At 42.4% G+C, this 60,948-nt stretch overlaps 1 protein-coding gene across 1 annotated transcript; it reads left to right on the top strand.

Moving 5' to 3' along the window:
• The first annotated feature begins 3,899 nt into the window (after window positions 1-3,899).
• On the top strand, window positions 3,900-23,397 carry LOC134393458 (vitamin D3 hydroxylase-associated protein-like). The gene is made up of 15 exons (XM_063118488.1): window positions 3,900-4,149; window positions 5,016-5,129; window positions 6,397-6,540; window positions 6,941-7,074; window positions 8,837-9,043; window positions 10,171-10,211; window positions 11,068-11,192; window positions 13,351-13,476; window positions 14,506-14,603; window positions 15,769-15,868; window positions 16,243-16,286; window positions 17,505-17,544; window positions 19,319-19,427; window positions 21,275-21,420; window positions 23,234-23,397. Exons 1-15 carry the CDS (start codon window positions 3,952-3,954, stop codon window positions 23,366-23,368), a joined length of 1,761 nt encoding a protein of 586 aa, XP_062974558.1. The 5' UTR covers window positions 3,900-3,951; the 3' UTR covers window positions 23,369-23,397.
• Window positions 23,398-60,948: the final 37,551 nt, after the last annotated feature.

The following is a 60,948-nucleotide window of genomic DNA, read 5'->3' as shown; positions in this document are numbered from 1 at the left end:
AGGCTGGGAAAACTTCACCTGTTGGATTTCTACCTCATGTTTCTGCAAGAAACTATAGTTTGGGGTTTACATTCTGAACAGAACCAGGCCTGTCAAAAGAAACATAAGGGCACTGTGCTCTCCCTGGCTACTTTCTTGAATTAATTCTTCTGTCTTCCACTGCATGAGTGGCTTTTAAAAAGGGGGGAGGGTAGTGTCAGTCAGAACTAAAGGAAGTCACTTTGGAAGCCCCACCCCCTTGCTCACTTTTCACCCTGGTCACCTTGCTCAGCCAGTAGACCTGATCCCACCACCCACTCTGTGAATGGCTTGGATAGTTCAAGTGCTGCAAGGTATACGAGATGATGAAAGGGGAAGGTACATGGGTCTTTTTGTTGCGGGAAGAAAACTAGACTGTGCAAGAGTGACAAAGTTAGATGGAAGGATTTGAATGATTGGTTGAGTAGCTGGGGAACAGTTAGGAAAAGGGTCTATTTGGTGCCGTATCAGCATTTCTGTGTAAAAGAACGAGACAGAAAGAATGTAAGGGCAGTGAAGCATGACCAGGAATCGTGTTGCAATGTTTGTTAAGTCAGCTTTTAGCTTATGTGTGCTACTATGCTTGGGTCTTTCTGTATGTATTGATAGCGTGTGGTGGTGATGTGCACAAACGTGCCTGCTTTTGTCTCTATATGGGAAAGGTTCATGTATATCTGTGCAAGTGTGCATATGTAGGGGTCCTGCCCAGAGTGTGGCAAAGATTTGACTTGTCTTTGGTAAACTGTATATCAGTCTTCCGCAATCTGGTGCTCTCCAGAGATTTTGGACTCCAACTTCTATTGGCTCCGACCAGCAGGACCAACAAGTATATTGGATGGGGGATGATGGGATTTGCAGTCCAACACTTCTGGAGGGAGTCAGAAGTGTTGGGGAAGGTGACCTAGAACATCTTAAAGCACATTGACCATGGGCAATGGTCAGGGATGATGAGAGTTTTAGTCATAAATATCTGGAGGACACCAGGTTGGGGAGGGTGGGTCTATATATACTTGTCAGAAGGGAAACTGCAGGTGAAGCAAGACAGACAGTCATTGATGCTCTGGAGCCAGGTGTTAGGTTGGGGTGAGAGAAAGGGGGAGTGGCATTGGCAGGGGAGTCAGTGAGCAGTGGCAAACTTCCTTGGGGAAGCAATGCAGCATTAATAGGATTTCAGTCTCCATTGCACATTTATTTATTTATTTATATATAGAGAGTTGTATTTATATCTCACCGTATTTCCATCTTGGAATTCAAGATGCCTACATGGAGTTCCCAGGTGGCCTCCTATCCAGGCACTGACTAGTGCCAGACCTGCTTAGCTTCAGCAAGGTGGCTGTCTTGAGTGCTTTTTGACCATGTCCTGGAAACTTTATATGCCAGGATAGCTACAAACTCTTATGTGGCTGTTTTTGTTGTTGTTGTTGTTATCACTGCTTTGCTGCAGATAACCACCACTATCCCTTTCTTTCACTATTAGAAGAGCTTCCCCCATTTTTTAGATGGGATCCTTTTCCTTGTACTTTTTATTCAGTTATTTCACTATCCAAACCAGGCAAGATATGAATTAACTCTCTTACTTCATTAAATCAATGTATATAGCAATTACCTTGATCTTATTTTACTTAGGATGAAGCTGTTACTTTAGCTTAAAAGATATCTACTTATTATGTGCGTCGCCTGCCTTAATTTTGCACTATGAAATGAAATTGTTCTGTCTTGCATTATGTTGGTAGGGGATTGCACAATTACATTTTGGAGTGTGGCCAAAACTATTTAAAACTTTAGCTGGCAGCTAGAGATGACCCGGGGGGGGGGGGGAATCTTTCGACTTTTCTACAGAAAGGTAACCACGAAAAGAGGGGAATGAAAAGCCTATTTGGGAATTGGGTCTACTTCAGAGGAAGATTAAAATATGGAATATGTATCTTTATTTAGTTAAAATGTAGGAAAGCATGCTTCCCCTCCATGAGGGCCTCTATCCCTATGAGACATTTTACATTCCTTTTCAAATTTCTATCACTGGCTTGCAGATTATTATTTTTTTAGGTTATATTTTAACTAACTCAGTCCCTCTGCGGTGAATAAAGCAAAAAGCCTTATTCACCACGGTTAAAGGGAAAAATAATGAAGGGGGTGGGAAGAGGCATGAGAGAGGTTTATAAAAATGTGTGTGGTATGGAAAAAGTGGAAAGGGGACTTTTTCTTCCTGTCATGATATTGTATCCCAGGGTTATCCAATGAAATTAATTGCCAGTTGATTCCAGTGGACAAAAGCAGTGGTGTAGTGATAACTTTTGACGTGGAGGTGATTATCATGGGAGGCCCCATAGCCATGCTATTTGGAGTTTGCTGCCATGCAGTCTGGTGACAGCCACTAGTTTAGACAGCTTTAAAAGCATTTCTATTTTAGGGGGAAATCATGTTGCCTTACCGGAGCTGCTTCCTTGAGTGATTGTGATGGGCTCCATTACATGGGCAGACAGTGGCAACCACGTGGTTTAAATTGCCAACCCCATGGTTTGTAATTGAAAACTTCCCCTCCTTTTGGTGCTTGCAGCCTTGAATGGCACAGCACCATCTAGTGGCTGTTTTATAGTACAACTTTGACTTTAGATGCTGGGAAAACCCACACTATTTTCTTAGAGCGAGATTTCCAGAGGAAGGAGCAGGAGAGATCCTGGAATTTGATGATGTTATCTAAAGGACCCGCAAACGTCCATGAGTGGCCAATCATGAACATGCCATACATGTTATACATGGCTTAGATGAATTAATAGAGGATAGGACTCTCCCTGGCTTCATAGCCCTACTCAATGGGATCAGCAACAAAATGTTGCACTGTATTCCTGAGTCCTCCAGCCCAGCCTTCCCCAGCCTGGTGCCTTACAGGTGAAACTCCCATAATTCCCAGACAATGGCCATGCTGGCCGGGAATTATGAATGTTGAAGTCCAACACATCTGGAGAACAAAGGGGTTGGGGAAGGCTGTTCTATGCAGTTTGAAACAGGAGTCTTTTAATGTTGTTTGAGCCTCTCAAGTGTGGGTGGGGATGGGAAGAGAACCTTCAAAAAGGAGGAAGGAAAATCACCACCTCTTCTCCTTTCCCTTCCACTTCCCCATGGCTATATAGTGGCAGGGCAGGGATGAGGCTGGGAGATGTTCTGTGTCCTCCTGAAACACCCCCACATAGTGCAAAGATGGGGGATTCTTTACCCTGAGGACAGACCTCTTCCCCACCCTAATCCCCTCTCCAGTATACCTAAGTACATATCATTTCCCTCTTTCTCTCTCTCCTGTCCCCCGGCACTCAGTTGACTACCTCTTGCTGGCAAACAAGAGAAGGAGAAGGCTATCTGGTTGGCCACTATGCGAGAAGAAGATGCTTGCCTAGATGGACCTTTGGTCTGATCCAGTGGGGCTGCGCTTCTGTTCTTCTGGTGATTTGACATCATCCTGTTTGGTTCCCATTCTCCTTTGATTAATGTTTCATGGAATAGATCTTAGTTCTGCCTGGGGAATGTGAACTTTTCTATAGTTTTTCATCCGTAGTACAGGGCTACTCTTGTAGTGCATATCAGAGAGAATACATGCAATTCTATTGGTTAATTCTCCCACTCCTCTTGCCTGAAAGCCAATAAGCTGATCTGCATTTGTATTCCTCAGTGAATCATTCTCTAACATAGCAGTGCTGCGTGCCCTTCTGCAGTGGACTTATCCAGGCATCAACTTTGACTTTTAAAATAAGTTTATAGCTATTCAGGAAATACACAAGGAACTGGACTATGTTTCATCAAATGGTGGTTGTAGCACATACAGTTTAGCTTCATGGGATTAAATTAGCTGGCCTTCACAGTGCTTCTGCACTTATCTTTTAGGATCACCAAACCCTGTCCACTGATCTGCTTCCAGAATTCTTGAAGGTGCTTTCCACCATGATCCATGAATGGTTGAAGCAGGATAAAATTGATCTTCATGTTGTCCTTGCTGTGGCCTGTGGCTCATCTGCGGTGTTATTGGCATTGAGATGGATGGGCCAGAAAAAGATCAAAAAACAAATAGAAGAGGCAAGAAGGAAGAGAGACCATGGATTGGGACAAATGGAAATAGCTGTTCAGGAGTTTAAAATGCAGGTATACATCTCTTAAATGTACTTGCATGCATGTGGTGTTCTCACCACAGGCTTCAGTTGTTCACAAGAGCTGAAATAATTATTAGATGGCAAAAGAGAATTTCAGAGAATAAACTGTCATTTAGTATTCTCACATTTTGATTGTTGGCATTCCCTGAAGTTCTGGGAATTTTAAAGATTTTACAAGGGGTACTTGCAAAATTGGAAATTAAAAAGTCAGAGACTTATGGACAGCAAAATTCAGAGCAAATCACTCTAACATAATCATCATGTGCCCAAATTCAGTCTCTTACATAATACTCAATATTAGCTTGCTTTCAGAGTCAGTCATAGGACTCGCATGACTCCTGCATGAACCTGCCTAGATTTTATATCCTGGCAAGGAAGATACAACAGGCTTGGATGCAAACAACCTGTTTCTTTCTTCAACTTTTGTTTCTTGCTGTTTCTGGTTCCTTTTTCTCCTCCTGGCATGTCGCCTTTCTCTCCACCCCTCCCACTTTCAGCTCAGGTCTGATAGGGACAAACCTATGAAAAACGAACTGGGAACATATTTCAGCTATAAGGATAAAATACTGGGTGTTAAGATCTTACTTTGAGGCCCTTCTTTGGATCCCCATCAACCACCTTGCCTTTAGGGGTGGTAACCCCTGGGAGGACATTCCAAAATTGGGGGGGGGGGGCACCACCGAGAAGGTCTTCTCCCTTGTTGCCATCTTCCAAACCTCTCCTGGAAGAGGCCTCAGATGATGGTTGTAGTGTATGGGTAGGTTCATATCAGGAGAGAGGGGCAACCAAAGGCTGAGAAATGCCACTGGTACTCTGCAGAGTCCATGGGAATTGTTATGCTGCATGCTCTCCTTACAGAACCCCAAGATGCAAACTGCTCCCATCCTTTCTCTGCCTCTGGCAGAGCTGGCTGAGAAGCTGAAAGAAGGCTCCTTGTCTCCAGAAAGTGTCCTTTACACCTATATGGAGAAGGTGAGAAGTATGGCCGGGCTGGCTGGGGATGATGGGAATTTTAGTCCAACACTTCTGGAGGGCACCGAGATGGGAAAGGTTTATTTAATTTGTGCCTCCAGAAAAATACACGCATTCAAGGTAGCTTAAACATTTGAACAAAATACCATACTATGCAATATAAATTATTAAGGTAAAACTTGCACAAACATTTCTACACTAGTTTAGTAGAATTTTTTTTTCAGAATTAGGAACATCTGATTTAGTCTTGTCTCCTGACTTCCTTGAGATTCATTTTCAGGTCTAAAGTACAGATTTTCTAAGTCATTAACTCGTCTAACTCACAATCACTGAACCTCTCTCTCTCACACACACAGTAAGTGCCATTACTTTGCAAGGCTATGACTAAATATTTACCCATCCTGAGAAAAAACAGGATAGCCAGGATGTACTAACTGAGCTCCATCAGATGAGCGTTTTATTGCACACTTGTTACTGGCCACTCACAGATTTTTCAGGTTCCTCTCACATCATCTGACTCCTGCACACCTCCTGCCCCTTCTAGCCTTCTTTGTGACAAAAAATACCCCAGTAAGACCAGTTTATTTTAAAGATGGAAGTTGCAGCTATCTCCCGCTGTGTGCAGGAGAAGCAATTTGATCAAAACGGCCCACTGAATGGGTCACGTGTAAGCCGTTTACTTCCTCTTTCAGAAGAGGAAGTAATGAGGGACAAACGCGCAGGCATAGAAGCGATGGTAAGCAAACACGATTTCCCCCTATATGATTATGCAGGTTATTTGATTCTTGGATATATGCATGTAGAATTGAATATGAGCTAATCCTTTGGCTAGAATATAGCCCTTCCTCCTTCAGACCAAGTATTGAATTAATTTGGTCACAGGCACACAACACCCACTTCCAAAGAAAGTCACTTCTTCAAATTTCTGGATATTACATTTACACAATGTGTCTTGATTAGATAGTCTAGGTATTCCTACAGGATTGAGAACATTTTTTTCCCAAGGGGTTGGCTTAACACAGAACAAGAATAGAGATAAGACACTGCTAGATGCGACGTACTAGACGCTGGGAGATGGGTTTGAGAAGCTACTTTGAATTCAGGCATTTGCAGGATGCAAAACACTATATAAAACGGTTATGTCATTGTGTTGCTAATTAATTAATATTGTGAACCACTAAGAGATTTTACTATACTCAGTGGTATATAAATGCCATAAATAAATAAATAATTCTCCACCTTGTTTACCCTAATTTTCACTCAATAGGCTTTAGCAGTCACCCAGGAGGTGAATTGTGTGCGTCATTTTATTCCAGAATGTGAACAACACCTCCAGGAGTTGAAGAAACAGAAGCAAAAGGGCTTGCTGTATGGCATACCTGTCAGTATCAAGGACCACATTGGATGCAAGGTAAGTCCGTTTCTATGAGTCCCACAGTGTTCATCTAGAGTTAGGTGCAGATCTACCAAAGCATCCCTACTAAGGGCTTAATCAATGCACAACTGGGCATGTGGTATAGTCCTCTCATACAACTGTATGACTTAAGAGAATATTACTCTGGCAGCAAATTTGGAGGGCATTCAAGAAAGCTTTGCAAGGGATCAGCTACAGTATATTAATATGGTGAGTGTGCTAATATTATGAAAAAGGGGCAAGAGGTAATATGTCTTCTATTGCGCCAACTTCTTTTGGTATGCAAAAGATCTCTATTAGACATACTTGGCTGGGTCACCATCCCTTTTAAGCTTCTCCTTAATGTTTGCTCACTTGTCTGGAAAAATGACATTCAACAAGCTTCCTTCACTTCTAGGGCCACTTATCAACATGTGGCTTTGTTCAGTTGCTCAGCACTCTGGATGAAGAGGATAGTGTGTTGGTCCAGGTGTTAAAGAGGCAAGGAGCAAATCCCTTTGTGCTCACCAATGTCCCACAATCCTTAATGAAGTAAGTTACTATAATTAGTTCAATGCATGTTCCTTTTCTCTACTGTTGCAAATATCAACCTGGTCTACAGAATCAATCACGTCTGACTTCTGCCTTTTTAAAAATTCAGATTTGTTTCAGTTTTGCATTGGCCTCAAAATGTCCGATTAGAAACATAGGCTAGTATCCAACGTTCTCCCAGTGCTAGCACTAAATGAGGTTGCAAAACCAGTGGTTGCACAAGCGTAACTAGTGCTTGCTAGTGAAACAGGGGAAAGTGGCAATTTGCCACCAAAGTTCAGCAGTGCAATGGCAAAAGCCCCCCTTTTTGCTGCAGTATTTCAGTGCTGGATCACTCACACTAACAAGTGTTAGTTACATTGCACAAGTGTTTGTTTATACAAGTACATCATTGGACACTACTCACTATTTTGAGTTTCAGTGATGGTATGAGGCAGGTGAATAAGTACCGAGGAAGCACAGGCTTCAACCACACATCTTCAATCATGAGACCCCTCATCAGGACTGCAACCTGGTTTGCTATGAGATGTCTGTGCTGACTGGTGGTATACTGATGCAGTTTCAGCAGGGCTGGCCTATATCATTCTTCCTTGTTGTATATGGAGAGCACTATCAAGGAAGTGCCAGAGCATCACAGCAGTCACTGATAGCCTTAATTCTCTTAGATAGTTAGCACTCAAGTCAAGGTGTCAGAACTCAAAATACATCACTTCCAGTTGTGCCCAGCAGACAATAAAGAGCTAGTGCGGAACGTCTCAAAGCAGTGTGATGTGATCTCAGGAGCTCATTTTTGGGGGGATTTCCAAGTTTAATGTCAGTTACAGCAACAGTACATAACACTCTTGAAGGGTCACTCTGTATGAAATGCAATGTTGGGCATTTCCTACCATGTAAGTTAAGGGTAGGCAACCTGGTGCCTTCCAGATGTTTTGTTCTACAAATCTGATAAGCACCCAGGAGAAGGGAGTGTGGTCATCTGGAGAACCTCGGAAGGGTGAATTTGGCCTGAAGTTTTGCACCCCTGGATTAAGGCAATTAGAGTGAAAACATCTGGAGGGCACTAGGTTGCCAACCCCTAGACTGCAATAATAATAATAATAATAATAATAATAATAATAATAATAATATAAGATGATGATGATGAAGAAGAATATAAGAAGAGCCCTGCTGGATCAGACCAAGGGTCCATCTAGTCCAGCACTCTGTTCATACAGTGGCCAACCAGTTGTTGACCAGGGTCCCATAAGCAGAACACAGTGCAATAGCACCCTCCCACCATGTTCCCAGCAACTGATGCACACAGGCTTACTGCCTCTGCTACTGGAGGCTGTACTTAGCCATCAGCGCTAGTAGCCATTGATAGTCTTCTCCTCCTTCTCCTTTATCTACCCCCTTTTAAAGCCATCCAAATTGGTGGCCATCACTACACATTGTAGTAGTGATTCCCATAGTTTAACAATGTGCTATGTGAAGAAGTACTTCCTTTTATCTGTCCTGAATTGTCCACTAATCAGCTTCTAATCTTATTACATCATCATCAGTATAGGGTGTTAGGAATTTCAGTGTTACTTTGTTAGGATCACAGACCTCTCATTCTAACAAACCAATCCAAAGAAGTTCCACTGAGTTCAATAGATTTGTGTTTGTTTGTTTTTACTAAATGTGTTGAGGATTGCGTTTGAAGAAATGAAGGATTCTCCAATCTATTCTCTCTGGTCTACTTTCTGGAGAAATAAACTGCTGTGCTTCTGTCACTTTGTAGTTACGATTGCAGCAACCCCATTTTTGGCCAGACAGTAAATCCCCTGGATCATGGGCGAAGCCCTGGTGGTTCATCTGGAGGGGAAGGTGCTCTAATTGCTGGAGGAGGGTCTATCCTGGGATTTGGATCAGACATAGGTGGAAGTATTCGCCTGCCCTCCAGCTTCTGTGGTATTTGTGGACTGAAGCCAACAACTGGTAGGCTGAGGTATGTACTGAAACTATCACCAACTGCGCAAGCAACTGGCTTCTTTAAAGAAGTATAGAATCAAAGGCTTGGAAGGAGCCTCAAAGGACATCTAGCCCGACTCCATGTTATACAAAAGATTTGCTGTTGCAGCATCCCTGATACATGGGCATCCAGCCTCAGTTTAAAACCTCATGGAAAGTCTTGCACACAAAGGAAATATTTGGGGACAGTGGGGGCTGGGGGCTCCGATGTCAGTGTGGTGGTGAATCCGCTCTGGGTTTCAGTCAGAACCTTGCTCTGCATTTTGCTGGCATGCTGCAAGTTGTAGGGCTTTTTCTGTCTAAATATGCATAGGATTGCTCACAATTGCTCTAGCTATGAAAAGGGACTGAATTAAGAATTGTGACAAGCCCCAGTCATCTCTTTTCTTTCTAAAAATAGACGTTTACTATGCATATTTGTCAAAGGGACATCAATTTCACCTTTTGAGTGTTAAATCACCAGCCTGCTTATAGATGGTTTCCTTTTATTTGCATACATTTGCTGCTAATATGTGCTGCCTCCTCTTGAGAAACACCTTCTGGTGACAATCTGGTTCAGTGATAGTGAACTGATTTTTTTTAAGGACACAGGAAGAGATTAGATTGTGGCTCATTTTGCAATGCAACATACATGTATCTTTGCTGTCAGTAGAGTAAAACCTCGGATGGTTTGTCAATTATTTCCCCATTACTTGAGATTAATTTCTCAACTTAATGTATGTAAAAGAGCATTTTCTTAAAAGAAGAAAAGGTTATATTAGTCTTCTATTCCATGCATGGCTTTTAGTTCCAAAAAGCCTGAGAGAAAAAACTTTTCAGCATTGCTTTCATGTCTGTCAAAGAGCACCTTTGGGTCAAATAGCAGCCGGGAGCAATGTTCTGCAGGAAACCAGTGTGGGATCAAAACTCTGCAGCTACTTTTTTCTTCAAAAGCAAAGCAGCCAGCTTAAACAGGCTTTTTAGTAAAGTCTTTTTAGAAAAGTCATCATAAGGTCTCGTTTGAGTGAGAATCTGGTTGGCGTCCTCTATGATGAAACCTTTTGTAAATTATCAAATTTATTTATTTTTATCAGCAACATGTTTTTACATTTCTCTGTTCTACAGTCATTCAGGAGTAAAGGGCCCTATTGATGGAATATGCTCAGGTAAATGATCCCCTCTTTTTCTGTCCAATGTGGGAAAGAAGTGAGAGATTTAGCTTTGACTGAATGTAAAAGGTTCCTTGTCTAGTCTGAGGCAGGCCGGACATTGGGTGGACGGTGGCTGAAATTCAAACTTCAGCAAGAAATTTGATGGAAGAAGAGATGAACATTTAATCCACTTTCAGCTTGTGGGCCAACTTCAATTTCAGAGAATCTCTTGAGTGCTGCATTCCAATGGTAAATGGAGACAAAGGTGTGATGCAAAAATACAAAAAGATACCAGCATATTTTAGCTTAGTGCCACTAACTGAGCCACTAGGAGAGGAATTCCACCCTTTTAGAATTGTGAGGGTGGGGAGTGCATTGTGGGGGTGGGGAGGAGCTTCAGCTATTGGGCGGTATAAAAATGTAATAAATAAAATAATAAATAAATGCTGGGACACCACTAGATAATTGGAATTGGGGAAAGGGGTGGGGCTAGGGGAAGGAGGTGTGGCTATCTAGGGCACTCTAGAGAGTCAGATTTGGCCCCTGGGATTGAAGTTCTGTACCCCTTATTTAAACAGTGCTCACCCACAACATTCTCAGCTTGAAATATACTTTGCTGTTCACCAGCAAGCCAAAGCAAGGTATCAGCTCTCACTTTCCCTTTTCCCCAAGCTTCAGTTGGCCTCATCACCTGCTCTTTGTTCCTCCTTCATTCATCCTTTGCCTTAATAATGCAAAAGTTTTACAAACAGCTATGAAACTCCTTTGGATATCAGGATGCATTCTGTATTACTGCATGTTTGACAACACTGCATCCCATTGGTTGCATTATATGTGTGTGCACATGTCCATCTTCTCCTTTCAATTAAAGTTACGGAAACAGTGACTCCGATGGCAAGGGATGTGGACAGCCTAGTTCTGTGCATGAAGGCGCTCTTATGTGATGACATGTTCCAGCTGGACGCCACCGTGCCACCTATGCCATTCAACGAGAAGGTAGTTCGAAACTCTGTGTGTAGTTTATTCCTTTGCAGGACCATCCCCAGACCTATTGACCCTGCAGTTGCAGACACTGTTGCTGAATTTGGTGGCCATTGCAAGAGTTCTTGCAGAGAGTGGGAAAGAGGAAGCTGCCTTATGCAGAGTCTGACTATGGGTCCATCTAGTCCAGTATTGTTGGCACTGACTGGTAGGAGCTCTCCAGAGTTTTAGGCAAGATTCTTTGCCAGCCCTAGTAATGTGAAGGTAAAATCTTATAGCCCTTAAACCAGGGCAGGATCTACACTACTGCTTTAAAGCGCTTTATAACAGTTTTGACAACTGTTGGGGCCCAGGACACACTCCATATACAGTTTTCAAAACATTTTCAAAGTGCTTTAAAGCGCTTTAAAGCAGTAGTGTAGATCCCCCTCTCCAGTTAGGCTGCACACAGGTAGGGTAGAACTAGCCCCTAGGGGGACCTCTTCTTCCTCCCACCATTGTGAGTGGTACATGACATGGAGATGTGAGAGAGGGGCTTCTTGGTTGTGGCACCCATTGATGGAATGGCTTCTTCCTGGAGGCCTGGTTGGTGCCAGTTTCGTTTTGGTGCTGAATCAAAACCTGGCTCTTTACACATTTTTTTTTAGTGTGTATGTATGTTCGCTAGGTTTATGTTGGGTTTGGGGTTTTTGTTACAGTTTTATTATTTTTGTGTCAAATTGTTTTTGCTGAGTTCTTTGGATATAGGGTGGGTTAGAAATATTTCAATGAATACAGGGAGGGAGAGCAATCCTATAGCCCATAGACAGACTTTGAGGGGTGGGGCATAAGATAATTCGGATTCCTGGAGCTGAAGAGGGAGACAGGGCCCTGACTGGATCCAGGAATCTACGCTCCCCTCCCCCTTGCAGCCGGCATGGAGAGAACCATGTTGGCTGCCTCTCCAAGGTCCCAAAGGGTAAAGGGGTTGTGCCGTGGGCAGGGAGGGGACTGGGGAAGCTGGGATATGATGTATCCTAAAAACTTCCCAGCCTCTTTCCATCCCCAGCTAGACAGGTGAAAAAGGCTGTCTAGCCAAAATGCAGAGTGCAGAGTCGAATACTTTCTCTGCCACTCCTCCCACTCTGCATAGGATGCCACAGGACTGCACCCTAAATAGACACACAGACAGATACATGAATAAAATAAATCAGATACTGTAAGAGACATGGATCTGCCATTGCTGCTCTATCTCTTTCTATCCCCACCTCTCCTCCTCATACTGTGTTCTACTACACAGCCCTGTTGTGAGAAGTTGGCTGCATTGGCAGTTTACTTCCATTCCTGAAGAGGGAAGAAGGGCTTACACAAGTGACGTGTAAGAAATTAATACAGATTTGAGGAGAGAGAGAGAGAGAGAGAGAGAGAGATGTGAATGGACAACATGAGGTTGTAACCAAAAATGGCAACTCACATGTCAAGTAATGCAAGAACAAGACATTGTATCATCATGGTTATGCTCTCACTCAACACTGGATATTGTGGGGGTGGGGGAGGTGGGGGTGGCAGCAGGGAAAATGCACAATGTGGTCACATCACATGTGTTTCCATTACTACATGTTACAAAGTAGAGGAGGAACTTACATTTATATTTCACTTTTCCTACGCTAAGCATCTGCAGCATACACGGCTTCCTCCGAACCGATCCCTTGGAAGACACCATCTCCTTTAAACATAGTGTCTGACCCATGGCCACCCTGTAAGCCTTCATGGCTGAGGGGGGTTTGAATTTGAATTTTCCCAGGCTTAGTCTGACATTATAACAAGCATATTATAGTGGCTATGAGATTGTTGTTTTGGTTGGTTGCCTCTGTGATCCTTGTCAAATTCCACTCATAGACCCTGTTCCGACAACACAATAAGCCATGGTGTTTAAGCATTTTGAGCTAAACATTGTGGCTTAGCGTGTCATGTGTACCATTCCTAACCACGATGGCTACATAACCATGGTTTAAACATACTCACTAACCATTTGCTGCAAAAGGGTTAGTGACCTAACCATGGCTTAGCGTGTCATCTGAACAGGCCCATAGTATGTGAGCAGAATAACACCAACAATCTGAGTGTCATAGACTGGTTCCACAGCTATTCCTTTACTGATGGTAGTAATTCAAAGTTCTCTCTTTCTTTCTAGATATACTCAAGTTGTACACCCCTCCGGATAGGGTACTATGACACTGATGGCTATTTCTTGCTCCCTCCCTGCATGAGGAGGGCTGTGCATCAAACCAGGAAGCTTCTCGAGGAAGCTGGTCATACGGTGTGTACATTTGGTATTGTTGCTATTTGCAATCCAATTGCTCTTCAAGGCCCAAGAAAGACTGTTGGTTATGTTTATACAGCACATTCAATGCAGTGCTAGAGGGTAAACACAGACTAGATGATATCTGGGCAGAAGATATTCACTCCAGAGAATGCTCTGCCTGCAGAGAAGGATTAAGCTTTCTCTAAAAATCTGGAAAAGGTCTTCATTGTTTTAATCTGAGCAGCGACAACTAATAGCAGCTTTGGAGAAGGGGGCAATTTTTATTGGGACTGCAGCACTGGTCAAAATCCTCCCTCCCTGTGCTCTGTGGCAGTAATCTTGATCTGTATCTGGGGCTGACCCAAGACATTTTGCTGCTTCAGGCAGGATGGCAAATCTTCCCCACCCCCACATTCGAGGTGCATCTACCCAAGGCTGCCTAATTTATTTTGGTATCTGAGGCAGAAAATCCACACATGCCACTCCTTGGGAGTAAAAATACGAGCATAATAAAATAATTAGCAAACAATTTTCTGCCTTTTCATGTTACCCAAAATCAGCTGCCTGAAGCATCTGCCTCACTCTGCCTCATGGTAGGGGCGGCCCTGGTCTGTCTGTCTCTTACACACATAAACCTTGGTGGCTTTTAAACCAAAAAGAAATGAACTTGTTTAACCTCAGTCTTTTGCACACATGAGCTTGGAGTATGTGCAAAGGACTGTGCCCCTTCTGTTGTGAGCAAAGAGATGCTCGTGCATCCGTACTGAAGACTAGGTGGGGGGAACTTTTCAGCACTTTCCCACCTGCTGTTTGTCTGTTCAAAATTGCTTTCCCTGCTGAAAGTTAAAAGATAGCGGTTCCTGTATCTTGTACTCCTCATGGAGAAAAGTAAATTTTTTTTGGTGTGTGTATAAACAGCAAACAGGGAAAGCATTGATCCACACACCCCACTGGGGAGCAGACATTTAGGAAGCGCTTGTGAATGACACTTCCTATCCATTAGTTGGCATCTTGGTGGCTGACTGAACAACCCTTTCTTTGCAGCTGGTTCCCTTCACCCCACCTTCGGTGGACTATGTCAGTGATGAACTTTTTCTCAGAGGACTTTTTGCTGATGGAGGCTCAACCCTGTTGGCCATGTTGTAAGTAATGATGAACCTTAAATGGCAGTTCAAGGAAGGTGCAGGGATGGAAGAAGGGCGTCCATCCAATAAGGCCATTCAAAGTAAACTCTGAAGTCACCAGAATGTTTCCCTTGTTTTCCAGGGAGCTTTGACTGGGGCATGATTCACACTACTGCTTTAAAGCGCTTTATAACAGTTTTGACAACTGTTGGGGGCCAGGGCACACTCCATATACAGTTGTCAAAACTCTTCTAAAGGGCTTTAAGTGCTTTAAAGCAGTAGTGTAGATCCTGCCTGGGTTCTGACATTTGCCAGGCAGTGAGAAGCTTACTGTGGAAAAGAATTAGCATGAGTGTACCTTCCCTCCACCACGTATCTAGAACAATGTGTGACACAGACGTCCATTCATGTGATTTCCTCTTCCCTATATTTTTGACAGGGAAGAATAATGCTCATTGGGTGGATGCTCTCCATGTAAAGTACCTGCTTCATATGTTGTTTTTAGTTGCATGCTGGAGTAGAGGGACAACCACGCTCCTCCTGCTGCTCATCCACACACCTGTCACCACCCAGAAAATGTCTGCACCAGCACTGTGTGTGGGAAGTTCTGTTGCAGTTATCTGGCCGTTAGAATACTTATGTGACTAACACATATTTTAAGCATAGGCAACTTCTTTGAACTATGAGAAGATAACCTTCCCTTCCCAACAGATCAAGGATCTAGCTAATCTAGCATTCTGTTTTTCACAGTGACCATGTTTGTTGTTATTTCACAAATTTATATACTACTTTCCAACAAAATTGTCAAAGCAGTGAACATAATGACAACATCAACACTAAAGGATAACAATAAAATACAACGATTAAATAAAATATCCCTCTGGAAAGGCCACATGCAAACCTTCAAGGCAATAGCTGTCTCCCACTAATGTTTCTCAGCATCTTGGAAGCTGCATATATTCATCAGGACTAGCAGCCATTGATTGTGTCATCCTCCATGAATTTGTCTAATCCCTTTTTAAAGCCATCTAAGTAACTTCCTGTGGCAGCGAGTTCCATAGGTTATGCTAGAATTTTTTTTATGAGAAATTATTGGTGCTAAGTACAAAAGAATTGGACTGTCCTTTCTTTCTCTCTCTCTCTCTCTCTCTCTCTCTCTCTCTCTCTCTCTGTTGCCTCTCAGTAAAAGAGACATAGTGGATCCTGGCTTGAAACCCCAGGTGTATTGCCTAAGAATTCCAAATTTGCTGAAGAAAGTTTTGGCTAAGATCGTCAAGCCCTGGGTGAGTTTTAGACTTCTTTTAAGTTTATGATTTATACTACGAGTCATGTTTTCTTCCTCCAGAGAGAAGTTTTAAAATTAATTGGAATGTTTGTTTTATATTTTGTGTGTAAAATAGGATATGAACCGTATTTGCCATTTATATGTGTTTCTTGAAAGGGTGTGGCCTGATTGCTGTCAGCAGCTGAGTGGGCCTCATTCTGCCTCCTAGCTGAGCAGAGCAGAGAAGAAGAGCTGCCCCAGCTAAACTAGAAGCTAGCAAAGGAAGCCAGCTCCCAGAGAGCGAGCGATCGGAGCGAGCGAACAGGAGTTTGTCAGGGGAGGTCAAGGGAGAGTCCCTAAAAATAAAATTAAACAATATTGGTTTGATTCTAGTTTCCACGATTGGCCAGCCATCTGAATGCACTCTGTGGAGTGAGGTAAGTGTGCCAACATATTCTTAGAAATGTATAGAAATGAGGCCGTTGCTAGATGTAAGGGATGGCGGCCTCATGGCTGCAGTCTCCAGTTTCTCACAGAACTGGATTTTCCATTTGCTCAAAGTCAATCAGTGATGTCCTGCCTTGAGCTAACATGACTAAGATGCTTATTGTGCCGCAGGTATTAATATTACCAGATAAGATTTTGAAAATCAGGTACCCTTTACAAGTGTTATGCTCTAGCTAATGTGTGGAATCATCTCTAAAATTAGTTATGATCTGGCCAACCTCAAGCTTGTCTTGTTTTGGATTCATATGGTCTTTTTAGCTCGGTAGTCCTCGACATGTTAATATATTCAAATAAGTATTACTATTTTTAATTATTATTTATTAAATTTCTCTGGGAGAAATCCTAGGGTCCCCAGGAGAGCTGAGATATTTTGGATTTCCTCTCCAAAAGCTGTAGACACTCCTACAACTTTGATAACCAAGGCCTCCGCTGCTCCCCACCCCTTTCCCCTCACAGCCACCGCAGAAAGAACTATGGTACCTGCTTTCTGAGGTCACAAAAGCAATCTTGGATGCAGTGAAGACTGGTGGCTCTGATTTTGATGAGGCTGTGATTTCATTTTGGGTCTCAGTCAGAACCCATCAAAACTCTAAAGGAGCTATTCAACCAGCCCTCTTTGAGGATATGGTTCAGCACATTGGATAGCTCCTCTAGAGATCTGGCTGGTTCTCGATGAAACCCAGAATGGAATCAGAGCCTCACCAAAGCCGGAGTCATGACATTCCGTTGCTTGGGTGGCCTCATAGAGGTCAAAAAGGGGGCATTCTGGTGGGAGCGAAGGGGAGAGGCCAGGATCAGCTCTATCCTGTGTCCTCTCCAGCCCCTCCCCTTCCCCCGGCAGCATGTCTCTTCTAGATGGGCTGAGAGACCTGTCTAGAGGAAAAGGAAGATGGAGAGATGAAAATCAACTCCAGCATTCCTCTTGCACTGCTGGGTGCAGGATGCTTGTTGCCTCCAAATTTGGAGGGTTTTTCCCCTAGCAGGTGACAATCCCATAGAGCTGCTTCCTTAGACCCCTTTCTCAGAAAAAAGACTCAACAGGAATTAAAACTTTTTTAAAAATTACAACAATTTTAAACAACTAAAACCAATTAACAATAAAACACCAAGACCCAATAAAACAACTATTTATGTGTTGTATGTTTCAGGTCTGTGAAGAACCTGTGGGAGCACCACAAGAAAGTGGCGGTAAAAAGTTTTTTTGGGGTGCAAATAAAAAAGCAATGCTTAATCTGTTCTGAGAAATCAGCTACTTCGAGAATTGAGATATATGAATTTCTCTCCAATGGCTGCAACCCATTTTAAGGGCTGTTCTATTTCTGCTCCTCAGTGTGAATAATTATGGCCACAGTATACGTCCCAGATCTCTGTGAATTTTGTGCCATAAAAATCTAAAATGGACCGATGAAACCACTAAACCTGCAAGGAAACACAAGTTCTCTGCGAAATTAAAAATTTCTAAGCATACTTCAAATGCATAATTGTGGCTGTAGAACTGGGATTTGGGCCCCACTAGAAGTATTTTTTTTTACAAGATGCAAATGAGCCGTAAGTCTGGTTGACTGGCTTCATGAAGTCTGTGGGGTTGCACCTTTTCTTCAAGAGTCTACTGCAGCCTTCCCCAGCCTGCTGCCTTCCAAGTGAGCGGCCAAGCTGACTGTGAATGATGGGAGCTGCAGTCCAACACATCTGCAGGATACTAGGTTGGCCTATCATGTTAGTTTTACAGTCTAGGAGTGAGCAACTTGTGGCCATACAGATGTTTTAGCCTATGATTTTCATCATCCCTCACCTTTGGCTATGCTGGTTAGGGCTGATGGGAATCCTAGGCCAAAATATATGCAAAGCCACAGGTTGTTCATAGAAGAGTACCAACATAGTAGAGTACCAAGCCTAGAGGTGTGGTTTAAATTAACCTGTGACCCAGAATTTGCTTTGTGTTTCCTAAACAAGAAAATAACTAGTTGCCTTAAGAATTTGTTAAAAGGCAAGATGTAAATGTCCAAAATAGACAATAAATTAGGTGAAACATGCAATTCTGACATAAGTGGAACTGTACACATCCTGGTCTCATATCGTATGCACTGCCATAGATTCAGTGTTTAAAAGAAAACTGGTGGTTTATTCCCACATGAATCCTAAAAATACAGTCTGGTGCTACCAGAACGTTGATGATATCTAGCGCTCTCTCCTTTTTATCAGGTTCTTTTATCTCAATGCTTTCTCAGTTGCCTGGCTGTGGTTGAGAACTTGATAACAGTCTACTACATTGAAACTTAATCTGGACAAGACTGAAATAAGGACCAGCGGGCCTTGGTGCATGTGGATGCATCTGGGTTGTGGTAGTGGCCAGGGGTACTTTACACCAATTTTGCCCAGTGAGAGGAAGGCCTTGTGGCCATAATTGCTTAATCATTTCTGTGCATGGTCTGCGCTTGATAACAGTTTGATGACTTCAGCAGGTGCAGCGCAGCTCACCTCCTGGCAGGGAAGGTGCATATTACACCAGCAAACGGATGTCAGTTAGTGGCAACTGTGTTGCCTACTGGGCTAATTCAACGCATTTGTTATGACCGAGAGGTTGCAATCCTATACCCACCTACTTGAGAGTAAGCTGTATTGAATTCTGTGGGACTTCCTTCTGAGAAGATGTATATGGGCTTTCTCCGATGATGTCTTTAATGGCTAGGCCCAAAGTGCCTGAGAGACTTATATAGGGATCTGCCTTCTCACATTCACAGTGAGCAATAGCTGATTCGTTTTCAAGGGATGCATCATACATATCTTAGTGGCAGCAAGGGGAAAAAAGAAGTGCGTTGGAGCAGTGGTACTTGCTATAAATGGATCGTGTTCATCGTATCCTTATCAGACAGCAACCTCTGCACAGTTTCAAACCTTTTTGTAACTGCTCACCTAGACTTGGTCAATTATTTTTCTAACTGCTGTTGCACTCCACACTCAGGCTTATCATAAGAAGTTTGTTGACCAATGGAGGAAATGTGAACTTGATGTTGTCCTATGTCCAGTTCTGGGCCCTGCGTTTACTCTTGGATATCCTGGAAAAATACTGGGTAAGGTTCACATTTTCTGGGTATGTTTCTTTCAATCACATAAAAAAAGCACGATAAAGGGACTGTTCAGATAACATGCTAAGACATGTTTAGGCTGCTAACCCCTTTGCAGCAAATGGTTAGTGAGCACATTTAAATTATGGTTATGTAGCCACAATGGTTAAGAGTGGTTCGCACGATGTGCTAAGTCATGGTTCATACAACACGCTAAATCATAATGTTTAGCTCAAAATGCTTAACCACTGTGGCTTAGTGTGTCATCTGAACAGGGTCCATGTGTCAAGAACATCCATCATGGAACTAGTCCTTGAACTAGCATTGCTGCCAAAGCCAAACCTGTTTTTCTATATTCTATTGCAGGGTCTAAGAAACCTGGTGCCCTCCAGTTATGTATTGTACTGGAGGAGCGGTCTCAGAAGGTGGTGTTGGGGGACTTTTACTCCATGCTATGGCTGTTAGTCTGTGGGGTGCCACAAGGCTCCATTCTGTCCCCCATGTATTTTAACATCTATATGAAGCCCAAGTGGCTGTGCTGTCCAAGAGTGCATTTGTCCAGTTTAAGGCTGCAGCTGGCATGCCAACCTATCTGGAGAGGATGGATATCGCCCCATTTATCCATGCACTAGTGATATCTAGGCTAGACTACTATTGCTGCTGTTTTTATCTTGGTTGTGCTTTTATATTGTATTTTATATTATGGTTTTATACTATTGTTTTGTTTTGAATTGTCTTAAATTTGTAAACCGCCCAGAGAGCTTCAGCTATTGGGCAGTATAGAAATGCAATAAATAAATAGCTAAATAAAAAAAAATGTGCTGCACATGGGGCTGCCTTTGAAGATGGTCCATAAACTTCAGCTGGTGCAGAATGTGGGTGTTCGTGGGGGGAAAGCAATTTGGTATGAGCAGCAAGAAGGTTTTTGCTTTTGTGCTGCTCAGGCTACTCTGTGTTCTGACCCTGGTTCTACTATAATTTTGCTCTTGGCCTGCATCTTCCTTCCTGCACTACCTTTACAAATTCTGGAATCCTTCCAAATTAGTCTTGGGACAGATATCCTCTTGGGTTCATTAGCAAGTTTCCTGAAGTGTGCAAGACCTTGGGTATAATTGTAAAACCTTCTTCTGCAGTCAGGTCCTTAACGGAAATGGTTTAATGAAATGATGGCACTTACAGCCTTTTACATGGAGTCTTTTTGGCCAAATTACAGTTAGGAAGACATTCTTACTAGTGATGTCAATGGGTGTGGATGAGCAGGCAGAATTAAAGATTTAAGTGTTGGAGGGACAGGAAAAGAAGGCTAGAAGAAAAGGAGAGGAATGGAAATGAGCAGAGGGGAGGAGAAAAATGAGGAGCTGAATGTGGCTGATGCAAGGAAGTCATCTAAGGGTGTTTGCATGGGCAAAGAATAATCTTGACAGCATTGTGCAGTCTTCCCAGCTGAGTGCCCTCCAGATGTTTTGGGCATCAACTCCCATCAGCTCCAGCCAGATGGCCAACGGTTAGGAACGTGATAGCCCAAAATATCTGAAGGTCAATAGTTTGGGAAAGGGTGGTATTGTTTTTATCAGACAACAACCCTTGCACAGTTGGGCAGATGCTCCCATTAAGGCCTTATTGAAAATGGTCATGCTAAGCGAGGGATTTCTGGGGGATGCTGAAACAGAGCTGAGGATCCTATTTTGGGGGATTCCATGCCATTTCTAAGATTGTAACATTTCCAACTGCACTGGAAGAATGAACGGGGAAAATATATGCCTTACCAAAACTTAGTTATATGAGTAGATGCAGGGCTGTCGGTCCTGGAATTCCACCACACTGCTGCTGCTTCTGCACATTCTCCTTTTCAGCTGCTGTCTCATCTACCATGCTGTACAATGTTTTGAACTTCCCTGCTGGAGTTGTGCCAGTCACCACAGTTACTGAAGCTGATGAAGAAGAGCTGTGGCAGAACCAAGGACACTATGGTGACCCCTGGGATAAGAAATTGAAAAAGGTTTGCCTGAATTGAGGTGGAATTTCAGCCGAAAAGTGTCCCATTTCAGTGAATGGCAAACTCAGATTTTGATGTCAGCGTATGACCCCAAGATGTGGCATTTGATTTCAGAATCAAAGGTTGACATCACAATTTAAAATTGGCCTGTTTTTGTTGGATACGTGACATTGAACAATATTTAGTAATTTTACATTAACTTCATCTAAATGAAGCATTCAAATACTGATTGCTATAGCATGTCTGGGCTTTACTCTAGTACTGACATGTTATGCTGCCTCCACATCTCCCAGTAATGGCTTAGTTTAGGCACATGAATACTGTAATGTCAGCACATTCAGCATTTTCCTATTCCTCATAAGTGGCATCCAATCAAGTGGAGTGTGAATGGAGAAAAATGGAGCAGAAAGACATATCGTGTCACGCCCATGCTGTAATTAAACATTGCTGGGAGATGCGGAGAGAAGATGCAGGTTGGTAATGGGCATGTATTTAAGGCAGTGTCTAGTTGGGTCTTCAGTTGTCTGTCAAATGCTGGGTGCTACACGCTGATGACAAATGCATGCCATCTTTCAAGTACTGTCAAATGTTTATTACTTCTGCAAAATTTTGCTCTGCTAAATAGCCAATATTCAACCACCCAGAGGACTGTTGCAGAACGAATGCCAGGAATATTTGTAAACGAGTCTTCCAAATAATCACTTTTTGGAGGAAACTGGTTTTAGCTTTAGGTGGAATATTGTGAATGGTAAATACTAAGAATCAGGGCAACTGCTCTAAGATTCCAGAAGAGAGTTTCCTCCCCATCTTTTTTTTTAAGAAAAGGAAAGCTTTATACAACCTGATAGGAGACCTGAGACAAGATCTGCAGGTCTAATAGCAAAATTCAGGATTGTATTTATTTTTGTCACAAGGAAGGGGGTAAGTTACAGGTTTTTTCAGGCCAGAGCTACAATTTTTGAATCTCTGGATGTGCATTTGAACAACCGTTGTTACAACACAGATGGTTGTCAGAATCTATTTTTAAGCAGAAGACAAGGGATAATAGTGCAAGTATGTTGTTGTTCTGTGAACGTGACAGCCTTACTTACTCTGGTCATTGACTACAGTCAGGGCCAGTGTCAAGGCTAGGCATGGTCGGGCACATGACAAAGGCCCGCATCTCAGCAGGGATCCATGATGTCCTTGGAATGACTCCTCCTCTTCATCATGGCAACCTGCTTGTTCACTTGCCTGTGGCTCTGGCCCAGACAACCTTGGTGGTGAGATGGAGGAGCAGAAGATGCCACTGCCTACTTGCTCTCTGCCTGTCAAGCAAGCGAATGACGGCAGTGAAAATGGTGAGAAAGAGGAAGAGGGGCAATAGCAGCTGATGACCATGGTGGTGAGTAGGTAAACTCACTGAGGAAGGACCTTCCCTCGACCCTCAAAAACCTGGAGCCAGCACTGACTGCAGTTCAATGTCAGAGTAATCCTGATGATCCCTTTCCATGCAGGCACTCCTCAAAAGGTACTTTATCATTTCTCATGTCTTTACCCCTTCTTTTGGCCAATGGCCCAAGGTAGCAAGTATAGACCGAGATATACACATACACACACCAACCATTTCTCTCCAGGACCAAGACTGTATTATGGACCTCCTAGTTTGTAGGAGTGTGGAGTCTGTGGTCCTAATACTTACTTGGCAGCAATCCCAAATGGACACAGCTGGACTTATATCAGAACAAATGTTCGTAGGATCAGGCTGCAAGAGCCTAAAAAGCTTGACCTCCAGGAGTTGAGCATTCTCAGTGTGCTTTTTTCACTTCTCTTGTAGGCTGTGGAAGGTGCTGTGGGACTCCCTGTGGCAGTTCAGTGTGTGGCTTTACCCTGGCAGGAGGAATTATGCCTTCGATTCATGAAAGAGGTGGAGGTGCTGTCCCATGAAGGGAGGCAGAAAAAAGCTGCATGATCCTAACACCATTCTAAGGCCATTTGCCTTAGAAGGCAGCAGCTGTTTGCCTGACACATCAAGCAATCTCATCTGTCAAAAGAAGTGCACACATTTGGTTCCAGCATGTCCTTTGTCCCTATTGGAGGGAGAGTTTGGAATCTCTCCTTGGCCGGAATCATCAACTTCAGCAAATCAGCAAAGAATAATGTTTGTTGCAAACCAACTCTGTGAGGTTGTGCTTACTGCTTTTGCATTCTAGTGTTTCATATTGCGTGAGGGGGAAAGGGTGGCCATGTCTTCCACTGCCACATCCCCATCCCCACTGCCTTCTAAACATTACACAGGGAAGGGCTGAACTGAGGAGTTTGCTTTACTCCTATGGGTTCCCTGAGTGATTTAGAACACAATTTAGGTTCTAAGTCACTCAGGGGAGCCTACACGACTTGAGCACGTTCTCTGCTGCAGACTGATCCTGTCCAATGCAGGGAGGGCAATGGGGAGACAGAAGGGGTTGACAGAAGGGGTGGAGCCAAAAAGCATGATCTTTCCCCTCCCCTCACATGAGACAGAAAACCTGAACAGGGCTACAGCAGCCTTCCCCAACCTGGTGCCTTCCAATGGTTTTGGACTACAACTCCCAGCATTCCCGAACATGGGCCATGCTGCCTGAGGCTGATGGGAGTAGGAAGTTCAAAACATTGGAAGACGCTGGGCTGGGGAAGGCTGGGCTGCAGTGTGTGGCCCCTGTCTAGTATTCTAATATTTTTGTTCTTCATCCCCTAAGAATGTATTCCTACATCAGTGCGCCTTTTTTCTTTAAAAAAAAAAAGGGGGGGGGAGGAGAAAGACCTAGTTCACACAACACATGACAAGCCAGAGAATGGGTTGAGTGTGGGCTGTTGTTGAAAACATTAAACTTTACCCATTGCAACTATTAGAGCATTATCATTTTACTCCTATTTTCCCCCAGCAGTATGTTCCTGCCCATTGTAACCCAATGCACCATAACTTTAATGAAATGCATCTGGAATAGGTAACTGTTACCTTGACTATGCTAAGACAACCCTAGTAGTTAACTAGGGAGTCTAAAACTGTGCTACCTCATTTATTTATTTTATTTATTACATTTTTATACCACCCAATAGCCGAAGCTCTCTGGGCGGTTCACAAAATTTAAAACTACGAAGAGCATAATAAAACAACCAACAATCTTAAAACACAAATACAAAATACAATATAAAAAGCACAACCAGGATTAAACCACACAGCAGAAATTGATATAGGTTAAAATATGGCATTAAAACAGCAAAGTTTAAATTTAAGTTAAATTAGGAGTTAAAATACTGAGAAAATAAAAAGGTCTTCACCTCATTGTGTCATAACAAAGTATTAATCCTAGAAAATGGAGAAAATCACTAATTTGAAAAGAGGTTAATGTTTCATAGCCCTTTTTATTTCAGGAAATAAAAGAACAACTCCCATCAGCCCTGGCCTCTATGGCCGATTGTGAAGGATTGTGGAAGTTGTAGGCCAAAGCATCTGGTGGGCCACAAGTTGCCTAGCCTTATAAGATCTAGTTAGTAAGACTGAATTTTCTACTTCAGGCTGCCAATGATGGAGCACAAGTGAGACTAATGGCACAGAGGGAATAATGGAGAGAGGCAAGGAGGAAGCTAAGCTAGGGTGACCATATTTGGGAAACCAAAAAAGAGGACACCTAGTGTGTGTGTGGAGAAGCAGTTTTCTGAGTCCTGCAAAAAGTACGTTATTCCCCCGCCACCTTAAAGAACCCAATTGGAGTGGAGGAGGGGAAAGGATTTCATTCTGCACCACCACCATCCACTCCAATTGGGGCCTTTTCTATAATGTCCATGAATGACCCACTTTCCCCTTTAAGACCTCAATTGGAGCTCGGGGTGGGGGAATGATGTGCCTCAAGAAAGCATGTCATTCCCTCCTGCCATGCTAATGGAAGCCTTAAAGGGGAAGGTGTGTCATTCCAGGACATTATTGAAAATGATAGAAAATCCCCCCTGACACTATGGAAAGAACAAAAACCAGGACAAATCCGGGGAAATCCTGACAGTTGGTCACCCTAGCTAAGCAGAGAGGGTAAGAGTAAGCCATGTGTATCCTAGGCAGGGCTGGTTGCAGGTTTGAGAGGGCCCTGGGCAAAGGGTCCGGTGGTGGTGGGCTGTGTTAGCAGTGATGGGTGGCTGGCTCTAGCCACCCTTTTAATTTTTAAAATTACTCAGAGCAACTCTATGTTGGGCACTGTGTGAAGGGTGGCTAAATCCAACCCCCTGGTGCACTTTGGAATGCTGGGCCAGAAAAGAAAAAATATTAAGAACCCACCAGGGCTGGCACCAGTAGCATCCCTGACAGCTGCCCAAAGATGAATATGTGTAATGTCATCAGGTTTGTGAAATGCACTAGGTATGGGAATTTGGCAAGGCTGGACCACATCAAGGTTCTCCAATTTATTTATTACATTTATATGCCGCCTTTTTTCCTCCAACGAACCCAAGGCGGCATACATAATCCTCCTCTCCATGTTATCTTCACAACAACAACCCTGTGAGGTAGGTTGGGCTGAGAGTATGTGACTGGCCCAAAGTCACCCAGTGGGTTTCCGTGGCTGACTGGGGACTAGAACCCAGATCTCCTGACTCCCAGTCCAACACCTTAGCCACTACACCACACGATTTCCATCTTGAAGCTTATTTTGCACTCTTCCCACAGGTGAGTTTTTTTCTTTTCTTTTTTGAATAGGAAAAGTACGCATTTAGGTATGTATATTTTTAAAGCATGCACTCAAATGTATGCTTTTCCTCCCCATTGCCTAAAGCATGAAAAAGCTAATTTTCCTAGAAAATACATTGTTCAAACATGACTGGGAATATGTGAGCTTTGGCCAAGAAATTAGCTTCCATTCATTTTTGCATTTGGGATTGCGAACAGGACATGTTCTGATGCTTAATGAAAGGAAACAAAATTGTTGCATATCCCTGAAATGTACTGGGATTAGAACACCTCCTGAGCCAAAGCTCCACCTGCTGTCTATGCTGCAAATTATCCAGCTCTCTCCAAAATGGCCCACAATTTAGCTTGCAGATATGGCAATTTTATCTTTGGGAAAGACTGTTATTGTTCACAGACTGAAAGAAAAATTGCTAGGAGTGGAAGACGGACTTTCATTTCATTTTGTTTAAAAGGGGAGATTTACAGGAAACACATTCCAGGGTGGCTATAGTTCCTGTATCTATCTAAGCCCCATTCAAACGCTCTTCTTCTAGATGTGCAGTGAACATACAGAGATGGAAATGGGGCTGCATCTTCTGTTCCCTTCATAGGTTTGGCCCTATCATGAGGCAGAATGAAGTGGCGGCCTCAGGCAGCAGTTTTTGGGTATCAGAAAAGGCAGCAAATGATTAGTTGTTAATTTATTATTATTGTATTTTTACTGCCAGGGAGGGAGAGAGGCACTTGTAGGATTTTCTGCCACAGGTTCCACAATAACTTGGTTGGGCTTGGATATTACATTCTTGGACTTGGTGAGTGGACACCATTTGCTGCTCTCCCTCAGGCAGCAAAATATCTCTGGCAGGGCATGTCCTGCTACTTCCCAAATGTCACTAAGCTTCTCATTCCTGACACACAACCCCTCAGCATTGTTTATTTATTACATTTCTATACCACCCAATAACAGAAGCGCTCTGGGTAGTTCACAACAATTAAAACCAGAAAATGCAATATCAAATGTAAATGTTTAAAATTACAGTATGAAAGTACAGACCAAAATAAAACCTAGGAGCAGGGCAGAGACTTGAAATACAGATGTAAAACAACAGAGCTAAAAGACTAAAATGTCTGGGAAAATAAAAAAAAGTTTTCACATGGTACTAGAAAGAGCACAATGCAGGCATCTGGCAAGCCTCTTTGGGGAGCTCATTCCACAGCCCGGATGCCACAGCAGAAAAGGCCTTCTTCTTGGCAGCCACCCGCCTCACTTCCTTTGGCTGGAGCTCCCAGGCAGATACATATGGGAGGTCCATATTTACTAAATTTATATCCCGCCTTCCACCAAAAATGGAACATGAGGTGGGTAACAATAATAGAGTAGAAATGGGAAAAAAATCTTAATGAAAACACAACATAAAATTAATCAATTAAAAACACAATAAAAGAAATAGACAGCACACAGCCAGTTAAAAACCCTTGCTGCAGCAGGCCAGCTGCCAAAGGCCTACCTGAATAAAAATGCCTTTGACTGCCAAAGCAGGGAGTTCCAGAGCCTGGGAGCAATCACCGAGAAGGCCATTTCTCATGTCCCCACCAAACAAGCCTCTCATGGTGGCGAGGCCTTGACAACAAGGGCCTTCCTCAAATATCTTAAAACCTGGGCAGGCTCATATGGGAAATGCTGTATTTCAGATAGTCTATTCCCAAGTAATGTAGGGCTTTATAGGTCATAATAACCATCAGTTTTAACTGTACTGGAAAACACACTGTGAGCCAGTGAAGCTGTTGTAACTAGGGAGTCACGTACTTCCTGTAACCAGCCCTGGTCAAGTCTGGCTGCAACATTCTGGACCAGCTGAAGTTTCCAAACACTTTTCAAAGGCAGCTCCACAGTAATCTAATGGACACCTCAATATGAGGGATACCGCTAACAGAGCAGTGAGCAGGTGTGTTGCAATAAGAGTTGCATTAGTCATCAGTTTTGTTCAAAAAACATTCATATGCAGTTGGAACGAATTGTGATGAATACTGAAGATGGTAGCATATCAAATGTACAGTTGCTATAATGTCTACTCCCACTATTTCCCCCTATTGTTTTCATTTATGATCCTCATTACAGTAAGGTTGCAAAAGTGTTTGTTTCTCTGTAGAGGTTTCTTAAACTGGGTTAGTTGGCAATGACAAGCAAAGTGTGCTGAGCTTCATTATGTAGTTATTTTATTTATACCCCACTTTTCTTTATAAAATAAACTCAAAGCAGTTTACCAAAAACAAAACAAAATTAAACAGCAAATAGTTCAGTGCTAAAATCCATTTCATATACTAAAACCAAGAGCAAGATGATACCATTCAGCATAATAGCAGGGAGACTGAGCATTAACCCACACTAAAAGCATGGAGAAATAAAAAGCCCTTAGGCCAGATCTATACCTCGTGTCATATCAATACGATCCCATCATATTGACGCTATATCCCTCTTCAACATTTATACCTTGTAGTGCACATAATGACATCCGTTGCAGTATTTTGGATAATATGGAATAAAATTTGGGAAATAATGCTATAAAAGTGGTATACAGAATGCATTATGTGCCCCAACCATTATCAGTGCACTTCAGTACCGATAAAAAATATTCGCGTTGATCTAGCCTTACTTGCTCCCTTGAAGTGTAGAAGAGACAGCCATCTAGAGTGGATTCCACAACCTGGATACCACAGTAGAATCTAGAACCCCCTCTACACATTTAGTGAATGAACAGGGAGTTTCGGGGGAACCGTGCACCACCTCCTGATGAACATCCATTGGACATTTGTGAGAAGGAGTACTCTGCGTATACAGAAAGTGATTCCACACAAAGAGGAACCCTGATTCATGTGTTGGAGCTCTCTGTGAGTGCAACCTAGAGCTTTTGTACACAAGGCCGTTAATCTGCTGTATCTGCTTTCGGTTTTGCTGCAAAACTGAGATACATACATTTTCACAAAGAGAATTTGCTTTCCTGTTTTTCCACTACATAACCTCTAGGTGGTTATAGCAGAATAGTGCAAATACACGACGGACAAAAGCAGTTTCTTTGGCCTTCAGAATTAAGTGCTACATTTTTCCCACTCTAAAAAAAACCTTGTGAAAGTGTTTGTAAGACATAGCAGTGAAACTGGAGGGTTATGAGGACAACTGAAGAACCCATAAACAACCATGAGCAGGGAATGACAAAAGTATGATAAAAGCCCATTGTTTCACATCACCAAATGCGTGGAGGGGTTTGTGTGAACTTTCAAGGGATATTGAATTACAGAATAGCCCCCTTCATGCAACATATGTGTGAAGGGTCTCCATGTGATCAAACAGTACCAGGAGCCTGCTTCTGACTCAACCCCAAGACTATGTGGCTTCCTTTGGACATACCCCCATCATCTATGTGTTACAATAAGTGGTATTTTTATAGTGTTCATCAAATTTCAAGATGGGAGTAAAGCAGGTTATAAAAATGCAATCAATAACTAAAATAAACTTATTTACAGTTCCTAAACTTCCATTTTGCAGTTGTGAAAACACAGAACTGGCTGCTTTGATATTCTCTATTTGAAGATCAGCTGGTAACTAGTTGAGTTAGGCTTCTGTGCAGCTTTGCATTTAATGTGAATGTTAAAGAGTGTTTCCCCCTTCCTTTTTTCTTTTTAAGTGGCTAAGAAACATATTCTCGTCGTTGTTTTACACAGCTGAATGCCGATAACTCTATTGGCAATTGTGAGTGATTACTGCATTATCTGCACTCAGAGAAAGTTATTGTTTTGAATGCTAAGGGAATTAATGATACATAAAACTATGTTATTATTGGCTGCATTCATCAGCAGAAATGCTCTGCCCAGCATCACTGCACTGTGATTACCCCAGCCGCCTCCTTCCAAAGAGAGGAAGAGATAGGGGCGGAGACGGTTTATTGCTGAAGATTTACATACATTTACATCCCAAAAGGCTGATTGGTGCAAGAGCTGATTATGTTGCAAGGCAAGGCATGCTTATCTCTTGCTTTGGAACCTTTCAACCAGGGAGAATTTGACTACTTCCCTTTGGGCTGAACAAGATCTATTTTTATAAACCAAAAATAAAGCATGAGTGAAAAAGGAAAGCTTAAATTAGGACTCTTAATTGTGAGGCTGACAGAGATGCAAAGAGCAGATTGTTCAGAGTGAGATGGTTATAGTATGATATAATCCCCCCCCCCCCTTGCTGGTTGAAAGAGTGTTTTGCTTTCATTATCTCTGAGATGCATTCAGAGTAGGTTTTCAACAGCAACTTGAAGTGCAGCAATTTAAAAGTAATTTCTATGAGGGGAAGACAGGTAAGATGGTCTACCCACTGGCACAGTTGGACTAGAGCAAGGCGCAAATGGCCTTTTGAAATTCTCCACCCTATTTATGGACAGAGAAATTAGGGGGACAGGTTCACCGAATTTCTCCAGGGGGAAGAGAAATTCTCCAACAGTTGCATCATTCTGCCTCGTTCTCAAGATGTTGTATAATTTATGTTTGTGGTGTTTTCAAGCTTACTTAATCACCGCAAGGTGGCCTAGGGTGTGTTGTGTGTGTTTTCTTTCTATTACACATTCCTCAATTGCTCTGCAGCCTCCCAGGCTGCCTGCACTTCTTGACCCAAAAAAGCCCTGCTGGAAGAATCATGAGATCTTTCCCTGGGCTCTAACTAAAGTATGGGAAGCTGAGGAGGCTCCAGGCCAACAGAGAGAGATGATTGCCCAATGTAAAATAGGACACTCACACATACTCCCGGACCACCTCTTAAGTTAGGTAAGCATAAGAAACCCAAACTTCTCCGAGATTTTCTTCAGCACTGGATTTCTTTTCTATCAAATTGAGTGAGAAAGGTCGAAAAAAATGTGGCAGAAATTTTCGGCACAGCACAAGTTTGGACGCCAGGCTCAGGTGCATTATGCCTCTAAATACCAGTTGCTGGGGTCTGGGAACAACAGTGGAAGAAGGCTATTGTCCTTATGTCCTATTTGTGGGAGCTTCCCATAGGTGTTGTGGGAAACAGGAAGCTGGACTAGATAGGCCTTTGGTTAGATCCAGCAGGACTCTTCACAGCTCACAGCATCACAATCTGGCCACAGTGATCCATGCTCTGGTCACATCCTGCTTGGGTTACTGTATTTGCGAAATACCCTCTACACAGAAGTATCACTGGTGTTGACACTGCTTATTATATAGTTTATTTAATTGATTTGAACTTGGCATGATTAGTTTTAGGACACCACCCAGATGCAAGAAAGGATGGTCATTAAAGATACAAGAAAGGATGGTCTTTAAAGTAATACGAAATAATAATAATAATAATAATAATAATAATAATAATAATAATAATAATAATATATCGTTTCTCGGTAGCTTAGCCCACCTTTGTCTTTTTGGTCCTGCAATGACTGATACTTTCAAGTTGAACATTGCAGGTGTTCATTTCAGTCCTTTACGTCACATTGCTTAGGTTAAGCCACCTCAAAAGGTGCTTTTTGGTGGCAGCATCTTTAGTGATATTAGTGCCAACACATGGAGTTGAACAAGAAGAAGGGGGGCCTCTAGCACAGGGAGTTAGCACAATGGTGGCTTGCTTGGAGCTGCTGGCATTATGCCGCCCTCAGTGTTTGCTAGGAAGGTGCTACTGGTGATCCCATTTTTTTTTTTTACTCCCAGCCCTCTTGCATAGTGCCTCCATGCATAGTATTGCTTAGATGTTTTTTCCCCCTTGGGGCTGGGGCAATAGTGTGAATGGCTGATCTTCCAGACTCAAGATGCAGGTTTGCTGCTGAATTCCAGATCCTGGGGAGCAGTGGCAGGAGAAGGCTATTGTGGGTGCTATGGAGATCAGGACGGCCACTTTGGGAAGCAGGATGCTGATCTAGGTGGACCTTTGGACTGATCAACCAAGTCCATCACTGATGTTCTCATGCTGCAGCTGCACAAATATAGACCAGCTGCCTATAACAGAACAAGGAAGACTGAATGCACAGCACTCCATAACAATAGACTGCAATCATATGTTTGCACGATGATCCCATTCTCAAAACTTACAGCACCAGAGGGGGGTACGCGCACCACTGAAAGATATGTCTTAATTAGGGAAAGACTAACTGGATTCATTCACTCTTTAATTCATACAAAGAACAGTGAGGGTTTAAAAAAGATTGGATCACTAGGGGGCGAACTTGAGTTTCTGACGGGAAGGAGAAGTTAAACGGCAAAGCTGTTCTAGTTATTGTTGCTTAACTTTAAAACTGCTGCGAACAGGTGTAGCGAACAAAAGACGCTATCAGGACCATGCATTTATTTATCATTTGGAAGAGGAGAAGAGTGTGCCTGCATGAGGTTGGCATGTAGGGAAAGGATACAGTGGTACAATCAGATGGTTCTTTTACAGACTGAGATTACATAGAGTTGAGGAATTCTTTCTTTAAATAAAACAGGCTGCATTATCATGCAGTTGTACCATTTAAGGCTGGGATAGAGTTAGGAAAGAACACGCTGGGGGGAATATCAAAAGTGTTATCCTATAGAAGGTTGGTGGAAGAATATTATTTTTGTTATTTTCATAGATTCTCTCCCTGACCCTTTTGAGGTGAAATCTGCTGTGAGGATGGCCTGTTTCATGTGAGCCTGCTCTCCCATCCAGGTATTTAAGACCTGTGTTTGAGCAGAGATACGAGTCTGTGGGGTGAACCAAAAGGCAAGAACCAAAGGGTCCTTGGCCATTGGTATTATTTGAAAAGGATGGGCTGTGCAGTGGGAACATCCTGGCAGAGAGGTATTTTCCATTTTCTGCCAACTCCAGCCTTGGCTACCAACAGGAGAGAGAGAGAAAGAGAAACACACACACACACACACACACACACACAGAGAGAGAGAGAGAGAGAGAGAGAGAGAGAGAGAGAGAGAGAGAGAGGGAGGGGTAGAGGTAGAGGTAGAGGTAGAGGTAGAGGTAGAGGTAGAGGTAGAGGTGGCTGGTAGCCCCACCCTGTAGTAGTTCCTTCCAGAAGTTGGATTGTTTGAGGTTCTTCATGGTAGAGCCAGGAATCTTTGTCCCCAGAGCCTGTTGTAGTCCCAGAAGACAGCAGCAGAACATGTCAATTGGCAGAGCTGAGGAACAGTTGGGGATACTTAAACCATCTAGCACTTAGCCAAGACAGCAAGGAGGGCCAGTAGCCACACCTTGGCCTGCGGAGAGCCTGCCTCCCATTGCCAATAAACATTCAGCTGACCTTCAGGTCAGGGTTCGATTGACAACTGCCAGGCCCAATGAGGGCTTTTTATTGGAGATAACTGATATGTGTCTGGGAAATTAAATTGATACATTGGGGCAAGAAGGAGATGCTTTTTTACTTAGTGCGGTCTTGGATAAGATAGTGGGAGGTATGGTGTAGAGGCTGTGTGATCAGGCCAGTTGAGGAGAGGAGTGCCTGAGAAGATGCTTGATCTCTTTTCTGGCTCTCTGACAGGCCGTTGGGTCTAGTGTTGTTGTCGTTGAATGCCAGATAAATCCAAAATAAAATATCACTCACTCATGTTTTAATTATGGATGGGAGGGCCAACTTGGTGTGTATTACCAAGATGTGGAATGGGCTAATCTCTCCCAAGTGTGTCCTTGTGATGTAACATTAGGTATTTGGGGTTTTTTTTCATTGTTGGGTGGCATATTAATAAAATAAATAAATAAATAAATATGTATTTATATACAGAATAGTCTACAGCAAAAACAAAACCCACTCTAGAATTTCATTTGGGGTGCAATCCTATGCATGTTTAGAAAGAGAGAAAAGCCATACAACTCCCAGCATGGCTGGCTGAGGAATGCTAGGAGTTGCAGAACTTTTTTCTGACTAAACATGCATAGAGCTTTATATTCTACAAAGTTTGGCTCTTCCAAATAGCTTGAGTGTATTAGAAATCTACTGGTCACTGTTCAAATTGTGACTCTAAACTGAAAATGGAAATGTTAAATGCAGAAAATGTTAGTGAGGCTGAAAGTGTCTTTTCTGAAAAGTAGGAATATACTGTAAAGTATAAATTTCACAAAGTTATCAGGCTCTATAAAACTTATACTTTACAATACATTCCTACTTGAAAGAGGACATAATGCCCATTCCCAATGCATTCCAGAAGTAAACACCAGGATCCATATTAATTTCCCTGATGATGTTTGGACACTTGAGAAATTAATATGGATTCTAGTTTGGATCCAGATTGAGCTTCTAGGCCTTGGTGCCAGCAGCTGATAACACATACGAACTGATAATTGGCCAGTCAGACCTGTTGCTAAGAAACAGGGTGGCTATATGTCACATTTACAGAGGACAGTCCTCTATTTGAAGAGCTACCAGAGGACTGTCTTCTAAATGAAGGCATCTTCTCTATGAAAAGTGTCCTGTCCAGGTCTGGGTTAGAGATAAAGGACCATGAGAAGGAAGAGAAGGGCTGTTGAAGTCCATCAACAGTACCTGGGCAGCAGTCACCCAGGTGATCACCTTGTCAGTCTTCCCCATAATGAGGAAATTGTTTTTCTGTTTAAATTACAATAATTATTTATAAGCTTGCATCCATATAAATTGTATTTAGATAAATTTGAATATGCAAATTTTATGCAAATCAATGTTCTATTTTTGATTATGCATTTCCTCTTTTTTTGGCAACGCAGAAGTGGCCACCCATTTAGTGAACACTGCCTTCTCCCGTACCTGTTTCCCCTTTTATTTTTAGCAGTACCCTTCACCCTGCAAAAGTTCTGGCTTCTGCTATCTCCACCCACCAGGCCCAATCTTCACACCTCTGCAAGGCCCCATCCAATAAATATTTTATTTTGATAGGTGACAATGATGAACAAGATCTTGCTGTGGCTTTCCAGGCTTCATATTAGACCCATTCCTACACTGTGTGTTATTTACTGAAGGTGATGTGGAGGGGCCCATTTCATACACTGTGACATATGGCCACTCCTGTGCATCAGAGGGTGAGGCTAGGATAGGGTGGCCACTTGCAAATTGCCCCCAAAGTAGGAAGGCATCATGAAAGCGCAAAAGAGGGTGCAGATTTGTCTAAAATATAAGTGCGGGATATAAATGCAATAATAAATATAAATAAATAAAATTTGCAAATGATGATCTATGTGCAGAGATATAAGTTTAGAAATAACGACTATAATTTAAACAGGAATACAATACATCTCACTATAGTAGGGAAGAACATGGCCAGGTGTCCTGTGTGCCAGCTTAATCTGTTGTCCAGGTGCGAAATGTTGATGGGCAATTTCAAGGCCCCTACTCTCCCTTAGAATCATAGAATAGCAGAGTTGGAAAGGGCCTACAAGGCCATCGAGTCCAACCCCCCTTTTCATGGTTCTTTCTCTTTAAACTGGATTGCTCTTCAAATAGAGGATGCTTTCAAACGGAGAAGTGTCCTCTGACAGCCTGATAGAGGACTGTTCTCTGTGCAGTAGGCCATATGGCCACCCTAGGCTATATGGTAGATAGTGGCTGGCTGGGCCAGCCCAATCCGTGCACACCATTTGGGAATCTGGGTGGGGTTTTTTTTAACAAGCAACTTTCTAGGTGACAATAAGGGTGGGCAAACCCCAGAAGCCCCTTCAGTACAGAAAATGAAGCATCTTTCCAGCCAAATAGTGTGATTAGGGTGGGAATTGTCAATATCTGGGCATAAAAATGCTGATGTGTCGGAGACAATCAGCTTTGCGCGACCTTGTAATATCTCATTTTATCCATGCCACGCTTTATTAAATTCTCATAAACCTGTCAATGGGGACAGACATCATTTCACTTTACCCCATTAGCTCGACGCAACGGCAACGGAGAAGGGAAACAGGCGGAAGGGGAGGGGAGAGGGGGGAATGAGTGAAAGAAAGAAAAATACACCCACTCCTGCGCGCACACAGTGCGTAACTCAGCATCGCTCTGATAATGTAATAATGGCGGTGCCCTGGGAAAGTAATTGAATTAAGTGGCTTTTGTTAATGGTTTTAAGATTTAGAAGTGTAAATAACAGTTAGGGCTCTTTAATGGACTTTAGTTTTAGGTAACCATAGCCCAGCGCATAAGAAATGCTTTGCTGTTAATATTATGTCAGATTGTTTTGTTACTGCTGCAGCTTCATGCCTGCAAAGCATATTTTGCCATTTTAAAGCTGAGAGTGTTTATCATCCGTCCTTTCTAACTTCAGACGGAGCTTAATTCGGAAAGCATTTGCATGAGCTGCTCTCATTCAGTTCCCTATCAGTTATTCTCAGTGCCGGGAATAAAGTCTTATTCCTTCTGTAGCTGCTTTGGAGAACTTCCTGACTTCGGGGTTATGCCACTCAAAAGCCCATAGTCCTATTTACATGTTCATTATTAAGTGGGATGCAGAGCCGCTGTCCTCAATCGGCGAGATGGAAAGGAGGCCGGATTCTGCTAGGAGTAAAACCACTGCTCGTGAGAGAGTTTCCCCCGTAGGAACAGAGAAGTGTGGTGCTTTATCTCCAACACCCCCTCCCTCTATCTCTTCCCTTCCTCGACAGGTATGATGAGCCAAGGGATTTAAAATGTCTTTCATGGGAACTCATTCTGCTTAAAATATTATTGGATTTTCATTTAGGAGCCTATCAAAATGGGAGACTAAAGTCTGGGGCAAAGCTGGCTAAGCCACATAGGACCAAACAAACAGTCTTACCTTTGCCAATGGGATGGGGCTTTTCACAACTTTGGGCGAGAGCTGCAAAATGCTTTGTAAGCATTAATTGATAAAGCTGCGATTGTCAGAAAGGAGAGCAGCCTCACTGAGTTGTATCATCAGGTTCTGGCTGTAGCCTGTCTTGGATTACAGAGGAAGGATTGGAATCCAGAAAAACTGAGTCAGGCCTAAATCAGGCCCTTTCCCTTTTGATTTCATTGGGACGTCGATCAACTTAGCTTCCTGTGGATTGCAGCCAGAGTGTTTTAACACTACGAGAATCTACTATAGCCCCTTTTGATCTCTTCTAATATTTAGGGACATACTTGGTTAAGATGATTTATTCCTTGGCCTTCTTAGCTAAATACTCACCTATCGAATTTGCCATATATATATTTGGGGTTTTCACCAAATAGTTTTATTCCAGTGTAATGTGGAATAGAGATTAGTATTTTTACAGTACCCCTTTCCCAAACTTTTCATGATTCAAACGCAACATGGGCCCTCCCTTTTCTCTTGTAAAGAATCGATATCTCTGCTGACACTCTGTATCGAAAAGGGTCAAGTTTCCCCAGTCAGCTAAGCCATCGGACATTAAAAAGTCTTGCACAAAACCAACAGTTCTGATTGGAGAGAATTGTTGTGGGTCTTGAAGGGGACAGGCCTCCAGTCATGGAGATATATAGTATAGGGTACGCCAAAGCCTATTTCTGGATGTAGGGGGATAAGGAAACAGGAACTAGTAATGAACTTCAGCGTCATTGTTAGGTTAGTGGGTAGAAACAGCTCTCCTGAATTCGATAGCTCTGCTCTAAGCTACCTTCTCTCTTGTGAGTTCAAGTTTTGCACAATGAAGAGGCCTGCCCTGATTCAGATGTATTGCAAAGTTAGCTTTGGTGCCAAGGAAATAGGTAGAGCAGATTCTGTGGTCTATGCAGAGATAGGCAGACTAAAATGAAAGAGAAAATATCCCCCTATTAGATTTCCTAAGCTCTCCAATGAAACAGTGTCCAAGATAGCTGGTGTTAGGGCACAGCAGCTGGGAGGGATTTTCCAATTCCAAAGATTGGGGTGGATTATTTAATGCCTGGGACAGCCATTAAATGATTGAGTGGACCCAGCAAATAGAAGATAAACATGTGTGGGGATGCGGGGGATGGGACGGGGGATGACAGCATTACCATTAAAAAGCTGTACAGTGCCATTGACATATTTTACTAATTTCCCACATACTTCATGAGATACAACATGGACAAATGTGGGGAAATAAGTGAAATACAACAATGTACATAGAATCCAGCATCTGGTGAAACGTCAATGTTGCATGACGCTCAGTGAAATTTCATGTGTGGGATGGGTGGGGGAGAAGAACTTTTCTTTTCTCTTCTGGATTATTTGCATATCAATATTTCTCCAGTTGTCCTGCTTTTTGCCCTGTGATGGAAAGGACATTGGGCAAAAAGCAGCTTGCAGTGGGCAGTTTTTATTTTAAAACAACTAGCTTGCAAGAAAAGAGGTAAGCATCCTCTCCCTCTTTTGATCCACATGGCAATTTATTTCATATGTTTTCAATTTAAATAAATAAATAAATCTAATAGCCTTTCTTTAAAATGATACATCAGTGGCACCTTAGTCTTCATAGATTGCTTGTTATTCGTTCCAATGCTAATGATAAATGCAATTCATTTAATGCATTCAGATCTTATGTATCCCATTTGGCTATATCCATATACACAAAGATTTTGTAGGGAAATTTTGAGATTCATGAAATAACAGGATATTATATCCCCCTTCCAAGATTCTGTTCCAATTCTATCAACCCCAGCCACCATGGCCAATGGTCAGGAATGCTAAGAGTTGTAGTCCAAACATCTGGAAGGCACCAGCTTGGGGAAGGCTGCAGTGTTTCTCTTTCTAATAAATAAATAGTTCATTTATTACATTTTACATTTCTATACTACCCAGTAGTTGAAGGTCTCTAATACACAGGTACGTGTGTGTTTTATCCTATTTCACTGTCTATCAGAGAGCTAGTCTTTCTCTACAGCTCTGTAGGTATTGACATGGGTAAGATTCTGCAATTCTGCTGGCTGATTAGCTGATAAGACTGATAGTTTAATGACTGGTCTGTGTATGTATTTTTCTAAATATTTATCCCCTGTTGTTCTTTTCAGATGGAAGCTATAATGCTAAGTAGACTTCCATGGGAAAGGTTCCACTGCACTCAAGGGGACATTTTCAAAGTTAGGGTTAATAAAAAACACTGGCTCAAAGTTCCTAAAATTAGAGTCTCTTCATAGTTCTACGAAGCGTGATTCTATGCTGAAAAATTGGGGAGATGTTATGACCCCATCTAACCGGAAGCAATTGAAAGTAAAGAAAGTGGGAAAGATGAGTCATCACCTTCTCTAGGGAGGCCACTGGCTTTCTTTTCACATCCTACTGAGTAATGAATAAAGGATTAAGCTCTGCTTGCCTTTCTGTTGCCATGAAGGGGACAATGGTTTAATGAGTGTTACTGAGTATGCTCTCTCTGTGTGTGTGTGTGTGTGTGTGCGCGCGCGCGTGCGCGTGCGTGCGTGTTTCTCCTTAGGTAGCACAGCTGCAATGTTGAGGAGGGGGAATCTAGCAGAATGGTAATGGGACTGTGAAGGAGGGTTTTGGGGGCAATTTCTCAAGCAGATCTAGCTAATGGAGCTCGGATGGTGCCTAAAGAAAGGAGATGTCAGTGCATCGCTGCATTTCAAGGCATCTTACTCACTGCTGAGTGATGGTTGTTAACTTTCACTTATACCACAGGGTTTATCCTCCATACACTTTAAGACATTGCAGGCTTTTTAGGGCTGAAACGCAGGTGGATTGGCTCAACATCGGCCGATTCTGGGGCCAGTTTGATCCTGTTTCCTCAACTGCACAAGCACAATTCCAAGTGGTCCTAGGACCAGGCTTAGTTGACATCGTGTAAGTCAGCCTTCCCCAACCTGCTGTCATCCATATATGTTGGACTGCAACTCCCATCATTCCCTGCCAGTATGGCCATTGGCCATCCCTCCCTCTGCAAAATATACATTTTCACACACAGGAGAACCCCACCCTCCCATGAAGTGAACCATTAGCTAGGAGACTCGTCAAAAGGAAGGAGGAATATCTACTGTTCAATCAGATTCTGGCATGAAAGGGGTTAATCTTTGGGCTCTCTAACACAAAGAGAAAGTGGGTTTTCTGATCCATAAAGGATCAGGCTGCAGGGAACCCCATCAGACTCCTCAGCGTGAAATTACACAGCAGCAGGGGGCTACATTCCTTCCACTGTACAACATTACAGAGACGAATTAGAACCTGACATTCATCGGCTTAATAGGCCTACTTGCAGCCTTAGGAAGCACGGGCCAATCAGAAGCAAGGATTTTTGGTCACTGGTTCTGGGAGGTTATCTAAAGCTGTCTGCTTCTCCTGTCCTCCTCCTGCTGCTGTTCCATTGCGGAAGAAGGAAGGAGAGTCTAAAAATAGGAGCTGTGTGCCTTGAGGAGCCTGTGCCGATAATCGGTTTCTGGCTTCCATACCTATGGCAGTATCATGTGCACACAACCTGCTGCCTGGATCTCTCAATAAACAATTGAGACTTTATGCAATGGGGATCATACGAGGCTGTTGAAAATTGTGCCTCTAGGGTAGCATTGCTCCACTTAAGCAGAGATGTTTTCCAGGGCTTTCCCACTGTTTTGCCAAGGAGGTGATGTCAGACTGGATACGATACCCCACTTTCCTACCTGTGTTTTCCTTGAAGCAAATGCAAGTGAATGCTCTTATGGACTGGGTAGGCCATAGCTTCTGCTTTTGCATGCAGAAGGTCCCTGGTCCATTCCCTGGCATCTAGCTAGGACTGTGAAAGACTCTTCTCTGAAAACTTGGAGAGCTGCTGCCAGACAGAAGAGACTATGCTGAGATAGAAGTGCAAATGGCCTAACTCCGTATAAGGCAGCTTCTTGTGTTCTTCTTACTCCCCTCCACCCGATATCCACAAACCTCTGTGGGCAGTGTGTACCTCCCTGTTCTCCCTTTGTGTTCCCCAGTGGGAAACCCTCTGGAACTTCACTCTCCAGGATGTTTTGCATTGTTTCCCCCCTCTGGACAGACGAAAAGCAAAGCTCTTGAACTCCTAAAGTGGCTTCTCATTGGCATTCTATTAAAAACCTGACCTAGTGGGAATCTACACTGGTGTTATTCTAACGTTTTGAATGGGTTACTTCTTAGTTCCAGCGTGGCTGCAGATTCATGTGCCTCCTTATACCGGTAATTCTCCTCTCGCAACCCAGAGCTGCTGAGTTTGCTCCGCCCACTTCCTGTTCTCCTTCCTTCGCCCCGTTTGCTATCTTATCTGCTACAGCAGATAAATCACACCAGCCTTATACTGTGCAATCAATGACAACTGTATGCAAAGGACTCAGAAGTTTTCCACCTTAGAATCTGCTTTTATTGTGAAGTACTCCCATGCATCCTGCCTTAAAATTTGAATCAAATTGGGTTATCGGTTGATTTTTTATGATTTTTTAAAAAAACATTTCCCCCCTCTTTGCAAAGGAGCTGTAGCTCCCTGCAGGAAAATTAACAAGGTCCAAAGTCCAAAACTCATGACCAGCGGGGCTTAAATGCGGCTGCTGCTAAAACTTTTCAAACTCCCATCCCAACCCTGACCAGACCTGACACAGCTTAGCTTCAGCAAAGTGGCTGGCTCCTGTGCATTCAGGCAATTCCCTGGGACTTGTGTTAAGATGTTTTGGGAGGGAGGGAGTTTGTGTGTGCTTATGACTTGCCCTACATTGCTGGCTAGGAATGAGGCAAGCAGTGGGTGGAGCAAACCCAGCAACGAAAGGATTTAACAATGTGCCCTGCAGTAACGTTGCAGCTACAGAAAACCGATACAGAGAACCACGTTAGAAAGGGACACTAGCAACGTTATAAGACTAGTGTAGATCCGGCCCTAATTGGCTTCTAAGAGTGGATGGGACTTTCCATGTTCACCTGTGATATCTGTAGACTCCCGAAGTCATATTACAGTTTTCAATATTTGAGTGAAACACGGTGTACACCCCAAAGAGTTACATCTTGTTTGTATTTTAGATGTAAATTTATGGAATCTTGTGGCTGCTCCTCATCCTTTGAAAGCTTTTACAATAAACTACAAGCCCTTTGGAAACTTTGATGTGTGTTGGAGAGCCCTAAAGAGTTTATGTTGCATGTTTGATGGGGAAACATGAGACACAGTGTAATGCTACACATATTTACTCAGATGTAAGTCCATTGAGTTCAATGAGGCTTAGTCCTAGTTAAGTGTGTATAGGAATGGAGCCTTAAAAATTAAATTTGCTTTCTACTTAGCTAGCTGATAGGTAACTGAAAGGACTTAGAAGTAAGTTCAACCAACAACAAAAACATTTCCATTTAACATGTTGTGTTAGGAGCTTTGCATGCTCACTCTCAAGCTCCAAATTACCTGGAAATCACAGCTGTTAGACCACAGTCTTTACAGATGTGCTATTTAAGCAATATGCATAAGGTGTGATTAAGCAATATCCTATGCTGTGGTTAGTTCCAGCTTTACCATTACCTTGGAGCTGGATGCCTGTCTGTGGAAGAATGGTGGACTGAAGTCCCAGATTTATCTGTTTGCTGGAATAGAGACACGGAGACTCTGCAAATGACTTTATCATGCAGCCGAAGTTACCATTCCACATTACAAGTTCCTAATAGGCAACCAATTCTATCCACAACTCCTCCAAATATACCCTCACTTTCTCTACCAGCAACTGTCGGGTGGTGGAAAACATGGGACCTGGGTGCCTTCAGCCCACCAGAAGCCCCTGTTCCCTCAAAGTAGGCAGGAAAAAAACAGTAAGCAATTTATAAAACAAGAGCTAAGATTTATTTAACAGGGAAGGGAAAAGATGGGGGGAGCAAGACAACCAACCAAACGAATAAATGATTTTAAGTAAGTCTCTATACAATAAAATGGAGGGAAGGGAATCCAATCGTGATTAGTTCCATAAAGTTGGGTTATTTCTTAAAATCTTTCTGTAGATGTACAGTCCAAGATTTAGAAATAACTGTAGACCTCAAGTATTGACCGTTGAATATGGAACCTCCTCAGTCTGGTAACTTTACTCCGCCTCCTCATGACCTGTCTTTTCTGTCTCTGCCTTTCCCTCTTCACAGTTTCCTCAGAACTGCTCTTCCCACTCTCTCTCTTTCTCTGTCCTCACAATCTCTCTTCATGATTTCTCTGTCATTTTACATTGTCCCCTCAAGATCTCCCTAAAGTGTATCATCAGGGTGGAGATACCAGCATTCTGCCAGAGGGTTGAAGATACGCTCAATTCTCTTCCCCTCGCCTCTTGCAAACATGAGGCTATGAATCTCACAGGCTAAAATGGAGTGAAAAATCACACTTTTTTGATTTATAAATCTGGGGCAAAGCACATACTATACCTAAGATGACAAGCTGTTTTCCAAAAGACACTGTACAAATAGAGAAACGTTTCTACAAAGTAAACCCATTATAAGTCTATGAAGAAAATCCAGACATTACCTGTCAAACTGCTAATGAGCACCTGTCAAAGTTTAAACTCCTGTAAATAAACAATTTGTTGCCCTTTCTATTTCAAAATCAGCACAGACCATCCTCAAATGCACCTCTCTGATACTGCCAAGTTCATAACAATCTGTTGAGCCAGTTTAAGTTACAGAACTTTCCCCCTTCCAATTTCTGGTTATGATGGCAAAACACAATTCAAATGACTCACCCTTAACACAAGGATACTACAGTATAATTAAACATCAGGTCGCTGTGGAATGAATTCCCCTTAGGGACATCCTTATTCCCGCCCCCTTCCGATCTTCCCTTGCTGAAGCAGAGTCAAAATGCCCTTTTATAAATGAAAATAAGGCTGGGCTGAAAATAAAAATAATAAATATAAAATCCAGCCATTCATTGAATGGGGGGGGGGCAAACTCCAACCCCCCCCGATCATGGAGGAAAGAAGAAATTTAACTGAAGTTTGGGGAGAGAGTTGCTGCTTACCTTACTTAACCTAATGAGACTGCCAAGGGATTTACTTCCCTACCCTCTTGCCTTTACAACTTTTTAAAAAGCCCACTCACAGAGGTGCGCACACTTCCTGGAATGACTTGAGAGTGATGCAAAGCCAGGTTGTTTTAGCTTGCTCCTAAGGCATCATAGGTAGTGCAGCCTGAGGGGCACTTCAGAGTAGGGGTGCAGAATCTGAGGCCTGGGGACCAAATCCAGCCCACTGGGGTTCCCCAGAAGGCGACACCTCCTTCCCCTGGCCTCGACCCCTTTCCCCTAAACAGTAAACACATAAAAAAATCAGCCCTAATTTTCACAGGGGAGATTATTTTGGGGAAACCGGGGGAGGGGAATTTCCAATAGCCTCCTATAATTCTCTACCCTATTTGTAGTACAGCGGCTGGCCAAATCGTGCACATTGTGATACAAGTGTGAAATATGGTATGGTGGTATTTATGACCATGTAGATTAAAATGAGATATAGGGGCATCTTGGGAAATCATCATAGCTGCCGCCATCTTGGAAAATGGTGGCCAAAATCCAGTTTTCGCACAATAACTCTATTATTTGTAATATCACAGAAAAGATGTCTCAATACAAAATTAAAGAGCATAAAATTTGCTACAAAAAGTCATTAACAATCATTTAATAGGAGCAACCCTCGTCGAGATATAAAGTTTTTATTCCTACCCATTTGTCTGAGAGGTCAACAAGATGCACTATCTCACCATCATTTCAATCTTGCACATTGTGTTGCAAGCCTGAAACTTTCACTTTACACATTTTTCAACAAGAAAATATACTGAGGCATCAATTTGGGGTGGTTGGGAAGAGAGTTAATAGAAATAATGCGAAATTTCCATAAGAGGCTAATTTATTCTTTCTGGATCTGGGTTTCAGATAATTATAGAAATCTCTTTACTACATTCTCCATCACACTGACACATCACAGTACAAGGTAGTCCAGCAGTACTGCATTTACATCTGTTATTAGTGTCACATTTTGTTTTACAGCCACAAGAAACCAACTCGAGGCAGGATTTTGAAGCAGGAGGAAGTGTAGTCCACGTAGGTAGCCACCCAGATTCAGCGTCTTTCTCCCATCCCCAGTTGCTGGGATCAGGGTATGATGGTATTGGCTGTAAAGAGGTTCCCCCACATACATGACCTGCTTCAAAGACAGCACATTTTACATGCTGTAACAGAGCACTTGAAGTTGGTGGGATCCATTCCGTGTGTCTTCCTTTTTTGCAAATAGTTCTTTCCTGTTTACGTCTTCTTTGATGCTAGTACGATCATACATTACTATAACAAACTTTTCTATTGTTTTCAATTGCTGCTGTATCACATCAGAGACTGGCATGCTGAATCAGAGTAGGGCTCCATCACACCAGTGATTTAATGCACTCTCGCCATGCCTGGTGTGCGGTTTTGCAGCATGGTACTCACATGTCTCTTCCCCAGCCTTTTCTGTCTTTTCCTAGAATGGGGAAAGTCTGGATTATTTTTCCCAAGTGCATTTAATGCACCCTGAAGCCTTCATGTAGTGCTGTCCTCTTGCTTTTTCCTTTGTTGGGGGCGTGTGCTGTAAGGGAGAGCTTGCTGATGAAAGGGGAGGGTGGGGTGGTTCTCCTCCTCCACACCTTTCAAACCAAGGGGCTGAGCCGGTGTAACATACGGTACTTTTGCTGCTCCAACCCTACCCCCCTCCTTGCCAACATCTCCCTTATTTTTAAAGATAAACAGATGAAACTTGGGACCCTGAGAGCTTTTAAGTAGGGCTTTGGGTATGCCAAGCTTGAATCAGATTGGTCCATCCCTTGATTTTTTCTTTAATGATTTTTTAAATCCCCCCCTTAAGCCATTGTCCTGCTAGCCCACCAATGCGAAATTCCACGTGTTTGCATCTGTGGAGGATTGGTTTTCCTTTACTTTGATAATGTTGAACAATGTGTAAAATGTGACCTCTGAAAGTTTCAGGCTTGCAACACAACGTGCAAGATTGGAATGAGGGTGAGATAGTGCATCTTGTTGACTTCTCAGACAAATGGGTAGGAATAAAACCTTTATATCTTGACGAGGGTTGCTCCTATGAAAAGATTGTTAATGACTTTTTTGTAGCAAATTTTATGCTCTTTAATTTTGTAATGAGACATCTTTTCTGTGATATTACAAATAATAGTTATTGTGCAAAAACTGGATTTTGGCTGCCATTTTCCAAGATGGTGGCCACTATGATGATTTCCCAAGATGCCCCTATATCTCATTTTAATCTACATGGTCATAAATACCACCATACCAAATTTCACACTTGTATCACAATGTGCACAATTTTTTTTTTTGCTAAGCCGCTGTACTATTGCGGACAGAGAAGTTGGGAGGATAATTTCACTGAATTTCTTCATGGGGAAATTCTCAAAAAGTTTCTTGGTGGTGGAGCTCATCATTAGCAGTTGGTGTAGCACAGCCTGATCACCATTTTGTGTAGGCAGATCACCATTTTGCATCCTTCACCATGTCCTGTACCTAGTGTTGAAGGGCATTGTGGGGGTGGGGGAAGGGAGCTACCACAAAAATGGTGGAGAAAATTTGATAGTGGTCAAGTGTCCAGTGAGTAAACTTTTTTCTTTTTTAAAAAATTATACATCTTTCCACTGTTTTGCAGTCTCCTAGGTTGCCTGCACATCCTGATCCTCCTCCCAAGAAAAGTCCTAAGGAAGGAATTACCTCAGGAAGTCTTCCCTAGGGCTTCAATTGAACTGAAAAAAGCTGAGGAGGCTACAGAGAGAGTCCAGAGAGATAATTGTACAATGAAAGACAGGACACTCATATTAACTTCTCAGCTACCTCATAAGTAGTGATGCGGCCACATTTCATAATTAGTCGGCTCACTGGTCAAACTTCATCTGTTTGTAATGCTTACCTTTTTAATGAGCCTGGACTGGTGCTTTACGAATTCTCTATTAAGTTTGGAATGGATCACAAGCTTCTGAATATGCACAGCTGGTATCAAAACAACACTATTTCCACACATACACTGAGTTCATTGGATTAACATAGAAAGGCAATATGAAAACAACTAATCAGAAAAGGGGTACATAACATGGTGATGAATGACATCATGGTGTACTATGCATTTCAAAACTACAGCTCCCAAGATGCACTTTGATATTGCACATGTGAGAAAAGTCATTTACACGGAACAATAATTTGTTTTAAGGAAGAACTCTTGTCTGAGCTTCATGGAAGTGTTCATTATTTTCTGAGAAAATAACAAATTCACCCCAGGTAAGTAAGGTAAGCACAAGAATACTGAACCCAGTTCATGAGATTTTCTTCTCCTTTGAATTTATTTTTAAAAGCAATTTATTTTATCAAATTGAATAAGAATACTAAAAAAAAAAATGTGGAAGAAATTTTCAGCACAGCTCTAGATTTCAGCCCAGCCTTAGAAAATATTTTTGCTGCAAAATCGTAAGAAAACTCTTAATTTAATATCAAAAACCTGCAGAGAAAGAAACTGCAAACCTCAGCAATACAATGATAAAAATGCTGACATAATGGAGAACCTAAAGTGACAACATGTAAATGCCATGTGCTTGTTTAGGATTTTTGGTTTGCAATTTAAGCTGAAGCTGCCCATGTTTGTTGGATTCGTGAAGTTTGACATTCAGACAGAATATAATTTCTCACAATAGTACTGGGGTTTGCATTTGTTCACTTCATTTGAGTTCTATTGTTTATAATACTAGGTCATCACAATGTAAGTTAACATTTGTTTACTGCTTTTGCAGCTTTTCAGAGCGGGAATCTATTATTTAACATTCAGGCCTATTAACAAGAGAACAACCCATAACAAACTTGAACAACATGCATGTTATACATGTTATCACTGTCGGACCTGTTAGCATGGCTATTTATAACTGCTACTACTATGCGCTGGATGTTTTCAGTTCACACAATCCTTGGAATACACATTCCTCACCTTCTATACACCAAGGTGTACATCAGAGAGTTGAAAAGGAGAAAAGTCACTAACCTCTAGCAAGTCAAAGCTAGTGTGAGCAGGATTTCTTGAACCCAGCACAGTGTTTTGTACTCGGTCCCCTCCCCTTGCTCTATGGGCCTGACCCCATATAAGCCTCTCTGTGCGCTTTGAGGAAGAATTGGATAAAAGCGTAACAAGCCCCAAAGAGGATGTCAGGAGAAATGCACCAGCATGCACACACAAATGTGTACAAACCAAAGTGACTAATAACTTATTTTCCAGGAAGGCTGCTGTGGCCTCCTACAGTTTTATGTGACAAGCAGAAATTAAGCAGGTGAAGCTTTTCCTAGAACACAGATGCAGTAATTGGGAAAGCATCGCCTTCTGAATTTCTGCTTGTCCCAGGGCTATTAAAGACATGAGGAAGGAAAGGAACCTCTCGTGCAAGCCCTGAGTCATTACTGACTCTTGGAGGGATGCCAGCTTTTGCTGACGTTTTCTTGGCAGGCCTTATAGCGGGGTGGTTTGCCATTGCCTTCCCCGGTCATTATTACCTTTCCCCCAGCTAACTGGATACTCATTTTACCGACCTCGGGAGGATGGAAGGCTGAGTCGACCCGAGCTGGCTGCCTGAAACCAGCTTCCGCTGGGATTGAGCTCAGGCTGTGGGGAGAGTTTCAGCTGCAGAAACTGCTGCTTTACTGCTCTGTACCACATGGCCAACCTTCCTAGTCCAACAAGAATAACCTATGTGCCATGCTTAAGAATCATTATCATCATTATCATCATCATTATCAGCCTAGGCAGGTCTAAAATTCTACTGCTTAGAGAAAATACCTGGGAATGCAATAGGAAGAGGTAGGAGGTTGTAGACCCCTTTTTAATTTGCTCCACCACCCACTTACTTTTCTTTCCCATAACTCTGTGAAATTACTGTAGATTTCTCAGCTTCCCTTTGATGGTTATCTGCCCAGTTATTCCATTTGGGGGATTTGCTGCGGTGACAGTTAGAAGAATACAGCACAGAACAGAGAGGCCTAGCAGCAAGAAGAATGCTGGAAACAGGATTAGGATCATATTCTGCTAGCGCTTGTCAGACTCTGAATGGGGTTCAAGTTCCTTTTGTCCTGGTGGGGATTTTGCCTTTTGCCCTCCCTTTCACATGATGAGGGAACACAGGAGTAGAGAGAGGGATGCACTTTTCAAAATTCCACCCTTGTGGCTGAAACTTGGGCAAAACAGAGCTTCGGGTTATAAGAAATGTATTCCGGTTGTCATTGTTGAAGCTTATCATGGACATTTTTCCCTTTAAAATATGAGGGAAAAGGAAGAAGATGTTGATGATTATGAAGGAGAAAAAAATAAAAATAAAGAATGCGTGCCCATAAACACTAGCTGTGCTAGTATATGCAAAGTCTGATGATCAATGCTGCTACAATTCCTTGCCTCACACAGGATACTAGGCAGTCTTTAGCCCATCCTAAGCATGTTACTGAAAGCCCCACAATGTTCAATGGGGTTACCCCCAAGTAAGTGAGCATGGAGTTTTGTTGTTAGTAAGAGGAAGGCACGTCTATTTGATAGTGTTATATAGTACAAGATAGGGGGTGTCAAACAGCTTTCAGCACAAGGACCAAATTCAATTTTGGAGAAACTCTTGGTGGGGGGAGGGAATGTACAAGTAGTGGGCCAAAGGCAAAAGAGGCAGGGCCAAAATATTTATTTATATTTATATTTATATTTATTTATTTATTTATGACATTTATATACCGCTCCATAGCCGAAACTTTCTGGGCGGTTTACAAAAGTTTAAAACAGTGAACATTAAAAACAAATATACAAAAATTTAAAAGCATATAAACAGCAATATCATTTAAAACAACTATTCTGGGGTCAGTTAAAAAAATCAGTGTATGTTGTTAACTGCCTGGGAGAAGAGAAAAGTCTTAACCTGGTACCAAAAAGATAACAATGTTGGTGCCAGGTGAGCCAAACATACCAGCATAGTTTTAGCTTAAAGCTATTCCTGCCAGTTACTAAGCCTTACTAACACCTAAAATAGGAAAGCACCAAATTATCAGTGGTTGGGGGAAAGGGGGTTGGGTCCTCTGGGGCAACATGGAGGACATGCTTGGGGCCCCAGAGAGGCTGAATTTAGTTCACAGGCCTGAGGTTCCACACCCCTGGCATAAGAGCATAGGCGTGTTTTCAGACAAAGCTTTTATCACACCACCACACTGTCTTAGTCATGGGATTTTATAGGGGTCAGGATGTCATCTCCCACTTGCAACCCTCCTGTGTTTTCCCACCACTTATTCCATCTTTTTTCTTACCACAGAAAATCTGTTAAGGAGAAAAAGATGGAATAGCTGCACAACCCCCTGTGTTTGGGAGTGCTAGGAGCCCTTCAGCTGGAAGCACCTCAGGTCTCTGCCCTGAGGGGCTTACATATTTATATTCCTCAAAAGGAGAGATACGATATAGGATGGGAAGGGAAATGGGGCAAGGGGTACACATGAGAAGAAGGTGTGATTATTTTAGTGGCGCATCCTTCAGCTTAATTGCAGTAGACCGCATGGAAACCAGAGGGTTGTGCCAAAGGTATCTCCAAGAAGGTGCAATAAATAAATAAATCTGAAGGAAAGAAGAGGGAGAAAAATGGCATCATGTAAGTGCTCTGGGATGCAGGCAGCACCAAGCACAGGGAGAGAGGGCAGACTCTTCAGAGGGAGCAGGAGGCCTTTGATAATAGCTGAGGGTGGTGGAGCTGGAGGAGTGAAGGTCACAGGGAAGGAGGCATTGGGAGATCAGAGCAGAGAGACGTGTCACTGTGCATTGTTTTCTCATAGGCCATTATCACATGTGCTCTGTTTACAAACGGATCAGCTGCGTGGTGAAGGAACGGGGCAGATACAACAACAGTAATATTGCCTGTAATAAATCTCAGTTCTAATCATGAACATATAATTTCAGCACATTAGAGACGGGGCTCATTGCACATATGGGAACAACTAACAGGCTAGATTCATCTTCATAGCACAGGTGGTTATGTTTTGGCAGCAGCAACACTACTTTTCGTACTTCTGAATGACCACCAGTTAGGACTTTATATAATTCAGCAGTGTCGGGTATCATTTGTCCTTCGTATGTATCTCATCACAGAGTATTTCTTCATATTTTAGTGTTTGACATTCACTCTAGACGCCAGACTACCTCACATACCATTATTACCATTACTTTCATGCCTACTGCTCCAGTTCTTGCTTTTAACCATGTATCTGGCACCGTGTTGCGGAGATTCTTTTGTGCCATTAAACTTTCTATTACTGCTCTGTGCCTAACACATTTGTTTTCCTCTACTTGCACACCTACTTCTGAGCAAATACACTTAATGCCAAACAGTTGATTTTGAATTCAAGTGTGTTAAATTGTACAACACACCCAACCCCCAAGAATGAAAATACCAAATAAGTGGGGTAAGTCACAACTTTTATTATCTTGTAATAGGGATCTGCAAGGAAACAAACAATAATAATATAGAAAATATGTGCAGGCAGTGTCTGTGGCCAGATCTACACCAAGCAGGATAAAAAAGTTTAAAAATGGTATATGGAACAGTTGTCAATATTGTTATAATTTTTGTAATTGTACTTTTAACATGTTGGTTGTTTTATTATGGTTTTAACTTTTGTGAACTGCCCAGAGAGCTTTGGCTATTGGGCGGTATAGAAATGTAATAAATAAATAAATAAATAAATAAATTATAAACCATTATAAAGCATCCCGTTGTCTCCAGCCATAGCTGACGCACAGGGGATCCTGGGATCAGGGAGGGATGATCCCTCCCTTGCCCTTTAGGCTCGGTCGTCACATGCCGCATGTAAACAGAGGGGGAATCTTGTGATAAAACCATCGTGAGATCTTCACCCCTCCATCGCGGACTAACAGGTAGGTCTAGCTAAGGCCTCCATCTGGAAAAAACACACCCTGGCTCAAAGCACTGGATCAACCAGTAAATGATCTACAACTTCCATTGCCTGCCCACCATGAGGGTGGGCCAAGGGGCCTATCACTGCTTCAACCCATCCCTTCTGGTGAACATTCAATGTGCTGAAGCCTGCATATCCTTTTGCTATATTCTTGATCTGGGTGGCTGGGTAGGTTGATTTAGCGACCGTTCACCTTCCAGGAGCCTCTTTTACCTGCCTTGATACTGTATTGCTTGCCAATTGAAACCAAAACTAAGGCCAGATCTACACTTTGTGTAAAATCATTACAAATGTGGAATAAAAAGCAGGTAATAACACTATGGAAGCGGAATATGGAATGTGTCCTGTGCCCCAACAGTTATCAGTACCCTGTAAGACAGGCCAGTGGGCTGTAGAAAGGATTTAATTGATTCCCGCACTTTCACATGCATATCCAGGGATGGGTGAATTACCCACTTTAAATAAAGAGACTCTAGTTTATCCCAAGCTCTGGTGTTTGTGTCGTTACTTCCTCAGTTCCTTCTTCTTTTGCAAAAAGTAGTAGTGTAGATCAAGCCTAAGTGTCCAACTAGTCAAATAAAATGATGACCGCTCATGTTGCTAAAGGCATGGAGTAGGTCGGGGGAAAAATGGCACCAAAAGCCAATCTGGGCAAACACACAATATTCCTATTCAGAAAGGTGACTAGCTGTCTGAATCACACTGTTGGATATGGAGGATGGGCTGTGCAGAATGGAAAAGAGGCTTGTAAGCAGGTGGAACCCCCTTATAAAGGTGTGTGCGTAGCTATTCCACCTGCTTAGACCACGTGTCACCATCCTTATGTTCACAATCCAACTCAGGCCTTAGCTAGACCTAAGGATCCCAGGATAAACCTTAGGTCTAGCTAAGGCCTCAGTGTGGGAGAAAGGTAAATCCATCCCAGGAAAGAACCAGAGGAGCAGCGTTCTGCCTATTGAATTTGAAGTATACCTCAAATAGCTGTTTGAGATGAACATCCTTTTGCTGGTGTGTACCATATAAGACCAGGGAGGTATTTAAAGAGACATTCTCAGTGGAATTGACTGTAAACAAAATGGTGAATGTTCATGTATCATTCTCAAATACCTCTGATCTTGCTTGTAATCTTCCTCGTGCTGGCTTTCTACCAATGTAACTCACAGAGTTCAACGGGGTTATTTATGTCTTTTTAAGTACAAGCGTTGGTGAGAGCATGCATTATATCAGATTCTAAACACATGCTTAAACATGGTGTTATTTTGTCCAATAATCTGTAAAAACCAAACAAGAGATATTAAACAAAATAATAGATTATATGCTTGGCTCTAAATGGGAGGCTTTTTATTTTATTTTACTAGAATGTATTCAGTCTGACAAACCCTGGATGCTTAGAATATAATAGTGGCATAATCATCGCCTGAGGCTGTCATTCCTCAATGTAATGGGATACTTATTCATCTAAGACAGGGACAGGTCTGTCCTTGGCTTTCATTTTACAAGATTACTTGTATTTCTGTCTCATTTGGCATAGGCGATAACCTGTCAGAAAGGAGATTCCACCAATCTGGAGGTCTTTTATTGTTTGGAAGTGTTTGGAATCCTCCCCTGGCAATCACTGTACGTAAGATTTGGCATGGAAACTGAAAAGGGAAAGATTGAAACCAAAATAATTCTAAATGTTGTACATAGTTTAAATATGTGTTAGTTAAATGTGACCCTGGAGGAATTTTCTCTCCATAGACAAGTCCTATTGGTTCTTGGATATCAGCTAGAGCCAAGACCAATTTTCATGAGTTTCTTCGTGGGAGAACCTTTTGTCAAACAACTAAGCAAATCATATACAGAAAGTGAACGTGTTTTCTGCAGTTTTCCCAGTACTTTTTTTTAAAAAAAACCACCTTTGAGAGATTTTGCTTGATGCCTTCTCGTGTCCAAGACCTCGATGGAAAATTGTCAAATCTTTGAGGGGCAGTTTGAAAAGATTCCACAAATAGGTGTGTGTGTGTGTGTGTGTGTGTTTATAATAATGAAAGTGAAAATGAAACTAAGGCCACATTCCTATGGACTCTGGGTGGGTGAGTGGGTTACAGAGGTCATATGACTTAGCCTGTGTTCCTTTCCACACACAGAAGGAAGTCCAAAGGTGGAGAATCAGGGCCACTCTTGCCAGCCTCCCCACTGTGAACATGGGAATCTTTGCTTTATAGACATAGCTGGAAATTACGTGCTTTCATTCCTACCTGATTATTTATCATTATTCCTACATTATTGTTTCCTCCATGTGTTTTCTTGTGGATATAGTGTAATTTTACACAGTACTATTTTACTTAGTAATGGCAACAGGATGTGTTTATAATGAATTTCAGTTGAAAGCAAGGAAAGCCTCATTGTCATGGTGGAGAGGCAGCCAGCAAATTCTGTCTGAAAACAACCATGGAGCAAATTGGTATTTGCAGGTGTGCTCATGCCCAGAGTATCTAATAGGAATAAGCTGAAGACTAGCCTGCTCAGAAATGGTTGACATCTCCAAATATGAAGATCATTTAAACTAATCTTATACATAGGGTTGGATCCAGGCTTATTCCTGTTTAGAAATAAGCCTCATTGAAAGCAATGAGACTTCACCTAGTCATGACTAACTTGTTCTGTTGATTTCAATGAGTCTATTCAATCTCAAATAAATCAGTTGGGGGCAAATAAATCAGTTGGGGGCAATACATAAAGCATTTGTAAAGTGATGCACACTGGAGCAAAGCATCCCAACGTCACTGATGGGATCTGAGCCTGTGGTGAGTTCTCTATGAGGAAAGGTTATCAAATCTGGGACTAGTCACCGCTGCATATCATATTCTCCATCCTGTCCTCATGGTTTATCTGCTTTGGGAGAATGAGAATTTCACTTGCAGTTTCTGTGTCCTTAGAGAGGATGTGGCATTAAGGCTTGTGAACCTTAACTCCCAGTTTCCCTGTTTTTTGGTGCTTGGTTGGAAACTGTAAGGCCTTAACATTGTTTTTGTAAACCATAATGAATAATATGGATCATAATTTCTATGATTTACGATATATAAAACTATGTAGGCTTACACAAAATGTGAATGCTAGTCTTCACACAATATATGCAAACATTTTCTGAGATCCCAGGAAATTTCAGGCTCCCCTCCTTTGGGGCCCCCTTTTTGAGGCCAAGGTACGATGTACCCCCTGCACACCTCCTCCCATGGGCCCTGATCTACCGTGGGGGAAAGCAGCAATTGAAAGTTGAATCCACTCAATGTGACATGGGGAACTCAGTCCCTGAACAAACTCCTGTTTTATTTTTGAAATTTTACTGTTACATGAGATGAATTTCATTTGGTTATTATATTTGCTGCTAAAGCAATTGGCAAGAGCATAATGGATTTAGTGCAGATAAAAATGAAGAATGATCTATCAAGACTGGCAATCAAAAAGAAATGTGTAGTATGCTACTCACTAAGCATTTCTTAGAAATAATGCAACATTTTAGAAATAATGGAATTACTCTGAATTGCACCAACAACTTAGCCACTGGAGAGAAACATCAGTAATAAGTGCATTTTCCTGAGCATTATGCGTCGCTATGTTTATATGGATTTACATATCAAGTTAGTCAGGAGAAATTGAATAAAAGCATCTCAGGTCTGGGAAATGAGAGAAGATTATGAAAAGCAGATTGAATACAGCACCGATTTTCTGATGTTTATGGCACATTTCATCCTGTTACCAAGGACATCCAATTACACAACTTGCAGAGTAATCTGAAGCGGAGTGTACTCTGAAGTGTATTAATGCCAGTTCTCCCCGACAAACCTTACCCATTATATACTTATATCTTTAGTTGATGTTATGCTTACCTGTATGGAAATCATTTGCATCTGCTGTTAATTCCAAGTTTTGAATTACTCAGAGCAAGTTTTCTTCTCATCGCTCATAACATCTCTCCCACCCATTTCTATCTTGTAGGGATAACTGTAAATTTGCTAGATCTTTTTGATGGCCTTTCATAATGTCAAGGGTCAGCATTAATGCAATGCAGTACTCCTGCAGAACACTCAGGTTGTTTTCGTATGTTTACTTGCTTCTTGATTGGTAAAGAAGACGCTTTAAGGCTACAATCTGATACCACTTACCTAGGTGTAAGCCTCGTTGAACTCAATTGGACTTCCTTGTGAGTAGATTTGTAGAATTGCCCTGTTAGGCATGAAATCTGACAATGGCTTAGATCCAGACATACCACTCCATGAACGGAAGAGCTCCTTCTCCCTGATGGAAATGGGGTGGAGGGCGATTTTTGCCATTTTCTCTAGGGCTGTGCACGGACCCCCCCTCCCGATCCGCTCTGGATCCCAATCCGCAACTTCCAGATAGGGTCTGCTCCGCCCCGCGTTGATCCGCTTATGCTCCACTCCGATCTGCAGCGGGGCTACAGATCCGGATCGGAGCTCCGTGTCCCCCCCCCATAGACTTGTATTGAAAATCTATAACATGAAAGCCTATAACATTTTTACTTTTAACGTTAGAAACCTAAAAATTGGCACCATGAAAGCTTATACATGTATCCACATTCATGCATAGTTTGAAGCAAATCCGAGCATCCGGAGCCAGGTGAGACCCCCCTTACCACTTACCTGGCTCTGTTACAGTCCGGCGGTGGCTTCAACTGAGGCCCAGGCCTCTGAGGCCTGGGCCTCAGTTGAAGCTGCCGCCGGACCACGCCAGAGGCAGGTAAGCCCCCCTGCCCCCTTACCTGGCTCTGCTACCGTCGCTGCATGGACTGCGGCAGCGCCGGCGGCACCAGGTAAGGCCCCCCTCACCACTTACCTGCCTCCATCGCGGTCCGGCGGTGGCTTCAACTGAGGCCCAGGCTTCAAACAGGAAGACCAGGCCGTGGCCTGGTCTTCTGATTTGAGGCCTGGGCCTCAGTTGAAGCTGCCGCAGGACCATGACGAAGGCAGGTAAGCCCTCCTCCCCTCCTGCCCCCTTACCTGGCTCTGCCACCATCGCTGCATGGACTGCGGAGGTAAGCCCCCCTCCCGCCACACTTACCTTTTTTTTAGAGCTCCAGATCGAGGCAAAGGATCCACTTGGTCTTGATCCGCTTTGTCTCGATCTGCAGCTCCCCCAACCCGATCCATCTCCGCCTTTGTCGGAGGTGAATCAGGCCACTCCGCTCTCAGTTCTAAGAGTACGCATCTGGTTACAACTTAATATTCATATTCTGCCCTTTCCAAATGAAAGTATTCCATGTTCTGTGTGCTCTAGAATTTCAGTTGGATTTGTGATGAGTGGGATCAACTGTTCTGGAGAAAGTTCATTGGGAGACGCTCAGTGGTAGAGCACAGGGTAAGTCCCAAGCATTTCCAGGTAGAATGGGAAATTTTCTGCCTGAAACCCTGGCCGGATGTACACTACTTTAAAGCACTTTATAACAGTTTTGACAACTGTATATGGAGTGTGTCCTGGGCCCCAGCAGTAGTCAAAACTGTTAAAAGCAGTAGTGTAGATCTTGCCCGCTGCCAGTCAGTGTTGACAATACTGGCCTACATGGATTAAAGGTCTGACTCAGTATAAGGCAGCTTTCTGGACTTTTGATTTATTCTTTTAGAAAAAGCATAATCATGTACGCTCGCAAATGTTGATCTTTTAAATAGATTGTTTAAAAAGAATACTTCTATTGAAGTGCGAAAGGTACCTTGATAAACAACATGCAAAACGTTTTTCCTCACATTATTTTTTTATTATCCGAATATGAAAACAGGCAATTTTACATAAAGTAAGACGGACACAAGTTGGGTACATGGCATCATGCTGCAGCCTGCTTCAAAGGAATACAATTGTATTTCTTTTTAAACTATCAGAATAAATAAATATCATACATGTTTGCATTGCCAGATAGTGAATCCTACGGCACAAAACTGTTACGTTACAGCTTAATTTTTACAGGAAATTATACGGTACATTGCTGTGATGGTTCACCCCTTTTAAAAATGCTTTTCACCTTATCCAGGTATGGCAGACATGCTTGTTTGTGGTTGGAAACTCATTGGTCAAGTTGGGTTAGTAGCATGGAGTGACTCCACACAGCAGAACCTGGACTCTTATTAAACTCCCAGATATCTCCTGAAGGTGTCTGTTGTACCTTCTCTTTAGCTAGCAAGAGTTTCATAAGCCAGAGAGGATCATTAACGTCTGACAGTGCACGGTTTATGAAATATATCCCACTTAAATATCAACATCCCTCTAGAACGGATTTCACTCTCACCTTTCATAGCTCAAGTCACAGGTGACCCTATCAAGCTGCACTATTGTTCCATTATCTCCTCTGAAAACAGGTGTTTATAGGTAACTAAGTGTATTACTCTGTTTACTCACAAGTAAGTCACACTGTATCTGTATAGGGATCTATGCTAAATTCATTTCCATTTTGTTTTTGACCAGAACTTACCCAGTTTGCACCTTACAGAACCAAACACAATCTGCAGCTGAAGTCTGCACATTTCTGTGCTTGTGATGTGATTTGCAGTATCCCAAAAACAAGTTTAAAGATGTGCATGAAAATATATATGCTACTTTTGAAAAAAAATGCACACAAACATGCTTTAATCAAAGGGAGAAGAATGTGTACTTTTAAAATGAGTGTAATTGCTATGTACATTTCAAAAAAATGTGCACAAAAATGTGGACGATTTTTTGTGTGCAAAGAGAAAGCAATACTTGTGATCACAAAAGGACATGAGTCAGGATGTACTTTGAGGTGGAATTTGGGAAAACTCAGAGCTTGAAGTTTGCTGGTTCAACACCCCCCCCCCCCTTAAGTTCAATGGGTCTTACTCCACAGTAAGGCTGTTTTGGATAGCAGCCTAAGTGTTCTACAATCTTCCTGTGAATCTTAATTCCAATGACTAATTTAGATATTCATGAGTAAACTCCAGAGCTGTTGCCTTTTCCTTTTTAGGACCCAAAGTATGTATAGTGACTATAAAAATCAGTTTGCCTCACAATAAAGTCTGTGCGGCAATTTATTCAGTGTACAGCCAGCGAATGCAACCTTAGTAGGCATTATAAAATGTCCATATCTGTGTTTCATGTTGCCAGAAAAGGTGGCTTATCTTCAGTTTGCTTTAAGAATGGCTCACCTTGCCCTTATCCGAGAGTTTAGATTTGGACATGATGCTCAGAGTGCTCCCCAGTTCAATTCAGGATGGACTGTTTAAATTGACTAAAGGAGCAATCCTGTGGCCCTTGGGTGAGCATCCCTGGACGGTAGGATGGCTTGGGAAACCCTTTGGAGGTTAGAGATAATGCTCTGATCTTGGAAGGGAGAGTCAGACATCCAAGCCCGGACCCTTCTGCCTTGCAGCCAGTGTGTGCCAGCTGCTTCTCTTGGGGCGGGGAAGTGTCCTCAGAGGAGGAGGAGGAGGAGGAGGAGGAGGTATTGGAGTATTCCAAAGGGCGGGGAGCGTAGGACACCAGAGAGGCCAGAATATGAGTTATACTGAACCTCCTTCCCCTGCCCCCAAAAGCTCCCCCATTAGAGAGCCTGAAAAGCTTGTCTATCAAAAATACAGGAGCTCAGAAGGTGGTGAAACAAAGATAGTCTCCACCACTCCTCCCATCCTCTTGGCCCAGCAGGGAATAGGAATCTCGGAAGCCCCTGAGTTTGTAGTGTTCAGAGAGACACTCTAGAGTCAGTGCAAGGAATGTATTACGGCTCCCAGCAAAGCACCCAAAGCAAGTTTCACATACGTTTCAATGATGCAATGTATTATTAGTCAGCCAGACACACATTTTACACTATGCTGGAAAAATCAATCCAGCCAATAAGTTGATAATTGGCCATTTTTAAAAATAATGTTCTTCCTCCCCCCCCCCCCCGCCCTAAATCTCAAAGTTATACAATTTCTCATCATTAGCACTTGCTAGGCAAAGTGAAAAAGTGGTGGTTTGGTGCTGAAATTTGGTGGTAATTCACACTTTTTCCTTTGTGTAGCAAGTGCTAGTGATATTGCACTAGTGTTGGTTTGCACTAGTGCTGTGACAGCATTTCTTACTGCCCCTGCTTAATAGGTTTATTTCCCCCATTAAAATCAAACAATACTGATATGAATGTGATACATATAACTCTTTAAAATTGTATACTCCAATTTTGGCCATTGTATATTCTTTTGAAACCAAATTTCTGAACATTTTTGTTCAGTGAAAGCTTTTGGAACAACATAATTTCTGTTTATTTTAGTTAAATAGACCTCAATGCAAGTGGGAATAGTTAAACATTGCAATAATTATTAGATGGAAAAACAACTTATACTTTGGAGACCATGCCTGGGTTGCTTCTGAGCATTAATTTTTAAAGTTAGGAAATCATTTTTGCAGGGTTTTATGGCTTACTTTTTTTTCAACTAAGCTCTCTGTTTTTAAAAATTCAACTCTATAACACTATAATGGACATTTTAATACAAAATACAATAGGCATGTTTTACACATCACAAAATCAATCCAGGGTTATAGACCAGCCTGAGGTTTCTCAGGAGATGTTTTCAGATACGTAGGAGTAAGAAACAAAAATCAAGATGGCAGTCACAATGGGCTGAATGGTAAACTCATTTTAGAACAATCTTATGAGTTCATGCAGATTTTAGGCAATAATATTTCAAGGTGATGGAATCTGAGGCAATGCTAGCAAGAAAAATAAGCATATAAATCATCTCACATGTACATTCCTTTCTTGGTTTACAGCGAAACCAGCTGTAGTACTTTTCCCCTTTTGCAAGAAATTAGGATGATCATTCCAATATCTATATGTGTGTGTACATGTGTGCATGCATATGTGTTATGAACTTCCTTCCTTTTCAAAACTACTACATGAACACGAATAGGACCATTTACTTTAGTTTATGTTCTACTTGTTCACCCTCAAAAGGAATGAAACAGAAGATAAGCCATGCCATACTTCCTATTTAAGTGATTTGGTTGAATTATGTACCTCTTATATGCACATACAAAGCTATTTTTGCAGGGGAGCATGTGGGCTTTGTGAATTTGGGTGCGGGGG

Source organism: Elgaria multicarinata, chromosome 1 (genome assembly GCF_023053635.1).
Source record: "Elgaria multicarinata webbii isolate HBS135686 ecotype San Diego chromosome 1, rElgMul1.1.pri, whole genome shotgun sequence".
Classification (NCBI taxonomy): domain Eukaryota; kingdom Metazoa; phylum Chordata; class Lepidosauria; order Squamata; family Anguidae; genus Elgaria; species Elgaria multicarinata.
The sequence above is the reverse complement of the archived record's forward strand: the minus strand, read 5'-3'. Positions and strand labels throughout refer to the sequence as shown.

What these genes read in the sequence shown, in the direction of transcription:
- LOC134393458 (XM_063118488.1), top strand. Translation starts at nt 3,952, where the DNA reads ATGATCCATGAATGGTTGAAGCAGGATAAAATTGATCTTCATGTTGTC. An exon ending in TCAACCCTGTTGGCCATGTT is followed by an intron (nt 14,604 to 15,768) that starts GTAAGTAATGAT and finishes GTTGCCTCTCAG; the next exon opens with TAAAAGAGACATAGTGGATC. An exon ending in AGCACCACAAGAAAGTGGCG is followed by an intron (nt 17,545 to 19,318) that starts GTAAAAAGTTTT and finishes CTCCACACTCAG; the next exon opens with GCTTATCATAAGAAGTTTGT.